The sequence below is a fragment of the Schistocerca cancellata genome, chromosome 2 (assembly GCF_023864275.1).
Source record: "Schistocerca cancellata isolate TAMUIC-IGC-003103 chromosome 2, iqSchCanc2.1, whole genome shotgun sequence".
Taxonomy (NCBI): domain Eukaryota; kingdom Metazoa; phylum Arthropoda; class Insecta; order Orthoptera; family Acrididae; genus Schistocerca; species Schistocerca cancellata.
Genome location: NC_064627.1, coordinates 1,114,298,464 through 1,114,370,552, shown reverse-complemented (window position 1 = coordinate 1,114,370,552; position 72,089 = coordinate 1,114,298,464). Strand labels below are relative to the sequence as shown.

Below are 72,089 nucleotides of genomic sequence, written 5' to 3'. Positions count from 1 at the left end.
TTCTTATCTCAACACTCAGTATGTATTTTTTTAATTAATGGTAAATGAATCTTCAAGGCTTCTATGCACGTAGGTTAGTTTGTATGAACAATTAGCAAATACAGGGGAAGACATTTATGACTGAGATCATAAATTGAGTATAGACTGTATAACAAGATGTATACACTTCTGATTTCACACCGTGATTTTGATCCTCAAGCTACTCAATTATGCCATCATTCAAAGCTGTTTATAACTCTGATTACCTGTATTTATCCTGAGTAGTGCATTATTGTATCTCACTGGAACCTGAGTTTTGCGTAAACTCATACTTAACTCTGTTTTGGTATCCCTGGTCATTGCGACAGCGCGCGCGCGCATGTGTGTGTGTGTATGTGTGTGTCCTGAAAAAGTGTGCAGCTATTGATTGAGGCTAGATGCTTCCTCTAATTATTCTTTGCATACAATTGAACTTATTGATGCATGAATATGAACTGTACTCATTTTGTTGTGTCAAAACATTTCTGCTCATGTATACCTGGTGCGGATTCATGGGTCTGTCCCCACATCGTAAGCATAGGTCCTAATATTTTTTTCATTATTTCCTCTTTTCATGAGTCAATATGTTCTTATATACTCTGGTTTATGTGGCTGACTGATTTCGTGCTATACTCCTACTTGCGACCGAGTATATTCTTCTGGTCTGTACCCGTCGTTGAGAGTTTTTCGAGTCGGCTCACTTGTCATACACTTAGGCTCTGCACGTTTTTTCTTCTCTTTTGATGATTTTGAAGGTGTGACATTAGAGATGTAAACTTGGAATTTGTAATTCTAGTAATTTACATTGCCTCTGCACTTACCTCTATAGTTTAGTTAAAAAAAATGGCTCTGAGCACTATGGGACTTAACATCTCAAGTCATCAGTTGCCTAGCCTAGAACTTAGAACTACTTAAACCTAACTAACCTAAGCACATCACACACATCCATGGATGATAAATAGTTTAGACAAGAAAAGAATAAAAGCATTCGAAATGTGGTGCTACAGAAGAAATGCTGAAGATTAGATGGGTAGATCACATAACTAATGAGGAGGTATTGAATAGTATTGGGGAGAAGAGGAGTTTGTGGCACAACTTGACCAGAAGAAGGGATCGGTTAGTAGGACATGTTCTGAGGCATCAAGGGATCACCAATTTAGTACTGGAGGGCAACGTGGAGGGTAAAAATCGTAGAGGGAGACCAAGAGATGAATACACTAAGCAAATTCAGAAGGATGTAGGTTGCAGTAGGTACTGGGAGATGAAGAAGCTTGCACAGGATAGAGTAGCATGGAGAGCTGCATCAAACCAGTCTCAGGACTGAAGACCACAACATCATTTGTCTTGAGACAGAATGTTCCACAGACCTGAAAATATGGATGCCATGTCCTCATATATGTATAGATTATAACTTGTATAGTAGGTATTTTTCTTATGTATTCTGTCATACGTATCAGATACTTCCATATGTCTGTATTCTATCTTTTGGCATCCTTTTGTACACTGTTTGGCAAACCTTATAGTAGGTCTCAAAATATTGTTAACACATTGTTTCCATATTATGTGAGGGGGATATTGTAATGGGACATCCTCCTATAGCATTACTTTTCTTCAACAGTAATTATCGATACCAGGACTATTTTTTTGAATTTTGGACATTTCAGTATTATCTCAGCTGCTTTTCTGAAAACTTGCATATAATTTTATACACAAGATGTCATATATCAAGCTAAAATTCATGAAAAGGAATTACTTTATTTTTCATGTTACAATTAATATGTACTAGCTCTGAATGTACAGTTAAAATTATGTTTTTTGGAATCATTTGAACTTACAAATTATTTGGCACACTTAAAATTTCTATTAGTAACTATGCAATCTAGAACTGTTTAATATGTTTATTTCTGGATTAATTTATGAAATAATAATTGAAATTAATAGAAATTCATTTCTCAAGAAAAATTGTGAACCCTTTGGAATACTGTTATGACTGCAGAATGAAGGAGTAGTAAGCATGTCTCGGATGTGATTGGACAAATTTTTTATTTTGGGTGAACAACGTAATTTTGGCTTTGGTAATGTGAAAATTCAAAAGACTCTTTCATATACTAAAATGTGACAAAATATATTAACATAACAACAAAAGTTCTGCAACAACAATCTTCAAATTTATTTAGATCAATTCAACAATGAGGTCCTAAAATGTGAGAATTTCAGCTTCAAGAATCAGACTCCTAGACAAGAAGAACTGGAGCCAACTCTACACGAAAAGCTAATTAAACTAGAAAGTTTATTGTAATCTTTGCTCCTCTTAATTTTTTCATAAAAGGCTTTGCTTATTGTGGACAATAACTAGAATTAGGAATGAGGGGGAGATTACAAGGGTAATATGAGCTCAGGAAAAAAAAGTCCTAAAAACACTTGCAAAGTTCATCAAGTTCCTGGTAAGGCAATTTGTCAGAAAAGAGATCAATCGAATTGGTCAATGTGAAACCAAATGCCACGAAAGCACGCAAATGAAACACTTTATCCATGAAGGAACCATCCATCACAAGAAAAGGTAATGGGCTGATCACTGCCTTATACTCTCGTCCACTGTAAATTGTTCAAGAATGGGTTGAGGTCATGCTTGTGCCTGCCATTGTCAAAATTGACAATGGCCACATGTGCCCAGGAATCTAACTGGCGACCTGTTGCATGAGAAACCTCAAACAATTAACCAATAGGGAGAACAGCTTCCAGGGAGGGATCTTCAAACTGAAACACCCACTGGCAGACTTCATCAGGAGCCATCCTAATGATAGCATCCTGAATCACAGTATCAGCACAAGACTCCTTATGTTGAGAGGAAACGAAGCACCACATCTGACTGAGACCCTACAAAAACACAGCTAAAGCACAGTTTAATTGATGAAGTTATTTCCAGCACTGATAAAACTCCACTCTTGATGAAAGAAAATGAACATGCCAGTGATAATAAGATGACAGCAAGCAACACATCTTGCCAAACGAGAGGGAAGGGAGTTCCTGAAGCAGGACAAACTTCCCTAATAGGTGATGCAAAGAGGGCAAAGTCTATGAGAGGAAAAGAGGGTTAATGGTATTGGAGCCCATTACCTTGAAGTGGGTGAAATGGTGCCTTAAGTGCTTCTCTTATGCCTCTCAGTCCTCTGCAGACTCATGAAAGGTGGGGAAGGGCAATGGATGGGTTGGCAGTAGCTGTGGTTTTGCTACTCAGCACTCTGTCCAACAACACTGTGTGTTCCTCCTGTTGCAATTCCAAATGCCGTTGGCTTTCCAGCTGCTGCTGCAGCAAGCTCTGAAGCACCAACTCTATGGATATGCTGGTTATCATTGACAAACTGACAAGAAACATATGTGAAATGTGCAACTCTATCCCCATTACCACTTTTGTTGTAACTACCCACACAAATATATTCCATAGAAATTCACAGTACAAAGCCAGATTAAATCCACAATACAAAACATAATACATCCTATGAGCAAAGTCAAGGTAGTATGACGAAATACAATAATGAAATGAGAGACTGCTCCACTGTGAGGTTGTATTAAATTAGTTTGTTGATTGGTGTGTTGATGTGGCACTGGCCATCAGCTGCACAAAGTTGTCCCAAGACCCTGCTATTTTCTGATGTTTGGTCGTACTGTGACATCGCAAGTTATTACTGGATAACATTTATTGCAGTAAGATACTTAGATGTGGAGCCCAGTGAACATACAGGGGTCTGCAAACTTGTGTCTTAGCCATGACTCATAGCACATCTGTTATTACTAGCTAGTGTGAGAACGGGCTTCTGTGTCACTTAGAACTACCGTATATTCACAGCCCCTACGAATCTAAATAAAATGTACTAAACATTAACCGATTATGTTCAATCTTGGTATACTACTTTTTGTTATTCAGAAGAAGATCTCCTCCAAATTTCAAAGCTGTACATATAACAGTTTTGGAGATTCAGAAAATTACCTAAAACTCACTAAACTGCCACTCAGGGTGAAAAATTCAGTTAGGAATTATTAAAGTTTGTCTTTTTTTACCATTTGAAATCATTCATAGAGTTCTCAATATATCAAATCAATTAGTTTGGATTTTTATTTTCAAAACTTTAATTACTCTTCAATTTCGTAGTATAAAAATTAGTATCTGTTTATGATGTTGTCGTGTGAATAAATGAGAATGACAGAGTGTGTATGTGGGGCACACGAGAAAATTTATTATTATATTATGTACAACATTATGTAATTGGAATGTGGGAAAGATGTATTTTAGCCACATTGCTGATGACATATGTCTAGGTGTGATTGCCTTTGTAAGAAGGCAGCCAGAATATCAGTTTAAAGTGCAATTGTTTTCTGAATTATTTTGAAGATTAATTTTATTTTTGTTTTGCTATATTAAACAGTGTGTTAGTATTTGCATTTTGGAAGATGCAAATATGTTTCTGAATAGTGATTGGCTTAGGCAAGTTTTGCAGTGAGAATGATCTTGAAGTATCAATCTGATTGGTCTGTCAGAAAGCCAATCAGAATTAAGAAGTTCCCATGCACAACTACTTAGATATGCTGTGAGTGACAGAGTTTCGAGAGATTCGCTCACCAGATTTGGATGCACAAAGGTAATGTTAAATGTCTCAGTGTTCATTATGTGTAAGATGAAGAATTATTGAGTGCTGCGCATTTAAAATGAGTCATAATGAAAGACGTTGCAATTACAGACAGTTTGTTGAAATTTTGGAGTTTTTGGATTATTTTGTTTGAAAGTTATGAGCATGTGAACTTTCAGCCTTTGTGAACATTCTGCGTGGCGTATTCTGTAATCATTTCTGGAATATTTGGCAAGCAGTTTCTTTTGAAGAAACCCATTGAAAAGGACCGAATGTGAACCTCATTTATAGTAGTGGATATGTGAATGTGAGATCACGTCTTCAATCAGGTTGGACTTGTGTAAATTTCTGGCTGCTTTGCGTGTAAAGTTTGTTGTTTGACTGAGCATTAAGAATTATGGAACAGTTCTTCACTAAATGCAGACTTGGTAGAGCATAAAGTCTTGTTATTCAGCAATAAACTTCACTAGTCTGAAAATTGTAGGATGTTCATTTCAGTCAAATGCATCATATTACTGCACGAAATCCTGATAAATGAGAGATTGCAGGACCTTAAAACTGCTAGAGTTTACGCGGACTTTGCAGGATAGATATTAGGTGACGTCTTTTTTCAACACTGCATTTTTGTCGTCTAGTAAGTATCTATGCTTGCAGAGAAAAGGGACAGCGAGTGGACGCTGTGCTGAGGTAGGTGGACATTCAATGTTGAGCAGTACGACAAACGAAAAGAAATCAAAACCCCCACCACAGTACCTCCACCTTATGGCTGGCTCTGCACCCCGTAATAACAACATGGACAAGTTGAACAGTGATGGCTTGCGAAATACTGATACAACCATGGTGGAAGCACCTGTACAAAATGAGTCATAAGATGGCGGGTTACCACAAGATTGTTGTTGTTGTTGTGGTCTTCAGGCCTGAGACTTGTTTGATGCAGCTCTCCATGCTACTCTATCCTGTGCAAGCTTCTTCATCTCCCAGTACCTACCGCAACCTACATCCTTCTGAATCTGCTTGGTGTGTTCATCTCTTGGTCTCCCTCTACGATTTTTACCCTCCATGCTGCCTTCCAATACTAAATTGGTGATCCCTTGATGCCTCAGAACATGTCCTACCAACCGATCCCTTCTTCTGGTCAAGTTGTGCCACAAACTTCTCTTCTCCCCAATCCTATTCAATACTTCATTAGTTATGTGATCTACCCATCTAATCTTCAGCATTCTTCAGTAGCACCACATTTCGAAAGCTTCTATTCTCTTCTTGTCCGAATTATTTATCGTCCATGTTTCACTTCCATACATGGCTGCTACACTCCATACAAATACTTTCAGAAATGACTTCCTGACACTTAAATCTATACTCGATGTTAACAAATTTCTCTTCTTCTGAAACACTTTCCTTGCCATTGCCAGTCTACATTTTATATCCTCTCTACTTCAACCATCATCAGTTATTTTGCTCCCAAATAGCAAAACTCCTTTACTACTTTAAGTGTCTCATTTCCTAATCTAATTCCCACAGCATCACCCGACTTAAATCGACTACATTCCATTATCCTCGTTTTGCTTTTGTTGATGTTCATCTTATATCCTCCTTTCAAGACACTGTCCATTCCCTTCAAATGCTCATCCAAGTCCTTTGCTGTCTCTGACAGAATTACAATGTCATCGGCAAAACCTTAAAGTTTTTATTTCTTCTCCATGGATTTTAATACATACTCCGAATTTTTCTTTTGTTTCCTTTACTGCTTGCTCAATATACAGATTGAATAACATCGGGGAGAGGCTACAACCCTGTCTTACCCCCTTCCCAACCACTGCTTCCCTTTCATGTCCCTCGACTCTTATAACTGCCATCTGGTTTCTGTACAAATTGTAAATAGTCTTTTGCTCCCTGTATTTTACCCCTGCTACCGTTAGAATTTGAAAGAGAATATTCCAATCAACATTGTCAAAAGCTTTCTCTAAGTCTACAAATGCTAGAAACGTAGGTTTGCCTTTCCTTAATCTACCTTCTAAGATAAGTCGTAGGGTCAGTATTGCCTCACGTGTTCCAATATTTCTACAGAATCCAAACTGATCTTCCCCGAGGTCGGCTTCTACTAGTTTTTTCATTCGCGTTAATATTTTGCAGCTGTGACTTATTAAACTGACAGTTTGGTAATTTTCATATCTGTCAACACCTGCTTTCTTTGGGATTGGAATTATTATATTCTTCTTGAAGTCTGAGGGTATTTCACCTGTCTCATACATCTTGCTCACCAGATGGTAGAGTTTCATCAGGACTGGCAATCCCAAGGCCGTCAGTAGTTCTAATGGAATGTTGTCTACTCCCGCGGCCTTGTTTTGACTCAGATCTTTCAGTGCTCTGTCAAACTCTTCACGCAGTATCATATCTCCCATTTCATCTTCATCTACATCCTCTTCCATTTCCATAACATTGTCCTCAACGACATCGCCCTTGTATAGACCCTCTATATACTCCTTCCACCTATCTGTTTTCCATTCTTTGCTTAGAACTGGGTTTCCATCTGAGCTCTTGATATTCGTACAAGTGGTTCTCTTTTCTCCAAAGGTCTCTTTAATTTTCCTGAAGGCTGTATCTATCTTACCCCTAGTGAGATAAGCCTCTACATCCTTGCATTTGTCCTCTAGCCATTCCTGCTTAGCCATTTTGCACTTCCTGTCGATCTCATTTTTGAGACGTTTGTATTCCTTTTTACCCGCTTCATTTACTGCATTTTTATATTTTCTCCTTTCATCAATTAGATTCAATATTTCTTCTGTTACCCAAGGATTTGTACTAGCCCTCGTCTTTTTACCTACTTGATCCTCTGCTGCCTTCACTATTTCACTCCTCAAAGCTACCCATTCTTCTTCTACTGTATGTCTTTCCCCCATTTCTGTCAATTGTTCCCTTATGCTCTCCCTGAAACTCTGTACAACCTCTGGTTCTTTCAGTTTATCCAGGTCCCATCTCCTTAAATTCCCACCTTTTTGCAGTTTCTTCAGTTTTAATCTACAGGTCAGAACCAATAGATTGTGGTCAGAGTCCACATCTGCTCCTGGAAATGTCTTACAATTTAAAACCTGGTCCCTAAATCTCTGTCTTACCATTATATAATCTATCTGATACCTTTTAGTATCTCCAGGGTTCTTCCATGTATACAAACTTCTTTCATGATTCTTAAACCAAGTGTTAGCTATGATTAAGTTGTGCTCTGTGCAAAATTCTACCAGGCGGCTTCCTCTTTCATTTCTTAGCCCCAATCCATATTCACCTACTAGGTTTCTTTCTCTCCCTTTTCCTACTACCGAATTCCAGTCACCCATGACTTTTAAATTTTTGTCACCCTTCACTATCTGAATAATTTCTTTTATTTCATCATGGATTTCTTCAATTTCTTCGTTATCTGCAGAGCTAGTTGGCATATAAACTTGTACTACTGTAGTAGGTGTGGGCTTCGTATCTATCTTGGCCATAATAATGCGTTCACTATGCTGTTTGTTGTAGCTTACCCGCATTCCTATTTTCCTATTCGTTATTAAACCTACTCCTGCATTACCCCTATTTTATTTTGTGTTTATAACCCTGTAGTCACCTGACCAGAAGTCTTGTTCCTCCTGCCACCAAACTCCACTAATTCCCACTATATCTAACTTTAACCTATCCATTTCCCTTTTTAAATTTTCTAACCTACCTGCCTGATTAAGGGATCTGACATCGCACGCTCTGATCCGTAGAACGCCAGTTTTCTTTCTCCTGGTAACGACATCCTCTTGAGTAGTCCCCACCCGGAGATCCAAATGGGGGACTATTTTACCTCCAGAATATTTTACCCAAGAGGACGCCATCATCATTTAATCATACAGTAAAACTGCATGCCCTCGGGAAAAATTACAGCTGCAGTTTCCCCTTGCTTTCAGCCGTTCGAAGTACCAGCACAGCAAGGCCATTTTGGTTATTGTTACAAGGCCAGATCAGTCAATCATCCAGACTGTTGCCCTTGCAACTACTGAAAAGGCTGCTGCCCCTCTTCAGGAACCACACGTTTGCCTGGCCTCTCAACAGATACCTCTCCATTGTGGTTACACCTATGGTACGGCTATATGTATCGTTGAGGCACGCAAGCCTCCCCATCAATGGCAAGGTCCATGGTTCATGGGGGGGGGGGGGGGGGCAGTGGAGGGGGGGGACCACAAGATTAGCAAAGGATATTGAACACATACCATATACAAAGAAAGGCAGCATAAACTATCACAGGTTTGCTTGAGTCAAAGCAGAGTATTCCAAAACTGCTGAAAAACTGAAATTGGTGGACTCTTGTTGAAGATGGAAACAGATTATCCTACAAAAGCCTACTCACAAAATTTCAAGAATCTGTATTAAGTGAAAAATCTGGAGGTATTCTTCAGTCCCCAAACTCTAATTACAGCATGCACTGGAGGCATTTAAGGAGTCATTCTTCCTGCCCTTCATATAGAACGGGTAGAAATCCTAGCATGTGGTAGCATGCTAAGTACCCTCTGCCTGATAGTTCACAGAGGTCTGCAGAGTATCTGATAGATATGGTAAGAAATTCTTCCTTGGAGATGATGGAACCAAAGCTTTCCCTGAGACGAATGGGATATTTAGCAAGATGATTATCACTTGGCTGGAATAGCACAATAAAGGCTTCAAAGTATTTTCCTGGCCTCCAAATGTCCTTTATGCTAACTTAATTGAACATGTATGGAACAGCTTTGACTTTAATGTTTGCTATATGAATACTCCACTGTGTATGCAACAGTAGCTGTGGGAAGTACTGTAGACAGCATGGCTACTATTCCTTGGGCTGATCTATTAAGTGTGTGAATGAGTCACTACCTGCACACTTTAATGCTGTAGGCCTATGCTATAAACCCAGGAGGTAGCCATAATAAAATGACTCAATGAAATATATAAACGTCGACAGCAAGGGCAACTCTGAAGGGTTTCGAGTTCGATAACAACTATAGTTAATCTCAAAATGTTTTGTGAAACTAGTAATTTTTACTACAGATTTTTGTCTTACATTAATAGAAATCTCATTTTGTATATTTGCTTCAGTTCTTATTGGGAATTAGCAACTTTTTAGCTCTACAGATTAAAATATAATCAGTGAGATTAATTTATAGTTACTTGTTACTGCCCTACAATATGTCACACCAGCCAAAATGCAGCCTCACTATGAATGCTGTTCTTGAACATAGGATGAACAGGTTGATGTTCATAAGCAGATGGAAGTTGTCGTGGCTACTGGCTAATTATTGGCAGCTGCTGCAGATTGATGTGCTGGAGGAGTCTTTTACCTGTGATACTGGTACCAGAGGTACCCTCAAGTACTATCGTCTCCTGTGAATCCTGTCTCCTATGCAGAAAGTACAGTAGATGACATTACTCATTCATTTGACTGTGATAGGCATGTCAACAGTAGACCTAGGTGTCCTGTACAGGGTGGACGGGACCAGGGAAGGCTCCAGGCGTTGCACTGATCCCCCTAACCAACAAGTCTGAGCTGCTCCCTTTCACTGAAACTGAGCCAATGGGACTTATATCACCTGTCCTGAGGAAACCTGTTTTGTCCAGTGTCAGAAGGAGGCAGTTCAAATACATGGAAAATAATTGTACCACTTAGGGAAATGGCAGCAAGGGACAGGAAGGACACCATGTGCACTGTGGGCCTCATTCAGCATGTTGTAGATGCTATTGCAACAGCCACTGGTGGAACAGGGTGCAACCAGCTGCAGACTGTGACATGTGTTCTAACAAATGATGCCTGCTGTTTGGGCTCTGAGACCATACCAGTGACTGGTGCAGAGGATTGTGAGGACCAGACTTGTACATGGAGTTTCAGTGAAGCTCACAATTTGCAGCATTGTCCCCAGAACTGATCATTGCACTTTGGTTGTGGGTTAAGTGAAAGGAGTGAACCATAGACTTCTACAGATCTGTGACAAGCTAGGCTATGACTTCCTGGACTTGTGCCATAGTGTTGAGAACTGCAGGGTCCCCCTAAATATATCAGGTGTGCACTATACATCAGAGGCTGCTACTCAGATAGCTGACTATTTGCAACAAAGAGCTAGAGCTTGAAGTGCTCCTGAAAAGCAGCGATGCTCACATAATACTAGGTACAGAAGCTGGTTGAAACATGAAATTAACAACAATCAAAATTTTTGGTGAAAATTTAAGTGTATATCGAAAGGATAAGCAAATGGGAAATGGAGATGGTGTATTTTTCACAGCAGACAAGAAAGTCAACTCCACCAAGATAGAAATTGAACCTGTATGTGAGATTGCTTGGACAAGACGCAGTATTAAGGACGGGCATAATTGATAAGTGGATCCTTCTATCATCCTCCAGACTCATCTCCTGATGTAACCAAAAACTTTAGAGAAAACTTCAGTTAATTTGTACGTAAGTTCCCCGTCACACTGTAATCAATGGTGGAGACTTTAATCATCCAACAATTAATTGGGAAAATTATGGTTTTGCTATTTGTCAGTGCGATAAGACATTCTGGGAAACATTACTAAATGCCTTCTCTGAAAACTACTAGAACAAACAGTAAAGAACCCCAGTCATGATGAAAATGTATTGGACTTAATAGCAACAAATAGACGTGACCTCTTTGAGGACATCCACATTGCAACTGGTAACAGTGACCATGACGCGGTTGTGGCAGCAGTGGTTACCAAAGTCCAAATGGCAATTAAAACAAACAGAAAGATATATATGTTCATTAAACTAGATAAAAAGTCAGTCATATTGTATGTCAATGAGGAACTTGAAACAGGGCTGGAGCATGTAGAGGAGCTATGGCTCAAATTTGAAAGAATAGTTGTGCATGCACTGGATGGTTATGAGCTCAGTTCATAATGGGAGGGAACTTCCACAGTATACAGTCACTGTAAAGAAACAGATATTACTGCATACTGGGTATAAAACAAAGTGTAGAGCTATAGATAGAAAGATGCTGAAGGAAACATGCTTAGCTCTCAAGAGAGCAATGCCTGATGCCTTCAATTACTACTGTAGCATGATACTGTCAAATGATATTTTACAAAACCCACAGAAATTCTGGTGTATGTAAAAGCTGTTAGTGGTGCCAAAGTTAGAGTCCAGACCCTAGCGAATGAGATGGGAACTAAATTTGAGTGTAGCAAAGGAAAAGTTGAAATGCTTAACTCCATTTTTAAATATTCCTTTACAAAGGAAAACCCAGGAGAATTGCCCCAATTTAATCCTCAAATCTCTGAACAGATGAATGAAATAAGCATTAGCCTCAGTGGTGTTGAGTAACAGCTGAAATTGTCCAAATTGAACAAAGCACCAGGGCCCAATGGAATCCCTGTCAGATTCTATAATGAATTTGCAGCTGAAATTGTCCAAATTGAACAAAGCACCAGGGCCCAATGGAATCCCTGTCAGATTCTGTAATGAATTTGCAGCTGAGTTATCCCCTCTTTTAACAACAGTCTATCATAGATCCCCCGAACAGAAAACTGTGCTCAGTTCTTGGAAAGAAGCACAGGTCATATCTTTCTACAAGAAGGGTGGTAGAAATGATCCACAAAACAATCGTCCAATATCCTTGTCACTGATTTGTTGCAAGATCTTACAACATATTCTAAGCTCAAACATAATGAGGTATCTTGAACAGAATTACTTCCTCAGTTTCAACCAGCATAGATTCCGAAAACATTGATCATGTGAAACCCAAATCTCCCTTTTCTCACATGACATACTGAAAGCTTTTGATCAAGGCTCTCAGGCAGATAGAGTATTTTTGATTTACAAAAAGCATTTGACTCAATACCATGCCTAGCCTGCCTGGCTGGCCGCACGGTCTACTGCACTGCTTCCCAAGCGGGAAGGCATACCGGTCCCTGGCACAAATCCGCCTGGCGGATAAGTGTCGAGGTCTGGTGTGCCGGCCAGCCTGGGGATGGTTTTTAGGGTAGTTTTCCATCCACCTCGGCGAATGCGGGCTGGTTCCCCATATTCCACCTCAGCTACACTTGTGTCAGTGATTGCCGTGCAAACACCATTTACATGTACGTGTACAAAATAATTACTCTACCATGCAAACATTTGGGGTTACATTCATCTGGTATGAGACATTCCCAGGGGTGCCCACTGGCAGCCCAATCGCACCATAACCCAGGGTTCGGTGTGGGGCAGTAGTGAGGTGGGTGGACTGCTGTGGCCTGTTGTTGGGTTGTGAACCACTGAGTGCTACGGCGGGAGAAAGCCTCTCCATCATTTTTAGGTCCCCGGTTTAATACAGTACAATACCACACCTACACTTATTGTCAAAAGTACCACCATATGGGTTATTAAAAGAAATTTGTGACTGGATTGAGGATTTTTGGTAGTGAGGATGCAGCATGTCATTCTAGATAGAGTGACATAGTCACATGTAGAAGTAACTTCAGGTGCGCCCCAGGGAAGTGCATTGGGACTCTTGCTGTTCATGTTGTATATTAACATCTTTGCAGACAAACTTAATAGAAACCTCAGACTTCTTGTAGATGATGCAGTTATCTATAATGAAGCACTGTCTGAAAGAAGCTGCATAAATATTTAGTCAGATCTTGATAAGATTTCAAAGTGATGCAAAGATTGGCAACTTGCTTAAAATATTCAGAGAGCTTGGTAGCTACACAACAGTAACTCTCATGATCAGTCCAAAGCCCAATGCTTCACCGAGTTACTATAATAATGTTGGTGAAAAATCTGCAGGTGCTCCACCTTGTGGGAAGATCATTCCACCTCATATTTCAAAAAAAAAAAAAAATATTCACCAACTATTTCTATCAAAGATTCTATAGATACTGGCTACAAAAACAAGAAACATAAATTGAGTACAACAACACAACACAGCACAACAGAAAATATACACCACGTTAGTGTACTCTACATGTGTAAATACTGATGGCCTTTAATAACTCAGTACAAACAAGACAGATGCTAAATTACATCAGTCCATTTCACATCTCTTCACAAGGGATGTGTCAATCAAGTGCTCAACATGACAATTTGTATGTTTATCTATTCAAAAAAGTCTTTCCAGATGATGGGACACACTACTAAACACACACATATTTACACACACACTTACACATAGTACAAAAACCATATTACTTCAGCAAGTACATGAATTTTTTCTTCATCCATAAAAGAGCTTGCACTTCTTGCAATAGCTGCACTGTCTTGTTTCAAGTCTCTATAATTTCAAACATTATAAAACTTCTGAGACTGAATAGAAACAATAATCCAAGAAGAACGCCAAAAGGATTTACAAAAAAATGAGACTGCAGGGATAAATTTTACCTGATATTGAAGACCATTGCAAATCTGTACTGCAGTCTTTATAGTGGAAGTTTTATTAGCTGTTGTCCTTACTGACTGGACATGAAGCTGTTCCTTTAGCCTTGTATCATGCTCATGGATATTAAAGTTTTTAATTATGTTTGTTAAATTCTTTCTGACATAATTACACACACACACACACACACACACACACACACACACACACGCGTAAAAGGGAGGATTGACGACTTTTGAAAGAGGGAGAGGGATTTGCAAAAATGTTTGTCAAGTATGATGCACTGCTCTTCTTTTCTGAGTTAAGAAAATAGCTGAACTAGGTAGTGTATTACCCCAGAATATAATTCTGCACAGAAGGATGTTGTGGAACTGGACAAAGTAGGCAGTTCGAACAGTGTGAAAACTAGTTTTAACAGAGAGTAAATATAAAGTATAAAATATTGTATTGACTATCTGATGCATAACTTTCTTTCCAATGAAGATTTAATTTTGTTGGAGTTTACTGTTATACAAGTAATGCACACATCACCTTTTTAACAGAAATTTAGGTATGCTGTTTTTTGTGTTTGTCAGTAGCTTATTCCCTCAAACCATACATTTAGTTGTGCTGTAGTTTTATTTACAGCTGCCTGTCATTGACTGTGTGTGTTTCCTCTGGGAATTTTTGTCTAAATATTTCATTAATCTTATGGTTATAATAGAAGGAAACATTCCATGAAGGAAAAATATACCTAAAAACAAAGATGATGTGACTTACCAAATGAAAGTGCTGGCAGGTCGACAGACAGACAAACGAACACAAACATACACACAAAATTCAAGCTTTCGCAACAAACTGTTGCCTCATCAGGAAAGAGGGAAGGAGAGGGAAAGACGAAAGGATGTGGGTTTTAAGGGAGAGGGAAAGGAGTCATTCCAGTCCCGGGAGTGGAAAGACTTACCTTAGGGGGAAAAAGGGACGGGTATACACTCACACACAGACACATATCCATCCACACATATACAGACACAAGCAGACATATGGTCTTTAAATATGTCTGCTTGTGTCTGTATATGTGTGGATGGATATGTGTCTGTGTGTGAGTGTATACCCGTCCCTTTTTCCCCCTAAGGTAAGTCTTTCCACTCCCGGGACTGGAATGACTCCTTTCCCTCTCCCTTAAAACCCACATCCTTTCGTCTTTCCCTCTCCTTCCCTCTTTCCTGATGAGGCAACAGTTTGTTGCGAAAGCTTGAATTTTGTGTGTATGTTTGTGTTCGTTTGTCTGTCTGTCGACCTGCCAGCACTTTCATTTGGTAAGTCACATCATCTTTGTTTTTAGGTATATTTCATTAATCTATTACACATTGCTTTTTCTAGCTTTTGGTAAAGACTGATAATAAGGCAATTGGCCTATAGTTTTCTACATTTGATTTGTCTCCTTTCTTATGAGCAGACCACTTTAGAAATTTTGAGATAGGTTGTAAATGTGCCTGGAAGAAAAGATGAATTGACTATACCTGCAACAGGCAGTGAGACATTTGTAATACCAGTACATTGATTTATGCTGTAATCTGAATACCATCATTCCTGATGACATTTTCTTAAAATTTGATACAAGACAGATGATTTCATCCAGAATTGTTTTGAAAATGTAGACTTAAGAGAACCAAGAGTGCATTTTGTTTTAGTCTTTGTTTCTACTATCTCTTTTGTCACTGACTATTAAATTATTTGTGACATCTACATAATAACAACAGAAGAGATCTGCAGTATGTTGGGGATGAGTGGCACTCTTTTTTGCATGGTTCAGAGTGATATTTTCCATTTTAGCAACAATTTACTTTCCTCCTTCTTTATTATTTTCCAAACTGATTGGCTTTTATTTGCTGATTCTGTTATGAACTTATCAATGGCCTTTCTTTTTCTCCTGGCACATCACTCTTCTATATAGTTGAATGTATTTCGGAATGTAACTGTTTTTTCTGTATTTGAGCAATTCACTCTTCCTTGCAGTTTAGATTCTGATACTTGTCACTATCCATATTTTTGCCTTTTTTTGGAACCTATTGGGAACTGAGGTTTTTTTCTGTATTACATAGTTCACTCACATGAATGTGACCACCTGTTAAAAGCCTGAATAACCACCTTTTGCAGAGTGGACATGCAGTAAGAGAATCAGCGAGGTTCTGGAAGGTATGGACAGGGATGTGGAACCATGCAGACTCCAATGTTGTAGCCAGCTACACTAGGTTTTTTGGTTGGTGCAAACAGTCCAATCAAGGTGGTCCCACAGATTCTCAATTGGGTTTAAATCTGGGGAGTTTGGTGGCCAGGGGAGTGCAGTTAACTCATCCTGGTTCTCTTCGAGCAATACACGTACACTGCAACTGCATGACATGTTGCGTTGTCCTGCTGTTAGAGGTCATCACGCCAAGAAAAAAGAAATGTGCCAGGGGAGTGCAGTTAACTCATCCTGGTTCTCTTCGAGCAATACACGTACACTGCAACTGTATGACATGTTGCGTTGTCCTGCTGTTAGAGGCCATCATGCCAAGAAAAAAGAAATGTGTGTAGGGGTGGACATGGTCTCCAAGGATAAATGCATACTTGTGCTGATCCAATGTGCCTTTTAGAATTATGTGACCACCCAATAAATGCCACAAAAATATTTTCCAGACCATAGCAGTCCCTTCTTTGGCTTGGACCCTTTCAACAATTGTTGCAGGGTCATACATACCAATAGCTATCTGTCTAATGGAGTTTAAAGATGATTCATCTGCAAAGGCCACCTATCACTACTCAGTGGGCATCCAGTTGTGGCATGGCATGCAAATTCCAGCATTTGTCAGTGGTGAACAGCAATCAGCATGAGTGCATGGATCAGGAGCCTGGTGCGGAGACCCATATGCAACCACGTTCACTGAATGGTAGTTAAGGAGACACTGTTGGTAGCCCCTCGATTCATCAGGGCCGTCAGTTGTTCAACAGGTGCACATCTATTCACCTCCACACATCTCCACAGCCGTCATTCACCCCTTTTCATTCACCCCTTTTATCTATTGCCTGGCACAGAATAGTTTAACCACTGCTGCAAGTAAACAGTTTATGAATGAAGTCATTTTGGAAATGCTTCCACCCTTGGCCCAAAAGCCAATGATCATGCTCTTTTGGACATCAAATAAAGTGCTTTGTTTCTGCATTATGACAACAACAGCACTGTTTTCCGTGTCCACCTGCCATGATTTATATACTGTCCACTGCTAGTGATGTCACCTGCCACCTGTGAGTGGTTGTAGCATGTTGACATTTAACATAGATAATGGTCGTATTAATGTGACTGGACTGTATATTTCCACTTTGTAATGATTCTTACTGTGATCCTTTATCATGTACCTACTTTGTTTCTCAAAAACTCTGTATTTAAACATAGAAAAATGACTTTGGTCATGAAGAAGATGGGATAAAAAGCTGATGCATCATAAGTCAGTATTCCTGTAATTCCCTACTAAAATTTTATGATTTACACATTTAAAGACTGAGTAACAGGAATCCCATACTAATAAATTTCTAATTTTCTAAGTAAATATTTGATTCTGTGCTTTGCCTTTATAATCTTACTGGTTCTAATCTGCCAACAATCAACAGTGTCTTAAAGAGTCAGTATCAGAACCACTTATAGTGATTTTCATGGTATTATGTTGGACTCATATGCTATAAGGTATAAAATTGTCATAAGAGTTTGAGGCATTAACATTGTTTTGCCACAGGAGTGACTCCAAGTTTTATTTGTCAGTATTGACAGCAACTGGAAAAACAAATATTTATCTGTTCCATGTATAACTGCAAATTTTCTCTTATATTACTGATTTACATGCTAAATTAATATTATATATGAAATTCAAAATATCATTTTTCCTTTAGATAAAGTGTGAGGTTTTGGTTCTTCTGACACAGCTGTCATTTATAAGATACATATAAACAGTGTTAGCATGCAAGGAATCCTCCATCAATAGGTACACATATTCCATTTATCATATCAGATTTACTGCTGAGCAGGAAGATTACAGCATTAACTACATCTTCAGGTTCTGAAACAAAAACAACACCACTAAGCAGCATTGTATTTAAATAGAGTACATGAGTTGCAGCATGTTCTGTAATTTATTATTACATTCTGGAAAACTGTGCATTTCTGTGGCTCTGCAAGTCATTTTAAAATTCTATTTTTATATCATGGAATATGCTATTCAAGTACTAAAAGTCTTACCAGCAAACCTTCCCATAGGAATTTTGGATAGCATTGTTGCTGCCTTCTCGGGCTTTGACCAACCTATCTTCCCCATTTCAGTCATTACAACAGTTGGATTTACACAATTGACTCTAATATTATGAGGTCCAAGCTCAAGAGCCATCACTTTAGAAAGCTGGTCTACAGCAGCCTTTGAAGCGCAATATATTGCATGGTCTGCTAGCGCAGCCTAAAATTAAAGATTCAGTACTAAATTAAAAAGACAGTTACTTTTTCGTTTTAGTTCTTGATCTACATTAAAAGAAAGGTAAACAATGTAATAGATTCACAACCTGTGAAGCTTGAGACGATAAATTTACAATAGTTCCTCCTTTTCCTCTTTGAATCATACTTTCTGCAACAACCTGACTGACATTAAGCACTGCTTTAACATTAATAGCAAAGCTCCTGAAAATAAAATAAAAATTAAAAAAATACAAGAATTAATATGTAGTGTGATACAACTATGTTCCAAAGGAAATAAAGTAAAAAACAAGACAGATCAAGCACCTGAGAATAAGCAGCCCACAATGGCCCATATCATATATAAGGGCAGTAGGATTGAACAAAAGAAAACAGAAAAAAATTCACTGATTTGTTTGTAGCATAAGATGAAAAACAGAAAGTAACTTCAAGTAAAATAAAGAAAATTTCTAAATAATTAGTCAAAGCTGAAGCTGTAAATGAAAGTATAGACAATAAATTCAAAATACTAGGTTTCGTTAGTTTCCTACTAACAATTTTTTTTGCAAGTTATGTTAATACATAAACTGTCATGGTTGCAGAAATTGTCTTATTACTTAAATTACTTAAAGAGCTTCAACACCCTGCTTTCAGCTGCAAAATGAGTATTAAATCAGAAATAAAAAAAGAAATAAAGTCAGTCTAATAGAAGAGTGTATGTAATGGGGGAGCTGGAGAGAGAAAGAGAGAGAGCACATTACAAATTTCTACAGTCTGCTGTTTTCCTCACTTTTGCAACAAACGAATTTAATATGTATGTGCCAGAGCTTAAGTGTTTCTGGATTATTTGTGTACTAAAATTGCTCACTAACTTAATACAAATATCCAATTTGAAATGATGCAGCATCACTTCACAGCCAATCTTTTTGATTTTTGCTCTTAACTATGACAGGGACACAGTTTGCATGTTAAACAGTGACCAGCACTTCAACAGTTTGAATCTCCAGTGATGGCTGAAGATTACAGTGGAACACATTCTATGGTTATTCATCAAATAACAAATACTTTCCCATTTACAAAATTGTTAAGGCTTTCGTGGCCATTTGTTGACAAACTGCCTATTGGCTTCTGTCTCGGGTTCTTCGGCCGACGTTCATCTAATGATTTTTCTGACGTTTCGCCAGCACGAGTGGCTGGCATTGTCAAAGCTTCACCCTCCATTGCCAGTGGTGAACTGGATGGGTTGAGAGGATATACGATGTTATTTCAGTCAAATCTACAAAGAACTTGACAGTATGAGACCACTTATCATTATGACGTTGCACTCCCTCTAGCCTGGTACCCAATGGTTCAGTTGGGAAGGATGTCATAAAGCCATTGTATCCTTTCCTGAGGCAAGGTGGCCCACAACTGTTGCAACTGGTCTTTGATATCCCAGGTACTGGCACTGGAACACATGAGATGCCGATCTGGACACACAAACATTCCGCTGGGGTATATGTGGGGATTTTTTCTTCTCACAGGAATGCCTCAATATCGTGAAACAGTTCCTACAGACATGTGGCATATGTGGGCAGATATTATCATGTTCAAAGATGATATCATGATACTGTCACATGAGAGGTAACACCTGAGGGTGCAGGATGTGTCTGACATACTGATGTGCTGACAGAATTTCCTCAATCACCAACAGCCATGCATGACCTGAACTCGTTCCCTATGGATCCCCACACTAAGACGCCAGGAGAAACACCGTGTGCCTCTCCAAAACATTGAAAGAACGGGACGTCTCCCCAGGTTGCCACCATAATTGCCAACAAAGATCATCTGGGGTAGTGTCAATGCACAATTCATTACTGGACACAATGCAACATCAGTCATCAGCAATCCATGCTTGCCAGTCATGGTACCACTCCAAACGCTGCATTTCTGTTGTGGTATTAATGGCTGCCTGTGCATGGGACAGTAATTCCCTAGTCTGGCTACTTCTAGGCTCCAATCAGTGGTGTGGGATAACGTAGAATGTTGCATAGACTCCATTACTTGTTCTTGGATGCAGTTGCAGAAGTAAAGTGGTTATGATGTACTTGAAATCCTCCCTTGTGATGGTCAGACACAGTCAACCAGAACCTTGACAAGTATGCCTCCCCTTATTTTATCATACCCCAACATCAGGCCATTGTCACACCCGAATGTCACACATATCAAGATATAGCATGATTCAACCAGCTGGCCAAATGGAAACCCACAATGAGGTCTCTTTCAAACTCTTGTAGGGTGCTGATAATGCTATCTTATTCAAGCACAGGGCCTCATTCATGTCCTTCAGAGTGATTACTCAGCAACTGAACTCCTTGTATACCCCACCAGACCTGGTAACATGGTAACAACACTAAACATGAACAACACTAATGCACACTCATGTCCGTTCTACCTGTCACACAGAATTGCAACTCCAGTAATTTACATACTGGCAACTGTCTGTACATGAATGAAGTTCTAATAACATCTGACGATGTATTCTGGGTGCATAACTTTTTTTTTTTTTTTTTTTTTTTTAAAAAAATCAGGCAGTGTAGCATGTCAACAGCTACATTGAACTTAGTGATGATACTAAGCACTCTTCGTAGCAAGTTTTAAGAACAGGGTGCTGTGTACAATATTTGATGCACTAAATTGTGTTCGAGTTGTAACAGTTGACATTAATATATGTACAAAGTGTCAGGAAAATTTCTCATTTAAGGGTTTGGAAAAACAAATCAGATGCATAAAGTTTCTCACAATGGAGAGATCAAGTTTACAGGAAAACTTTAACTGTTTAAACAAGAATGCAGTGCACAGCATGTGACACACTCAGTGCTATGAGAGTTTCAGCCATTTAAGTGAGAGTAATGCTGGGTGAAGTGACCCACAATCTGCATTACCTTCCGCATCAAGCAATGATCACTATGTAGCGTATTGATCCAGTGTTTTGCAAAAATTGTTGATAAGGGCCCAATAGATTGCTGATGAAGTGGGCATCAGTCTGAAATCATGCCATGCAATTTTACTGACAAACATCACATGGAACAGGACAATGAACAATCCATCCCTTCAAATGTTGTATTCGGTGATGCCTGAAAATGCAAATTCCAAGAAATATTCCCAAAAAGCAGAATGATGTGGAAGCACAGTGGGTTAGGAAGAGGTCTCACAACCAGAAGAAATTTGCAAACACCGATCCATTATCAAGGTTTTAATGATTCTATTCTTCGATTGAAAAGGCATTTTACAACAGAAGTTTGCACATTATAATGAGATCTAGAGGCCTTGTCACCTGAGTGATGTATGGTAAATGTCTATAAAGAAACATATTTAATGAGATTTTTTATTATGGCCTGGTAAATAACCAGAAAATGTTAATTCTTTATGTTTCATGTTGAATAAGCACATATCAGAGTAATATGGTTTCATATATTTTGTTGGGAGCAGACCATCACTGCACCAAACACTGAAACACATTTAGCTGATGATCAGCGATCTAAAGTCCAAATTTAACATTTGTAACAGGCAGTTTCAACTTGTATCTGATGCCAAAAAATTGTCTGTCCTATAACTTCATGAAAAATTATGAAACACTGATAATGACAGCAACCCATTTGTTAATTATGATGTTATATATGGTATTGGAATATGTGAACATAAATATTTTATTGGCCAAGTGTGCACATCAACTATTCAGTCTGAAGAATCTATTTTGTTTATTTTGGCTGATTTTCCACATTTTACCATAAGTTTTTAACAATGAATGAATAGAGAAAAGTATTTTACACAAACTGTCAAAAATAACCTATTCCTCAACCTTTTGAAATAAATTTCCACCATTTGAATGTAAATTACTATTAATTTATTTCACACAATCGTGATTTCAGCTTTATGCCCATTTTCAGGTACAACTGGAAGGAAAAGGCACTATTGCTGAACTATTAATGTGGAAAGTTCTTCTTAAAAGACTTAAAAGGTTGCAAAACATTAAACGTTTATTTGAAAGAAAGCAAGAAAAGATCTGCAAGCAATGAATATCTTGAAGATAACAAAAACCAATTTAACAGTTGTATAAGTTATCTTAAGCACCGAGTAACAAAGTTCATGTCATGTTACTGCTATAGCAATGGACAAAATAAATAAATAAATAAAATGGTGTCAAATGAGAACTGATAACCTAATTCACTGAGCAAAACTGGATGCTAATAATGAAAATTCCTGGACAGAATCTGCAACTACTGAGGAAATACACACAGTACGTAAGACGTGGTCACATAACAACACAGCCTATCACTGCAACCTGTAGCCATGTAGTAAATGAAAAACAGTACAAAGGGTTTTGAAGAACTGGCAAGAAGCTGCGAATGAGAAGAGTCCTAAAATGTGTAAAAACTAAGAACTGATGTTGCATTGTGATATTTCTGATGCACAGTTATCTGGCAGAACATTGCACTTGTATACATCTCATCCATGCTGCTTCTCAACTTGAGCCCAGCATACTTCATTGGTTCCCCATATTCGAAACTACATTGAAAGGACATTGTTTCCACAGAGCAGAAGAGATTCAAGGAGATTTAACACTAGAATTTTAATGCTACTGCTGCTACTACTACTACTAATACTACTACTACTGATAATAATAATAATAATAATAATAATAATAATAATAATAATACTGCTAAACAGTAACGACACTGCTAGCCAACTGGAAAAGGATTTAAATCCGAATAGAGGTGTTTTGCAGGATATGCTTCCTGCAACCACCCTAGAAGGAAAACAAAGACAGAGGATGAGATGGTCAGATGAAGTTAATCGACACCTCATGTTCTGTTATTACCAAGCAACAAACCTAGGAGCCAACACAACTGGATACAGATCACAAGTATACACAACATTTATTACCAGATACCCGGAATTAAAATTTTTAACAGAACAACGACTAGCTGATCAGATCCGTGTAATAATCAAAAATAACAGGATACCCCAGTCAGAATTAGAAAACATCAAACAACAAGTACAACAAATACTGGAACAAAATAATGTGCAATCAGAAGAGGAAGAAAACACAGTAATGGACTCAAACATCCCAGAGCAAACAAACAAAGACCAACACGCATCAATTAAACAATCAGAGGAAAACGAAATCTTAAGACAGCAACCAGAACAAGCACAAATAGAACACGAAGAGAGACACGTGTTAGATATAGAACAGAAATTTCAGCTGACATATATAGAATACAAAGACACAAATACAGACATTAGACCATTCTTGCATAGACCGCCAAATAACCCACAAGTCGAAACAACAATAAAAACTATCAACACAATCATACACAACAAAATAAATGAAAACACAACTATGGAAGAGTTACAACTACTGGTTTATATAGGAGCACTCACTACACTAAATATACACACTAGGCAGAGATCAGAACAAACCAACACACAGAAGAAACCCACAAAACCAGCATGGCAACACAGGTTACAGATCAGAATAGAAAAACTGAGAAGAGACATCGGACAGTTAACACAATTTATAAGAAATGAAATATCAGACAAAAAACGAAAAAGGTTAGGTAAAATCTCACAACAAGAAGCAATAGAGCAATTAGATGAAAAAAAGCAGAAATTGCAAGCATTGGCCAAACGACTTAGAAGATACAAAAAAAGTGAAAATAGAAGGAAACAAAACCAAACATTCAACACAAACCAAAAGAGATTTTACCAAACAATGGATAACACACACATTAAAATAGACAATCCACCAAACATAACAGACATGGAACACTTCTGGAGCAGCATATGGTCAAACCCGGTACAACATAACAGGCATGTACGGTGGATACAAGCAGAAACAGACACATACAAGATGATACCACAAATGCCTGAAGTGATAATTTTGCAACATGAAGTCACCCGAGCAATTAATTCTACACACAATTGGAAAGCCCCTGGAAATGATAAAATAGCAAATTACTGGCTGAAGAAGTTCACCTCAACGCATTCACATCTAACTAAATTATTTAACAGTTACATTGCAGACCCATACACATTCCCTGATACACTTGCACATGGAATAACCTATCTGAAACCTAAAGATCAAGCAGACACAGCAAACCCAGCTAAATATCGCCCCATAACATGCCTACCAACAATATACAAAATATTAACTTCAGTCATCACACAGAAATTAATGACACATACAACACAGAACAAAATTATAAATGAAGAACAAAAAGGCTGCTGCAAAGGAGCACGAGGATGTAAAGAGCAACTGATAATAGATAGAGAGGTGACATATCAAGCTAAAACTAAACAAAGGTCCCTACACTACGCATACATTGATTACCAAAAAGCCTTTGATAGTGTACCCCACTCATGGTTACTACAGATTTTGGAAATATACAAAGTAGATCCTAAATTGATACAGTTTCTAAACACAGTAATGAAAAACTGGAAAACCACACTTAATATCCAAACAAATTCAGATAACATCACATCACAGCCAATACAGATTAAGCGTGGAATATACCAAGGAGACTCATTAAGTCCTTTCTGGTTCTGTCTTGCTCTGAACCCACTATCCAACATACTAAATAATACAAATTATGGATACAATATTACTGGAACATACCCACACAAAATCACACATTTGCTATACATGGATGATCTAAAACTACTGGCAGCAACAAATCAACAACTCAACCAATTACTAAAGATAACAGAAGTATTCAGCAATGATATAAATATGGCTTTTGGAACAGACAAATGTAAGAAAAATAGCATAGTCAAGGGCAAACACACTAAACAAGAAGATTACATATTGGATAACCACAGCGACTGCATAGAAGCGATGGAAAAAACAGATGCCTATAAATACCTAGGATACAGACAAAAAATAGGAATAGGTAATACAAATATTAAAGAAGAACTAAAAGAAAAATATAGACAAAGACTAACAAAAATACTGAAAACAGAATTGACAGCAAGAAACAAGACAAAAGCTATAAATACTTATGCTATACCAGTATTGACCTACTCATTTGGAGTAGTGAAATGGAATGACACAGACCTAGAAGCACTCAATACACTTACACGATCACAATGCCACAAATATAGAATACATCACATACATTCAGCAACAGAAAGATTCACATTAAACAGAAAGGAAGGTGGAAGGGGATTTGTAGATATAAAAAACCTACATTATGGACAGGTAGACAATTTAAGAAAATTCTTTCTAGAACGAGCAGAAACTAGCAAAATACACAAAGCAATCACTCATATAAATACATCAGCTACACCATTGCAATTTCATAACCACTTCTACAACCCTTTAGATCACATAACATCAACAGATACAAAGAAAGTAAATTGGAAAAAGAAAACACTACACGGCAAGCACCCGTATCATCTAACACAGCCACACATAGATCAAGACGCATCCAACACATGGCTAAGAAACGGCAATATATACAGTGAGACGGAAGGATTCATGATCGCAATACAGGATCAAACAATAAACACCAGATATTACAGCAAGCATATTATTAAAGATCCCAATACCACAACAGATAAATGCAGACTTTGCAAACAACAAATAGAAACAGTAGATCACATAACAAGCGGATGTACAATACTTGCAAATACAGAATACCCCAGAAGACATGACAATGTAGCAAAAATAATACATCAACAACTTGCCATAAAACATAAACTAATAAAACAACACGTTCCCACATACAAGTATGCACCACAAAATGTACTGGAGAATGATGAATACAAATTATACTGGAACAGAACGATTATAACAGATAAAACAACAACACATAACAAACCTGACATCATACTCACCAATAAAAAGAAGAAATTAACACAACTAATTGAAATATCCATACCCAACACAACAAATATACAGAAGAAAACAGGAGAAAAAATTGAAAAATACATCCAACTGGCTGAGGAAGTCAAGGACATGTGGCATCAGGATAAAGTCGACATTATCCCAATTATACTATCAACTACAGGAGTCATACCTCACAATATTCACCAGTACATCAATGCAATACAGCTACATCCAAACATATATATACAACTACAAAAATCTGTAATTATTGATACATGTTCAATTACCCGAAAGTTCCTAAATGCAATATAACATATACCATACAGTTACAAGGAAGTCACGCTTGACCGAGGTCCGCGTCACGTTCCATTTTTAACCAGACTTAAGTCTGAGAAAAAAAAGTCAAAAAGCTAATAATAATAATAATAATAATAAAATGAAATTGGGTGGGGGTTGGGAGTCATACAGGTCTCATTCCCCAATAGAAGAAACAATGAGTGATGTGTGTATTGTCACAAGATATTCGAGCTTCCACATTGCTACACTTCCTGTCTAAGAGAATACAGGCAAGAAGATGTATGTTAAAGAGTTTATGGGAATCTAAATGATTTTGTTTGTATAATGCAGTATTATATAAAAATATATTTCATAAAAGTCTTGGTTTCTTCTGTTTCATTTAAAGAACACAAGCAATGCAACTTGAAAATAACAGAATCTTCATTGTGCCCAATACTGATATTTCCTATAAGTAATGAAATATTTTAAAAATAATACACCGTGTGCTAAATAGGGAATCAGGCTGGTTATTTTACCTGGAAATTTTTCAAGTAACATGCCACATGTGGTTACAATTTCATCTGCTAGATCGTGTTGAAGGCATAGATGTTTTGATCTTGTCAATGACTCAGCCTGTGAATGCTTAGTAGCTGTGAAAGTAATGTGCAAGAAGTAGCAGACAAACATAGCATCATGGATCAAAGAGCTGTGATAAAATTTTGCTGTAAATCATGAAAAACGGCATGAAAAGTTTACCAAGATATGACACGTGTTTACAGATATGATTGCCTTAGTTGTGCATAAGAGTTCCTCTGATTTTCAGCATTTAAGAATGGAAAATAAATCTTAGAAGATGAACCAAGTGTTGGATGTCTTGCTCTGTTTGGACACATGAAAATGTGGGAAAAGCCAAGGAAATTGTTGTCAGTGATAGGGAAATTTCCACCAGAATGCTTGAAGTGAAATGTGCCATCAGTAAGGAAATGATCAGGTCCATTTAGTGAAAGCTTTGCACAAGATAAAGATTTGGTGCTACATTCACTGACAGAAGAGCAGAGAGAGCATTGAGCTGCATGCTGTGCCACTTTCATCTCTGTAATTTCTGAGGGTCCTAATCTGTTGAAACAAACTGTAACTGAGGATGAAAGTTGATTTTTCAGTTTGGCCAGAGACAAAACACCAAACTATGGAATGGCACAGATCATCATCATAGAGACAGGAGAAGCTTGATTTGGAAAAATTATGCAAAACAATGTTAATAATGTCTTTTTCTTTTTCAATGTTTCTGGGATGACCCATTGTGAATTTCTCCCAGAGTGCACAACAGTGACTGGATTGAAAATATAAAGTTCTTAGTTTGGGTGTGATGCTAGTTGTCTCATTAGTCATTTACTATTTGATACAATGTGTATCAGAATTAAATTTAAGTATGTCTAGCTAATATTGACTATTACAGAAAAGAAATAAATAAAAGGAAACATTTAATGTCTAAAATCTTCAATATCTACTTGCACCACATAAAGTGAAGACAAAAAGGCACAATAAACATATAAAAATAAACATTTTAAGTGGGTAATATGTCCTAACTTCAGCAATATTACAATTTGTGTAATGGACTGTCTTTGTACACCACCTAGTTACAGTTGAAAAGGGCTATGGGTTGCTTTCTATTCTCTAGTTATATTGCAGATATCATACTTCACAGTATTCGAAAGCAATCTGTTTTGCTTGAATTAAAAGCAAATATTAAGTACAGTGATGCTACATAGTAGCATCTATAGGAACTGGTAGATACCTAGAAAATTGAATATTGTGCAACACGGTAAAATTAATAATTTGTACTAAATTTTCAATCACATTAAAAATATTCCTTTTCTGTAACTTAAATTTTTGTGGCATTTTCATGTTCTATTCAGTCAGTTTACTTATTAACTGTGTTTTGCCTTCCCAAAACATGGCCTTTCCAGCAACAATGAGCTGATGGACTTCATTATTGCTCACAGATACACTCATAATATAATCGCCGAGCACAATTTGCAATATCAGGACATAACAATCACAGGTTGTAGGTACCTAACGCATGTAGTGATATATCTACATGATTATGCAGACAAAGAGCTTTTTGCAGGACACTGTGTCAGTGGTAAGCAGACTGATGACAGGGTATGAGAACATAAAAAACCACATGAAGCAGTATACCCTATATGCTAACAAGGAACCATCTAGGCGGATGGTGGAGATATCCTCATGTCTGAGATCTTTATACAGTATAAAATGGGGCCTGTCATATGTCTGCTACTGCCTCTCATCAGTGAACAACTCAGGTGTCAACTTTCCTATTAAGAGCATTGGTGTCTTGATCTACAGCAGTCTTAAGCAAGACAATGCATCAACACTTCACTCTTGAATTGTGTCAGAATGGTTTGAGTGGTACACCACACACATGGAGTGTTCGTGTGGGCTTCCTGGGCACCTGACCTTAATCCTACTAATGGTAACTGGAATGACGCTGGCTGAGATAGGCAAAATTTGTACTCAGCTTCTCGAGTTGTGGGCGGCAGTTGAGCAGTCGTGGATCAGGCTGGCTCCACAACAGTTTCATTGCCTCATGGAGTCCATACAACACCACCTGACCATGGTAACCAGGGAAATTTGGATTGCCACCCTCTACTAGGTACATGTGTCTAATTTCATTGCTAATGAGTCAAAATTATAATCCAAGTAACAAAATTAATATGTGGTAGGCACTTTTTGAGAGTTCTGAAGTACAGTCACTTAAACTTCAAACCACACAGAAAATTTAAAGACAATTAAATCTGAAACTCGGAGCATAATAACACCACTCACATTTACACTAGTACATACAAATCAAATAATGACTTTTCTGGAAACTAGAAATCTACTCTGTAGGAATCAGCATGGTATTTGAAAAAGACGATCATGTGAAACCCAGCTCGCGCTATTCGTCCACGAGACTCAGAGGGCCATAGACACGGGTTCCCAGGTAGATGTAATGTTTCTTGACTTCTGCAAGGCGTTCGATACAGTTCCCCACAGTCGTTTAATGCACAAAGTAAGAGCATATGGACTATCAGGCCAATTGTGTGACTGGATTGAAGAGTTCCTGGATGACAGAATGCAGCATGTCATTCTCAATGGAGAGAAGTCTTCTGAAGTAAGAGTGATTTCAGGTGTGCCGCAGGGGAGTGTCATAGTACTGTTGCTATTCACAATATATATAAATGACCTTGTAGATGACATCGGAAGTTCACTGAGGCTTTTTGCGCATGATGCTGTGGTATATCGAGAGGTTGTAACAATGGAAAATTGTTCTGAAATACAGGAGGATCTGCAGCGAATTGGCGCATGGTGCAGGGAATGGCAACTGAATCTCAATGTAGACAAGTGTAATGTGCTGCAAATACATAAAAAGAAAGATCCCATATCAGTTAGCTACAATATAGCAGGTCAGCAACTGGAAGCAGTTAATTCCATAAATTATCTGGGAGTACGCATTAGGAGTGATTTAAAATGGAATGATCATATAAAGTTGATCGTCGGTAAAGCAGATGCCAGACTGAGATTCATTGGAAAAATCCTAAGGAAATGCAATCCGAAAACAAAGGAAGTCGGTTGCAGTATGCTTGTTCGCCCACTGCTTAAATACTGCTCAGCAGTGTGGGATCTGTACCAGAAAGGGTTGATGGAAGAGAGAGAGAAGATCCAATGGAGAGCAGCACACTTGGTTACAGGATCATTTAGTAATCACGAAAGCGTTACGGAGATGATAGATAAACTCCAGTGGAAGACTCTGCAGGAGAGGCACTCAGCAGCTCGGTACGGGCTTTTTTTGAAGTTTCGAGAACATACCTTCACTGAGGAGTCAAGCAGTATATTGCTCCCTCCTACGTATATCTCGCGAAGAGACCATAAGGATAAAATCAGAGAGATTAGAGCCCACACAGAAGCATACCGACAATCCTTCTTTCCACGAACAATACGAGACTGGAATAGAAGGGAGAACCAATAGAGGTACTCAAGGTACCCTCCGCCACACACCGTCAGGTGGCTTGCGGAGTATGGATGTGGATGTAGATGTAGATGTAGATACACTAGTATGTACAAATCAAATAATTGAAAATCCAGGATGGAATGTAACAATATTGTACCAGTATGTACAGCGAAAAAAGAAAGGAAAGTTCATAGAACAGTTCTTAGTAAGCATAGGAAACAATATCATCTTATTATGAACTACTAAATTTCTTACATTTTTGTAACTGAACAACTAAAGTTAGAAAGAACTACATACTCTGATCAGTGTTCTGTGCTAGTGAGTGTTACTTGATATACAATTTTCTTTAAATGGAACTCTGACTAAATCAACACATTTTTGATGGAAAGCATAAGGGATTAACATTAACAGTTGCAATTAATACATGAAAAATGTCAAATCATGAAATTACTTATCAAAATCTTCTGGTTTTGCCTTCAAGAATGGGTCCAGTAATGCAACAGCAGCATTATTTACTAAACAGTCAACTGGGCCAATCTTCTTCACCGCTTCCCGAGCCGTATCCCAGTCTGATAGATCAACACACACTGGAGTCACATTTACTTCTTGACACAAACTATCAAGATGCTTCTTTGTGCGAGACAAAGCAATAACGTCTGCACCATAACGGACTAAAGCTTTTACAAGTTCTCTTCCTATACCTGTAAGAATAAAAAATGACATGCTTCAAGTAATTGTTTACAAATGAGCTTGGTTTTGTAATTAAATGTCTACCTGAGTAGTGGAGTCTGTACTGATATGAAACTATGTGATTAGTACTCAAACATGGCCTCTTATCAAAGTGTGAAATGTATATCAATTGATTATTAGAGTCACTTGCCACTATAGGTACCTAAGGATTTCCTGAAAACATTTTGCCAGGAATGTATATGCTTGTTCAATTCAAGTCAAACTGATACAATTTAATGCACAAATGGATTTCACATTTCAAAACAAAAATTGAGAAAACATACACATGCATATACACTGAGGAGACAAAAGTCATGGGGCAGCGATAGGCACAGATGGTGGTAGAATCAAGTACACAAGGTATAAAATGGCAGTGCACTGTCAGCAGTGTTATTTGTACTCAGGTGAGTCATGTGAAATGGTTTCTGACATGATTAAGGCCACACAACGGGAATTAACAGTCTTTGAACACAGAATGATAGTTGGAGCTAGACACATGGGACATTCCAGTTCAGAAATCAGGGAATTCAATATTCCAGGATCCAAGTGTCAAGTGCATGCCAAGAATACCAAACTTTAGGCATTACCTCTCACAATGGACAATGCAGTGGCCAACCGTCTTCACTTAACGATCTGTGTTTGCGTAGAGCTGTCAGTGTTAACAGACAAACAACACCAAAATAACCAGAGGAATCAATGTGGGATATGTGATGAATGTAGTAACCGTTAGGACAGTTCAGCAAAATTTGACATTTATGGGCTATGACAACAGATGACTGATGCGAGTGCTTTTGTTAACAGCAAAACATCGCCTGCAGTGCCTCTCCTGGTCTCATGACCATGTCAGTTGGACCCAACAAGATGGAAAACCATGATCTACTCAGATGAGTCCTCACTTCAGTTGGTAAGAGCTGTTAGTAGGATTCAAGTGTGGCATAGACACCACAAAGCCTGGACCCACATTGTCAACAAGGTGCTGAACAAGGTGATGATGGCCCCATAATGGTGTGGGCTGTTTTTACACAGAATTGCCTGGGTCCTCTGGTCCAACTGAATTGATCTTTGACTGGAAATGGTTATGTTCAACTACTTGGAGAACATTTGCAGTTATTCATGGATTTCATGTTCCAAGACCGTGATAGAATTTTTATCGATGACAATGCGCCATGTCACCAGTGCACAACTGTTCGTGACTGGTTTGAAGAACAATCTGAACAGTTTGAGCAAATGATTTGGCTACCAATACTGCCAAACATGAATCCAGTCAAACATTTATGAGACATAATCGAGAGGTCAACCCGCGCATGAAATCCTGCACCGGCAATACTTTCGTTACTATGGATGGCTATAGGGGCAACATGACTTAATATTTTGGTACAGGACTTCCAGTGACTTGTTGAATCCATGCCATGTCAAGCTGCTGCACTATGCTAGGCAAAACGAGCTCCAACACAATATTAGGAAGTATCCCATGACTTTTGTCACCTCATTATATGTACATATTCTACAAAATGACTGAGAACACTGTTTGAAAATTAACTGAAAGGCAAATAATGAACAACAGACACAAAGAGAAAATGAACATGGCAGATGATAATATTGTAAGAATGTGCCTTCTGTGAAAGAGACCTAGTAGTCTCTGTCTTTTACTATGGTATTACATTCCACATGATGTTAAATGGTTGCTTACATGTGTATGAATGTGATTAATTCATCTCATAACATACAATTTTCAAATCATTTGATTTGATGTATAGGGGACAAGTCAACATTTACAAAAAGAAACTTCGTTTTAAAACAGATACAAAAGTTTACATTACTTTACATACAGTTCTGAGATACTGCTACACAAATACATACAGCAGTTTGCAGCACACGAAAAAAGAAACTGTATAATTGGCTTGTACAGATTGTGAAACTCTGCTCAATGACTTCTTCAATAGAATAGCACTTTTGCACAAGAAGAGTAAAGAGTAAGCTTTTCAGTGAACCAAGCTCCATATTAGATGTATTACTGCCCTTTATAGTACTGGAAGCTTTTAACCCTATATACTCTGGCGTTTGGGCATAGAGGATCAAATGTTGCAAGAGGAATTCAAAATTCTCTCTGTGGTGAGTGTTGTAGCTGTGGTTAAAATGGAAACAATTTATTGTATGCTAATTTTCACATAAAAATAACACCTCATATATGTAAAGGGAGGGAATAGACAGTATTTTTAGATTTTTACTAGTCCCCACCTTTTGTACTATAGTCAATTTTAGTGCTAATAGTTGTGATGTTATGAGAACTGTGTAATGTCTTTATTTATGAAGTAATGACTATTATTTGCCATTAGTGTGAAAAATTTTTACCTTATACTTGGTTAGAAGTAAAAGTGAGTGGTCTAAAGTAGGGTCTTTTGTCTAATTCTTTCATGTACTGTGGCAGAGGAGAACCACCACCAAGGGAACTGATAGCAGTGCATTTCCTTACTAACTGCCACATGGACCTGTTGAAGTCATGGACGACTTGGTGAGAAAATGTGTTAAAACTCATTAAAAGTGTGAATATGCTTGTGAAAAACACTTAACATTGAAAGAGAGAAATTTTCTGTCTGAAAATGAACTGCAAGGAGCAGTGCAATTTAACTCTTTGCAACCCATGATCATTTATTTTTTGAAGCCAGACAGGACTTGTATAAAGTGATATGTATCTTACAACGTAATCTTTGTTTATCCAAAATGGGTATCCCTTATGATGAAGATGCCCATTTTTATTAAAAATATAATTTGTGGATATTTTGTGCAAATGTACAGTACACTATATGTAAATATTTTCTACAGGGATTTTCATATGGTCAGTTTGAAAAACCTATGTACTGCAGTTTTTGATATCGAGATTTCTTATGTAATATTCTTTTGTGTGTAGAATGTTAAACCCATTTTCTGGGATCACTTGTGGTCATTGAATTGCCCAGTTAGCTATTTTCAATATCTGTCCAGTCAGTACAATGAGGGGGTAGTGTGAAGAAGCATCTGGGATCATCTACGTCTACATCTATTTGATTACTCTGCTATTCACAATAAAGAACCCGGCAGAGGTTTCAATGAATCACCTTCAAGCTGTCTCTACCGTCCCACTCTCAAATGGTGCATGGGAAAAACAAGCACATACATTTTTCTGTGCAAGCCCTGATTTCTCTAATTTTATAGTGATGATAATTTCTCCCTATGTAGGTGGATGCCAAAAGAATGTTCTCACAATCGGAGGAGGAGAAAACTGGTGACTGAAATTTCATGAGAAGATCCCGTCACAATGAAAAACGCCTTTGTTTTAATGACTGGCACTCCAATTCACATATAATATCTGAGGCACTATCTCCCTTATTTCGCGATGATACAAAATGAACTGCCCTTCTTTGAACTTTTTCGATGTCATCCGTCAGTCCCTCTTGATGCATATCTTACACAACACAACAATACTCCAGAATAGGAAGGACAAGTGCGGTGTACGGAGTCTCTTTAGTATACCTGTTGCACCTTCTAAGTGTTCTGCCAATGAATCATCATCTTTGATTTGCTCTACCCACAACATTATCTATGTGATCTTTCCAATTCAGGTTATTTGTAATCGTAATCCCTAAGTATTTAGTTGAATTTACAGCCTTCAGATTTATGTGACTTACCACATAATCAAAATTTAACAGATTTCTTTTAGTGCTCATGTGAATAACTTCACACTTTTCTTTATTCAGGGTCAATAGCCACTTTCCACACCATACAGATACCTTATCTAAATCATTTTGCAATTCATTTTGGTCATCTGAAACTTTACAAGACGGTAAATGACAGTGTCATCTGCAAACAATCTAAGAGAGCTACTCTGATTGGCTCTTATGTCATTAATTTAAATCAGGAACAATAGAGGGCGTACAACACTTTCTTTGGGAATGCAGGATGTTGCTTCTGTTTTACTCGCAGACTTTCCGCCTATTAATACAACTGCGACCATTCTGCAGGAAATCACAAATCCAGTTGCACAACTGAGGTGATATTCAATAGGCATGCAGTTTGATTAGAAGATGCTTTTCATGAACGGTGTCAAAAGCCTTTTGGAAATCTAAAAATATGGAATCAATTTGACAGCCCCTGTCGACAGCTCTCATTACTTAATGAGTATAAAGAGCTAGTTGTGATTCACAAGGACAATATTTTCTGAATCTATGCTGACTAAATGTTAATAAATCATATTCATCGAGGTAAATTATAATGTTCATACACAGTATATGATATAAAACCCTACTGCTAATTTACGTTACTGATATGGGCCTGTAACTCGGCGGATTACTCGTATTTCCCTTTGTGGGTATTGGTGTGACTTGAGCAATTTTCCAGTCTTTATGTATGGATCTTTCTATGAGTGAGCGGCTGTATATAATTGGTACATATGGAGCTATTGTATCAGCATACTCTTGAAAGGAACCTGACTGGTATACAATCTGGACTGGCGGCCTTGCCTTTCTTAAGTGATTTAAGCTGTTTTGCTACACCAAAGATATCTACTTCCTCGTTTCTCATATTGGCAGTTGTTCTTTATTGCAATATTTATTTCGTCTTCTTTGGTGAAGGAGTTTTGGAAAACAGTATTTAATAACTCTGCTTTAGTAGCACTGCCATCAGTGACTTCACTGTTGTTATCGCACAGTGAAGGTATTGACTGCGTCTTGCCACTGGTGTGCTTTATGTATGATCAGAATCTCTTTGGGTTTTCTGCCAGATTCTGAAACAGAGTTTCACTGATTATTAAATGCATCCTGCATTTAAGTACATGCTGTATTTTGAACTTCTGCAAAACTTTGCCAATCTTGGGGATTTTTCATTCTTTTAAATTTGGATTGCTTTTTTCATTGCTTCTGCAACAGCGATCTGACCCATTTTGTGTACCATGGGGGATCAGTACCATTACTTATTAGTTGATATGGTCTATATCTCTCAATTGCTGTCGATACTATCTCTTTGAAATCACTCCACATCTTTTCTACACTTACATGATCAGATGAGAAGGAGTGGAGACTGTCTCTTAAAAAGGCATTACGAGTATTTTCATCAGCTTTGCATTTTATTTTGATGGTTGTGAGTGTTATGGTATTCAGCCTAGTAGCAACTGCCTTGTGGTCGCTAATCCCTGTATCTGTCATGATACCCCCTATTTGTCCAGGACAATTTCTTGCTAAGAGGTCAAGTATGCTTTCACAACCATTTACTCTTTAAGTGGGCTCATGAACTAATTATTTAAAATAATTTTCTGAGAAAGCATTAAGTACAATTTTGGATGACATTTTGTGCCTGCCCCTGGCTTTAAACATATAATTTTTCCAGCATATTGATGGTAGTTTGATGTCTCCACTGATTATAATTGGTTGAATGGGCACCTATCTGAAATGAGACTCAAGTTTTGTTTAAATTGTTCAGTTACTATATCTTCTGAGTCAGGGGGGCAAGGGGGGGAGGGGTATCGGTAAAATGATGCAATTAATAGTTTAATCCAATTCTCAATTATAACCTGTACCTATACTATTTTGCAGGAATCATCTACTTCAATTTCACTACAAGGCAAACTACGTCTGACAGCAATAAATATTCCACTACCAATTGTATTTAATCTACCCTTTCTGAACACTGTTAGGTCATTTGAAAAAATTCAGCTGAACTTATTTCCAGCTTTAGCCAGCTTTCTGTACCTATAACTATTTGAGCTCCAGTGGTTTCTATTAGGGCTTGCAGCTCTTGTTCTTTCTGAACACAGCTACGACAATTTCCAACTACATTGCTACAACTACCTTACTGTGTTTTACCTGCCCCCAATTAATTGGAGCCCTTCCTGCAGTTTCCTGAGACCCTCTAACCTAAAAAACCACCCAATCCTATCCACACAGTCCCCACTACCCATGTAGCCATTTCCTGTGTGCAGTGGACTACTGTCCTATTAAGCGGAACCCGGAAACCCACCACCCGGCGGTGCAAGTCAAGGAATCTGCACCCTACATGGTCACAGAACTACCTCAACCTCTGATTCAGACCCTCCACTTGGCTCTGCACCAAAGGACCACAGTCGGTTCTATTGACGATGCTGCAGATGGTGAGCTCCACCTTAATCTCGCAAGCAAGACTGCCAGTATTTACCATTTCTGCTAGTAGCCTGAAACCAGAGAGAATCTCCTCCGATTCAAAGTAACACACATCATTGGTACTGACATGAGCCACCACCCGCAGTTGGCTGCACCCTGTACTCTTCATGGCATCTGGAAGCACCCTTTCCACATCCGGAATGACTCCTCCCAGTATGCACATGGAGTGCACACTAGCTTCCTTCCTCTCCTTGGCAGCTATGTTCTTAAAGGGCCCCATTATGTGCCTAACGTTGGAGTTCCCAACTACCAGCAAAGCCACCCTCTGTGAATGCCCAAGCCTTGCAGGCCAAGAAGCTTCCGCTGGAACAGGGTGGATGACTGCACCCGTCTTAGATACTTTGTCAGCAAAGACAATGCCTGAAACCTGTTCATCAAGTGGACCAGGAAGGCCCTACAATTGGCCCCTTGGAGAGTCTTTCGCTCCCTGCCAGACTTTGGAATGTTCTCCCACTCGACCACGGGCAGCACAGGCAGCAGCTGGTGAGGCCACAGCAGTGGACCGATAGGGGGACATGTGGGACGTGCTGACAACCCTAGCATCCACACGTCCAATCCCCCCACAGTGATGTCCCTTGGCAGCAGACTCAAGTTGTGTGATGGAAGCCAACACCACCTGGAGCTGTGAGCAGAGGGTCATCAACTCAGCTCGCATCTGTACACAGCAATCACAGTTCCCATCCATTACTGAAGTCGCTTGTCCAACCCCGGTAGCTGAATGGTCTGCGTCCCGGATTGTCAATCCTCTGCGCCCGGGTTCGATTCCCGGCTGGGTTGGGGAATTTTCTCCGCCCAGGGACTGGGTGTTGTGCTGTCCTCATCATCATCCTGTCATCCTCATCGACTGCAGGTTGCCGAAGTGGTGTCAAATTGAAAGACCGGCACCTGCTCAACAGCTTTCCCGACGGGGTGCCCTACCCATATGATTATATTAAAAATACTGAAGTCGCTCCTGTTTGAAGCTCATAAAAATATTTAACAAACAAATGGTGCGCTCAACTTATTAGCAGCAGGAACTCAAGGTGCTCTCTCACTGATGGTCTATCTGACACTGAGTCACACTAATAAAACAAACAAAAGCCTGTACGATATGAGAGCCGATACAAGAGTCAATAAAAATGGTGGTACTGTACACTACACTGTTATTAAAATAAAAGCTTGTGCCTAGTAAACACTCAAACAAGCAAGACATTACAAAAATAATCTAGTAACTACACAGGTGACTGAAAATACGTCACTCCTGTTTGAAGCACGTAAAAACATATAACAAACGAATGGTGTATTTGACTTGTTAGCAGCAGGAACTCAAGATGCTCTCTCACTGACAGACTAATTCTTTACTTAACTCTCTTGTTTTGCCATATGCCTCCTTAAATTCATTTTATTTTCATTTTTGCCTAATTAATGTTAACATGCATGAGTGTAATCTGCATTTCCATAAAAGAGAAAGGTTGGCCCTCAGTCTTTAAGGAATATAGCACCAGATCTAATTTTGTGCTTAGTTTTGTGTATGTAATTAATTTACTAATTAGTTAATAGCTCTTGCTAAAGATCATTATAGGGTGAAATCAGTAACTGTTTTGTGACTTAGATTCTATTGTTGACTTGCAAACAAATATAAATTCTGTACTAATTATAAACATTTGGAAGAAGAACTACTAGGATTCTTAAAGTACTTATTTGGCTCTATTAAAAAACATATTGGCAAAGCCAGCCCTTAATTAATTCCAGAATAATTACCAAGTTTGTCAAAAGTATTGTTTGTATAACTATATATGTTAATTTCATTACTTAAACAAACAGTACGTCCTAACCTTTGTGGTAGAAGGAACTTTTAAAAAGAAGGAATTTTTTGGTGTATTCAGTTAATTGGTCCACCGCTTGTGGTCTCGCAGTAGCGTTCTCACTTCCCAAGCACAGGGTCCTGTGTTTGATTCCCGGCAGGGTCAGGGATTTTCACCTTCCTCAAGATGACTGGGTGTTGTTGTGTCTCTTTGTGATCATCATTAATCCCCATTATGGTCAGAGGAAGGCAATGGAAAACCACCTCCACTAGGACCTTGCCTAGTACGGTGGTGCGGGTCTCCCGCATTGTTCCCCTACGCTCTGTGAAGGAGTATGGGACTTCATCATCAGTAGTTAATTGAATGAGTTATGTTTTAATTGTAATTTCTGTAACTTAAACATCAAACAATGTATAGTCTCAGTGCTTATTTCTGTGAGAATATACAAAGGACCAATTTTTGGTCCCAAGACACACATACCATACTATTCTGCAAGAACGGTGTGGTTAGGTTTTTACTGCTCATAGATGTTCAACAGCAAACAATTGTAGCAGTATGCTGATGTTGCCTGCAACCTATTAATGAGGCTTATCAACATTTACCAATATTGAACTGGCCATGTAATTGTGTAATATTGGGAGGTTGTGAACAGTGAAAGTAAAGAACTGTGAAATGCAATTGTGCAACTGTTGGCTACATCATTTACAGTAGTCGATGTTTAACTTCCAAACCCCATTTTTTAGCTAGTATAACAACGCAGTATGTTGACACTGAGGACAGTCAATGAAGAAACAAAGCATGAGAACATTCACAATCTGAAAAAGGTTTACTATAACGCCATTTTCAAACATGCTTTTCAAAGTCTCTTGACTCTGACTTTGGCTCCTAATTCTGATTTAACAACTGACCGCACTGCTTTTGTCTTATTTCTGTGTTTGAGGATGAACGTATTATTTGCCATTTTTTTAGCAGCTGCAGCTTCCTTGAATACAGCTTTATAGCATTTAACATAAATAACAAGATCAGGATTTTTGTTTGATGTTAAGCCATTGCGGAGTTCTCTTTTTGGCATTAGAAATTTTTATTCCAGGTGTAATTCATTTAAGTTTACAATTTACTTCCTTTTGCTATGATTTAGGATGAAAAGATTCATTAAGTAATATAAAAACAGTTTTAGAATTAGTCATAGTTTATGGTCCTTGAACTGTAGTGGTCTAGATGCTAACTTACATTACACAGTTTACTGTGGAATAATTCCATATTACTTTTGATGAAATCCCTTGCTATGTATATTTCTGGAGGCTTTAATTTATCTCGTTTTGGTATCTGAATAAACAGATCTGAATTATGCTAAAGACCTAGTTCTATGCAGTACTTATTTGCACAGTTAAAGTGGTATAATAATATAAACTGGTGTAGTAACAGGTATTATCACTGCAGGTCACTGATCTCCTGTTTTCTCTAATGCCTTCAGCAAGTAGCAAACTTATTAACACATTCTAAGACAAAAAAAAAGAAAAAGAAAGTGCATAATGAAGGAATTATCTGAATGGGAATGAAATCAGTAGACGTGACATTTGTTATAGACAAACAAATGATCACAGTTGAATTGTGTATAGCGAGCATAATTCGTTCCAGAATCTTACTCATAGTGCGAAACACTCATTAAGAGATACAATTTATCCTATATAAATTAATGTGAAATAAGATAATGTGTTCCATGCAGAAAAAGGACTAAAATTTTAATCTTATTCAAGGCATTTATTCAAAGAAAATTATACACACAGTAGTATGTACTTTATTATTCACGATACAGAACTAATTCTTTTTTACTAGGAAGCTATCTATAGTTATTTGTTTCCTCAATGCTTCAACACTTGGTGACAATATGACACAGCATTATCATCAAATAAACTTGTAGCACACATAGCACTGCTTTATTGAGGTTTCAATGTACATTGCAACTGATTGCCACACTTTCAGCATTTCTCTTATTGTGCCAGAAGACTGCTGCTTTGCTGTTACCACCTCCTCCTCCTCCTCCTCTTCCTCCTCCGAACTACTCTCCACAGCTTCCTTCTGTGAAACACACTGAAATTCCACAAGCTCTTCAGTGGTCATTTCTTGGCTGTGATCTTCCACAAGCTCATCGATATCATTGTTATTCATTTCTAGGCCCACGCTCTTGGCCAAAGACACAATCTCATTGACTACAGGCTCCACAGGTATTGACTCAAATGCCTCAGAGTTACATTCGATAACACACTCTGCCCAAAGCTTCTTCCAAGCAGAAGTGAGACTTCTTCTCTTGATAACCCCTTCCCTTGCCTTTTCGATCATCTTGATGCAGGCAACGATGTTGAAGTGATATTTCCAAAACTCCCCGAGAGTGAGATTGTTAGCTTCAGTCAACTCAAAGCAATGCTCAAAGAATGCTTTAGTGTAGAGCTTCTTAAAGTTAGAAATAATCTGCTGGTCCATAGGCTGGAGTAACACAGTGGTATTGGGAGACAGAAATTGGATCTTGATGAAGTGAAATTTTTCAAGGAGGTGGTCTTGTAGGCCTAGAGAATGGGTAGAAACGTTGTCTATAAGCAAGACAAGAAGTGTCAGATTCATCTCAAGCAAATATTTTTTCACCGATGTACAAAACACTTCACTGACCCACTAAAAAAAAAAAAAAACATGTTTAACCTAAGCCTTGTTGTTGGACCTGCACATTATACTTAACCTGCTCTTTTGGACTTTACCCTTCTTGAAGGTTCGTGGAGTTTCTGAATGGTAAACAAGCAATGGTTCAATATTTTAAAAACACCGTTTGCATCAGCATAGAATAGCAGTGTGAGACAATCTTTCATTGGCTAGTGACTGGGCAATGCATTCTCCTCTGTTATTATACAGAGATGCCTTGACATCTTTGTCCAGAATATACCTATATCATCACAATTAAAAACCTGTTGTGGCAGATAACCCTCAGAATCTATGAGCATCTTGAAGATGCTGCCTTTGTGTTGGAGCTGTTGGAGCTGTCAGCTTCAAGCAGCCTCACAATGCTGTGGATACCAGTTCTTCTCTTAAACTCCTCGAACCACCCATGGCTTCCCTTAAAAACTTCTTCAGCCACTGATTATCCACTGGAACAGTCGCGGGATTGAAGTGACGGAAGACGCGGCGCAACCCGCATAGTGGACCGCAAACAAAAACACAATGAAGAGGACGGACACGACCAACGAAGGACCTTATGACAACAAGAAGAACGAGACAACAGAGTCAAGAAAACCTAACTAGACAACCACGTCCACTCGTGAACAAAACACGAAAGTAAATATGCTGTCTAAGGCGAGGCGATATGTCCAGAGACGTATGCAATGTTAGACTGGCTGGCTGAGTGAGAGGCAGGCGCTTAAGTACCCTAACGAGGATGCCGCTATTGGCCACTGTAACCACGTGTTCCACTGTGGTGCCCTCATGCTAAATGCGGGCCAGGAGGCGCGCGCCACCACAGCTTATGGTGCAAAGACCTCTAGGGGTCCTCAACGTCTGACGGGGATTCAAATTCCGCAGTGCGCGGTACCAGATCCCTCCCCCCTGAAACTTGTACGTAGGGGCGGAAACACCCCGGACGGTGCCGAGGTGGGTGGCAGTGGGAAGAGGAGCCGGGCTCATCAACTGATATTGGTGGGGAGGAAGGGACGCCCAGGTATCCATGACAGCCGATCCAGAGTCCTGGGTGGGGGAGGGAGCCGCCAATCCACCCAACCCAGAGGCGGAGAGGGCTGGCAGCAGGCCCTAGGGGAGACGGCAACTGGGGGCAGGGACGGTGACTTGAGGACCACCTCCGTACCTGAAGGAGGTAGGGAAAGAGGCAGTGGCAGGAGTCCCGTGGTGGCACGTGAGCGGAGCTGATTATGATGACTGCACTCCAACCCTTTCGACGTCTACACCAACGTCACACGCTGCCCATCGGCCGCCTTGCACCCATACTCGTGGGCCCACATGGCCATTCCAAGAGCATACTGCTGTGAAGGCTATGAGTGGGGGCGGGAGGCGGGAGGAGGAGAGCATCAGCAAATGGAGCAGGGTTCACAGCTGTCGCCCATGAATGAGCTCTGCCAAACTGCGTCCGTCAATTGGCGTAGTGTGATAGATGCTCAAAAACAGGGTGAGGGCAGACGTGGTCAGAGATGTGTCGACCGCCTTAGTCAACTGTTGTTTAAAAGTGCAGACAAGCCTCTCTGCTGCGCTATTGGACGAAGGGGGGCTACGGATATGTTTAATACCGTTGGCCTGGCGGAAGTCGTGGAAGGAGGACGCCGTGAATTGGGGACCATTATCGGAGACCAATGTGTGTGGCAGACCCTCGATGGCGAGAAACTGGGCCAGGGCCGTGAGTGTAGCCTCCGTGGTGTTGGATGCCATTCGGAAAGCATATGGGTATTTGGAGTAGACATCAACAATGGGTTACCCCAAAAGCGGGCCCACAAAATCAATATGGATGCGATCCCAGGGCCGGTGAGGCACAGGCCAGGGTGCAAACGACTGAGGAGGACTCACCTGGTGACGCACACAGACAGTGCACCCACAGACCAGGCGCTCAATATCGCCATCAATTCCGGGCCAATACAAATGCTAGTGAGCCAAGGCTTTCATACAAGACATACCCCAGTGCCCGCGGTGTAACAAACTGAGCACCCGAAGCCGCAATTCCGGAGGGATGACCACCCGATGGTCATCTGACTGTGACCAACAGAAGGACATCATAGACCACGGAGAGCCTGTGGGACAGGTGGCACCAGGTGCTGAAATCAGACTGCATCCGACGAGTAACATAAGACGGCCACCTGTGGACCACGTAGTTGAGAACCTGCCGGAAGACAGGGTCGTGGCGGATAGCCGCATCAATGTGAGCTGCCCTAAGAGGCAGACCGTCCAGCGCATCCCAGTGGGCGGAATCAATGTGAAAGCAGAGGACCTCCTGTTGGTCAAAGGCAGGATCGGGGCTCGCTGGGAGACGTGACAAAGTGTCCACATTAGCATGGTGGGCGGTGGGCTTATACCAGATGGTGTAAGCGTAATTATGTAAAAACAATGCCCAGTGCTGGAGACGATGAGCCGTCCGCTCCGGAAGGTGAGAGTGGGGTCCAAAAAGTGTAACGAAGGGTTTATGGTCCGTCAGGAGGGTGAACTTTGCCCCAAAGAGATAGGTGTAAAATTTTTGGACAGCGAACACGATTGACAGAGCCTCCTTTTCAATCTAGGAGTAGTTCCGTTGTGCTGGGGTCAACGTCTCAGAGGCATAAGCAATGGACTGTTCGGAGCCATCGGCATCCCAGTGCGCAAGGACGGCCCCAATGCCGTATGGCGACGCATCAGCTGCCACAACCAAGGGGCGGTCCGGAGTTAAGGGAGTAAGACAAGGGGGTGGACTTTAGCATCACCTTTAAATGGAGAAAAGCCTGGTAACAGGCAGGAGTCCAGTCAAAAGGTACCCCTTTGCGGTGCAAGTGATTGAGGGGTTGAGCAATGGATGCAGCCTGGGGCAAGAACTTTAAGTAATAAGTAACCTTGCCCAAAAACACCTGGAGTTCAGATAAGTCTCTGGGACGAGGAAGGGCCTCAATGGCTGCGACATTATGACCCAAAGGGCGAATACCATCTTCGCTAAGCCAGTGGCCTAAGTATTCCACCTCTGGTTGAAAAAACAACACTTGTCCAGCTGACAGTGTAAACAAGCAGACTGCAGAGCATGAAATAAGGCACTGAGGTTTTACAAATGTTCCTGGTGGGAACGCCCGGTGACCAAGATGTCATCCAGATAATTCACACAGGTAGGGATAGGCAGTGTAAGCTGCTCTAGGAATCGCTGGAAAATGGCAGACACCGAAGGGAAGGCGGTTGTACTTATGCAATCCGAAAGGCGTGTTGATAACCATGACGTTCTGAGATTTGGCATCCAAGGTCAACTGGTGGTATGCCTCAGCCAGGTCAATCTCGGAAAAATACTCTCCCCTGGCAAGCTCGGCAAGGTGGTCTTCCTGTCGGGGAATACGGTAAGTGTCAATGAGACACTGAGCACTGACTGTAGTGCCAAAGTCCCCACACACCTGAATGGACCCATTGGGTTTCCGTATGACCACCAGTGGTGTCACCCATGCACTGTAAGTTACAGGCTCCAGCACACCAGTGGCCTGGAGCCGATCAAGTTCCTGCTTGACCGCTGGTCATAAGGCCACCGCAAGGGGCCGGGGCCGGAAAAATTGAGGCTGTGCATCCGGCTGTAGGGTGATGTGTGACTGAAAGCCAGAAGCACATCCAAGATCCAGCGCAAAAGATGACGCAAAAGCGGAGCACAGATCGTCCAAGTCCTGAATGGGAACAGCCGTGGAAACAACCTTAACTTCGTCGGAAACTGAAAAGCCAAACAGTTGAAACGCATCCAGGCCAAAAATATTCGAAGCCGACGGATGGTCGACAACAAAGAGGGTAAGAAGTCGGGGAACACGCTGGTACGTTGTCTGGACAACGAATTGCCCACGTAGGGGAATGGAACCGTCTCCGTAGGCGACCAAATGGCGAGAGGGAGGCAACAACGCAGGACAGCCCAGCTGGGTATATGTTGGCTCATTAATTAGGGAGACTGTGGCCCCAGTGTCGATCTGAAAACTGACATCCTCCGATAAAATGTGGAGTGTGAGGAAAAGCTTCTGTGCTGACGGGTTATCCTGTGGGATGACCGATTGCAGAGCATGGACTGTATCTTGAGGCCCCGGAGGGGCAGGACTGGAGAGAGTTGAGCGACTACGACAAACCGATCGGATGTGGCCCTCCTTGTTACACAGCGTGCACATTTTCCAGTGGTGGTGAGAGTAAAGCACTGTGAGCAAGATGGAAGTGGGCTGTGCGATTGGTGATGAGGGGTGACCTAAGGCACCGATGCCTTGGAGACGTCGGACAACGAGGAGTCCTGCTGGCGCTGGCCTCTGTCGGCCAGGCCATGTCGATGTCACTAGGGCGGAACCCGCAGTGACGCCGTGATCGCCGCCACCTGTGGTCGCGCCATAAGACGCTCGTTAGCCACTTGAGTAATTTCAAACGAGTGGGCAATGCGGAGAATCTCTTTCGAGGAAGGGTTGTCAAGTTTCAACGCCGCAGTACTGACCTCAGGGTCGAGTGTCAGCTGAACCACCACATCCAGGATCAGGGAGTCTGAATACGAAGCCTTACACTGCTGATTGGTGCATGTAAAATCGCATTGACGGCTGAGACCCTGCAAGTCCATGACCCAGGAATGATATGATTGACCAGGCTGTTTATGGTACTGGTGGAACTCCAGCTGAGAGGCAACCACATGGTAGTGTTGAGAATAATAGTTTGTCAGAAAAAGGCAGATCTCATGGAAAGAGAGAGCCACAGGATCGGACAACAGTGTCAATTTGTGGAGAAGAAAGAACGTGTCCGGGGAGGCCCAAGACAAAAACAACGACCACTGCAAGGAGCCGTCTGTGACTTGAAAAGCCGTAAAATGTTGTTTCAGTCGATGTAAGTAAGTTTCCCAGTCCTCATTAGCGTCATTAAAGGGTGGAAATGATGGAGGACGTGGGAAAGCATCAGACACCCGAGGACTCTGAAGCAGTTGTAATGCGTCCCGGGCATCAACATTGTCCGTTAGCAATTGCAGCGACTTTTGTAAGATGTCTAACTGGAGCTGCTGCTGCTGCTGCTGCTGCTGCATGGGCTGCTGATGTTGCTCCAGCAGACAGACCAACTTCGCCTCCATACCAAAAACGACCACCGTTTACCTCGTCGCCAAAATGTTATATCGGCGACTGGAACAGTCGCGGGGTTGAAGTGATGGAAAATGCGGCGGGACCTGTGGAGCGGCCCGTGAACAACAACACAATGGAGAGGACGGACACGACCAATGAAGGATCTTACAACAACAACAAGAACGAGACAAAAGAGTCAAGAAAACCTAACTAGACAACCATGTCCACTCGTAAACAAAACATGAAAGTAAATATGCTGTATAAGGCGAGGCGATATGTCCAGAGGCGTACGCAATGTTAGGCTGGCTGGCTGAGCGAGAGGCAGGCACTTATGTACTCTATCGAGGACGCCGCTATTGGCCGTTGCAACCACGTGTTCCACTGTGGCGCCCTCATGCTAAATGTGGGCCAGGAGGCGCACACCACCACAGCTTACGGTGCGATGGTGCAGAAGTATTCGATGTCCGTGACGTCTGGCGGGGATTCAAATTCCATGGTGCATGGTACCAGACTAGTATCATCTTAACGAGGTTCGTGACAATCATTCTCATCTTCTCACAAATGATGTTCTCTTTAATACTATCACCTTGCAATTGCTTTTCATTTTTCCACATTAGAAGCAAACTTTTGACATTGTCCAGAATACAAAACCATTATTTAGATATTCTTGTCACTAACTTTGAAACATCTATCTCATTAATCTTGTCCTTGTTCTTGAGGATAGTACAAATAGTTGATGTAGACCAATTGTATGTGCATGATAAATCAGCAATGCTCACACCACGTTCACGTTTTCAGTGATTTTATATTTTCAGAATGAGATTTTCACTCTGCAGCGGAGTGTGGGCTGATATGAAACTTCCTGGTAGATTAAAACTGTGTGCCGGACCGAGACTCAAACTGGGGACCTTTGCCTTTCGTGGACAAGTGCTCTACCAACTGAGCTCCCCAAGCACGACTCACCACCCGCTCTCAAAACTCTGATTCCGCCAGCATCTTGTCTCCTACCTTCCAAACTTCACAGAAGCTCTCCTGCATATATTGAAGAACTAGCTAGCACTCCTGGAAGAAAGGATATGGGGAGACATGGCTTAGCCACAGCCTGGGGGATGTTTCCAGAATGAGATTTTCACTCTGCAGTAGAATGTGCACTGATAAGAAACTTCCTGGTAGATTAAAACTGTGTGCCGGACAGAGATTTGAACTTGGGACCTTCGCCCTTTTGCGGGTATGTGCTCACCAACTGAGCTATCCATGCATGACTCACGACCCATCCTCACAGCTCTAATTCTGCCAGTACCTCGTCTCCTACCTTCCAAACTCCACAGAAGCCCTCCTGCATACCTTGCAGAACTATCACTCCTGGAAGGAAGGATATGGGGAGACATGGCTTGGCTACAGCCTGGGGGATGTTTCCAGAATGAGATTTTCACTCTGCAGCAGAGTGTGCGCAGATATGAAACTTCCTGGCAGATTAAAACTGTGTGCCGGACCGAGACTCGGACTCAGGACCTTTGCCTTTCGCGGGCAACTGCTCTACCAACACAGCTCTAATTCCGCCAGTGAGGACGGGTCATGAGTCGTGCTTGGGTAGTTCAAATGGTAGAGCACTTGCCCATGAAAGGCAAAGGTCCCTAGTTCAAGTCTTGGTCTGGCACACAGTTTTAATCTGCCAGGAAGTTTCATTTTACATTTTGTTTGTAAGCTCATTTTTTTTCTCTTATGGTCATCTTCTTGCAGCTTTATCTTCGAGGACATTTCCACAAAGATTATTAAAATTTGCACACAAATAAACACTTTGTGAACAAAAGTTTAAAAAATGTATGATCACCAGCTGCACTAAGATGGTAGCAGAAAGAGTGGTAAGCCCAGACCACAGTGCCACTAAAGACATTGTTCATGTGCTGCTGCTGACAATGAGAGATGTTCATACTGTTAAACGTTTCCCATGAGGCGCATGAACAGCTGGTGTTGTCATCACACTAAATTGTGGTCATTCATTATGCAAACCATTGCTCGTTGAGTGAGTCAATTTTTTTCAATTTGTTTTGCTCATTATGTGAATTGTGCATTATGGGAGGTGCTCATTAAGTGACATTCCACTGTATAATGTCAGAAAAACTGGGTGATTTATTTTAGAGAAAAAGCTTCACAAATTGAACAAGTCACTGACATGTTAAGCCACCTTTGGCCCTTATGCAAGCAGTTATTCGGCTTGGCATTGATTGATACAGTTGTTGGATTCCTCCTGAGGGATATCGTGATGGATTCTGTCCAATTCATGTGTCAGATCATCAAAATCGCAAACTTGTTGGAGGCCCTACCCATAATGCTCCAAATGTTCTCAACTGGCAAGAGGTCTTGATGACCTTGTTGGTCCAGATAGGGTTTAGCGATCATGAAGACAAGCAATAGGAACTCTCACTGCATGCAGGCAGACATTATCTTGCTGAAATGTAATACCAAGATGGCTTGACATAAAGGGCAACAAAAGAGGGCGTAGAATGTCATCAGTGTACCACTGTGCTGTAACTGTACCGCAGATGACAACCAAAGGAGTAATGCTATGAAATGAAATGGAACCCCAGACCATCACACCTGGTTGTCGGCTCATATGGTGGACAACAGTCATGTTGGTATCAACCGCAGTTTGGAACATCTACAGGCATGCCTTCAGTCTGGAATCTCATTGACTGGAGACTGGAGTAGAATAGTCTTCAATGATGAGGCCTGCTTTGAACGGAGCTCCAGTGTCCAGAAAAGACATGTGTGGAGACACTCTGGACGGAGGTGGGATACCAACTTGACCGTCACCAGCTATATGGCCTGACAGCAAGATATGATGATCTGATCTGCCATTTCTTTTCATAGCAGCACAGGTACGCAGTTCGGCAGCATAACTTTTACCATGCAAGTCACTGGACATTCATCATCTATAAACTGCTATCATACTTGATGGTGATTAGTTTGTCCACACCAGGACTTCAGTATAAGATAAAACATGTAATCAGCAATGACTGGTTTTAAAGTGTCCTCAAAACACATTTTGAAAATTGAATTTATCAATTTCCTGGTTTCTGCCTGAAACCACCTTTATATTAATTTTGTTTTGAAGTACCAGTGTCTTTAGCATGAAAATACTAATGCTGTTGGAAGACCAAGAATTTAGAGGTATAATGAGGCACTTCTATGAGTAGACTGCACTGTAGCAGTCACAACACTCAAAGCACACAACATTGACAATGAAAGTAAGTGTAACTGAAGTTTTAATGTAATTTTGAGTGTTTACTACTGTACTGATTTTGTGAGTGGTTTTGAAATGAGACCACTGGGTCAGTATGTAGTTTTCATGCGAAATTTACTAAATTTCAAGCCCTTTTTGCTAGCTACAATTTTTTTGGACTACAATTTGCTTTGGGCATTACAAGTTCAATGATGTGGGATTATATCTAGGAAAAATGTACACTCTCTTTCAAATATATCACATGAAATGATGGGTGGTTGTAAACTGTATATCCTAGTGGTTCCAAAATGAAACCACCTCCTTAAAACACCTGACTGTTTACTTTTTGCCAAAGTCTTCTTGTAGTTGTTGCTTACCATGACAATAAAGATCATTTTGTGAAAAATTTTAAAATTATATTCCAAAGTGAAACCACCCACTTAAAAAAGTTAAGTGTAACTTCTTCTTGTATCCATTGCTAACTATGATGAAAATGGTTGCTTTTGAGAAAAATTTTAAAATTATTTTTTTCATATTGTTGGGACTTTAAAGGGCCACATGATTGACTTCTTCTACATCCAGAGCATCAAATTAATTTTCAGTTTCTTAAAAGCACAATAAAATTTTTGGCAAAATTTTCGACATGTTGTCATGTAATATTGCACCTTGTAAGAGTAGATTATTTCATTCATTCTAACAGTTGTGACAAGAGTTTGTTTTTCTACCATATGCACTAACGTGCACCAAATGCTCATCTTCGCAGCAGTCTTACTTTCGTACAACAAGGCCTAAATTTTTAATTCTTTACTAATCCAAGTAGTTTGAGAAGTTTATTTGCCTACCTTGTGATTATTCCTTATTGATTAACTTACCTTATTAATCCTATTCCTACCAATTTTTATGCAGGGAAAAAAAAAAAACTGCAGAATGCATCTGGGAATCAGAGACAGGTCCTTCGCTCCACAGCCAAATGACTTTGTCGCTAAGCCAGTGGCACTTTCATTGAATACTGTTTACCTTATGGATACACAAAGGCAGCCATAAAAGTTTCTTTCCTTTATTTCTAGGAAAATGTGCATTTGCAGAAATCACATATGGTGATGAAAAATTATGTTTTCAGTTATCTGTCAATCCCAGCAATTTTGAGTCAACTGCACATCATGAACTTTAGGGTTGATTTCCTCAAAATCAGGGGTGTTGAGGGTGTTGGGCCAAAATTTTAGGTTCTTTTATTTTAGGTGGTACACAGGTGACCTATTAAATACGAGCTGAATTGTTGCCCATGTCTGAGCCCTTCCCCTTGTTAGTAATTCGACCAATATAGTCAGGAGAGAGAATTCTATTGGGGAGGGGAGGGGAGGGGAGGGGGGAGGTGGAATCATGTATGCGGTTCCCCAAAGCTCAACTTTAGGTCCACTATTGTTCCTCATATCTACAGGGTGTCTGGGCTAGAGCTATTCAAAAAACTTTTTTATATTGCAGTGTCTAGTAAGACTTATAGCTTTATTTGTTCAACATTGTACAAAGGACCTCAAACATTTTTACATGTGTTGGTACAGTTCCATGTGGGCACCATTTGCAGCTCAACAGAATATCAAAAGGAACTCCACTTTCCGCCACATGTACGTAAGCATGAAAGGTGTAGTGGCCCTACTGCAGCGTAGATCTCAAATCTACCAGATCTTGAACCTTTGTTCTGTAAACAATGTCCTTGACAAACTCCCATGCACTGAAATCCAACGGAATCAGATCAGGAAACCAAGAGGGCCAGGCAAGAGGACCCCGTCCCCCTCCCATCCAACACTCAGGAAATATCTCACGGAGAAATGTGATGACAATCGATAGAGACTCTCTCCAAGATGTGATTCTCATCATTTCATGAACAGCACAAATGTTTACTGTGCAGCAGGCAGACATACTCCTGACAGTTAACATGAGGACGCCACAACAAAAGGTGCAGTGTGTGCTATGGTTAGTAGAATTAAAATCTGTAACATGTGTTCAGCAGCATGCAAAAAGGGAATGGAACATGGATCCTCTCACACACAAATCAATTTATCAGTGGGGCAGTACTCTCCAAGAAATGGGAAGTCAGATTCCAAATTCTGGAGAAGAGACACTCCTAAAGTGAATGTGTAGTTGGAATTACAGAAACATGGTGTGATTGGTCCATTTTTAATGGACTCTACAGTGACAAGGCACTCCTATCTTGACATGTTGGCTAACTATGCAGTTCCACAGATGCCTCCTGACATCATTTTCCAACTGAATGGTGCCCCACATCTTGGAGAGAGTCTCTATCAATTGTGTATTTACCCAAGCATTTGTTTGTGTATACCTCTAGCCTGGACAGCCTGTATAACCAATTTTCCCATTTAATATACAACAAGTAGAATTAGTCCTTTCTGTATGTGACACTAGTATTGCAACATAATCCAAGCAGACATACAGCAGCGGAAGACATGGTAAACAAGGTTCTTAAAAGCATCACTGGCTAGTTCTCTTTGAATGGTCTCACTCTCAATTTTAAAAAGACTCTACATATTCAGTTATGCATATCTTGAAGCACAATACCAATGTAGTGTAGCATACGAGTATGGTGAGGAAATAATAAATAGGGTGGAAATCTAAATACTTAGGCGTCCATACTGATGATACTTAAACTGGGAAAGGGACATTTTGGAACTCCTAAAACAATTAAGCTGAGCCATATTTGTACTTAGAATCATTTAAATCTAGGGGAGAGACAATCAGTAAGTTCATGCATTTTGCATGTATTCATTCAGTCAATAATATCATATGGAATAAATTTCAGGGGTAACTCTTGTTTAAGAAAGAAAGTCTTCACTGCTCAAGAATGTGCTCTAAGAATAACATGGGGTGCTCACCCACAATGATCTTATAGACATCTGTTTAAGGTGTAGGGCATTCTGATGACTACTTCAAGTATATTCATTCATTCATGATGTTTCATGTAAATAATCCACTGCTGTTCAAAATGAACAGTGATGTACATAATTACAATCTTAGAAGAAAAAAGGACATTCATTATGACACACTAAGGTTGTTTTTAGCACAAAAAGGCATGCCCAATGCTGCAACAAAAATTTTTGATCACTTAAGCACTGATATGTCAACAGGCAGTAAAGTTAAAACTTGAAAAATTAAAAAAGTTTATCCTTGACAACTCCTTCTATTCCATAAAAGAATTTATGTTATTGTAATGTGTAAAAATTGGTGGGTAGGAATTACTGACACATCTTCATTTCCTTGTTTAAAAAATAAAAGACATGTAAAAGATCAGCATGTAGTCATATTTACACAATATGTTAATATGATGACTCACTGCACATTACAATTTAGCGAGCAAATGATCCATGGGACACAAAACTACCCAATCTCTTTGAGGTCTACGATAGTAGCAAGAAATATTACTATCTTTCTACTTGAAAAGTTGTTGATGATACAAAAACCAGTATAATTTATACAGTTAGCAATAAAGGACTATGTACTGTACAGTGAGGACATCCCTACAAATCATTGTAGTGAAAACAATATTTTGGTGTCTTAAGTAGTTCCAGTACTATTTTAAATGGACAGCTCAGCTGAATAACCCTGTACATATAGAAATACTAGAGGATGTTTTCAGGTTCTAAACTGGATAAAAGAAGAAGGAATTAATGTTAACGCAGTTTTACCACCCTCATACTGCTTATGGCATCATGCTGTTTATCACTAGTGCAAATAAATTTCAATAATAAATGGAAGGGTTTAATAAAGCATCTTTTAAAGTAGTCTTGATAGTTAATTACAATAAAACTAAGACAATGAAACAATATAAACAGTTGATATTCTTTAGTATTTACAGCAGCTGAAGTTATTAATCAAATAAATGGCAAAACAAATAACAAGAAGACTAAAAGTGGTGGAGAGTGCTTTTGGTAAACTAAATAAATTTTACAAAATATATAGTGTCTATGACTGAAATGAAAATATTACATTCACTTTATTAACAAGCATGACTTACAACAGTTACCTGGGCTTTTAATCAAAAACAACTCAAAATCTGGAATTACTAATACAGAAAAGGAAACAAATGAATTCAGGAACAAACTGCAGTGGAAGATGTAATTATGAGTATGTTGTTGTTGTTGTTGTTGTTGTTGTTGTGGTCTTTAGTCCTGAGACGGGTTTGATGCAGCTCTCCATGCTACTCTATCCTGTGCAAGCTTCTTCATCTCCCAGTACCTACTGCAACCTACATCCTTCTGAATCTGCTTAGTGTATTCATCTCTTGGTCTCCCTCTACGATTTTTACCCTCCACACTGCCCTCCAATACTAAATAGGTGATCCCTTGATGCCTCAGAATATGCCCTACCAACCGATCCCTTCTTCTAGTCAAGTTGTGCCACAAATTTCTCTTCTCCCCAATTCTAGTCAATACCTCCTCGTTAGTTATGTGATCTACCCATCTAATGTTCACATTTCGAAAGCTGCTATTCTCTTCTTGTCCAGACTATTTATCAACCATGTTTCACTTCCATACATGACTACATTCCATACAAATACTTTCAGAAATGACTTCCTGACACTTAAATCTATACTCGATGTTAACAAATTTCTCTTCTTCTGAAACACTTTCCTTGCCATTGCCAGTCTACATTTTATATCCTCTCTACTTCAACCATCATCAGTTATTTTGCTCCCAAATAGCAAAACTCCTTTACTACTTTAAGTGTCTCATTTTCTAATCTAATTCTCGCAGCATCACCCGATTTAATTCGACTGCATTCCATTATCCTTGTTTTGCTTTTGTTGATGTTCATCTTATATTCTCCTTTCAAGACACTGTACATTCCATTCATCTGCTCTTCCAGGTTCTTTGCTGTCTCTGACAGAATTACAATGTCATCGGCGAACCTCAAAGTTTTTATTTCTTCTCCATGGATTTTAAATGCTACTCTGAATTTTTCTCTTGTTTCCTTTACTGCTTGCTCAATATACAGATTGAATAACATCGGGGATAGGCTACAACTCTGTCTCACTCCCTTCCCAACCACTGCTTCCCTTTCATGTCCCTCGACTCTTATAACTGCCATCTGGTTTCTGTACTAATTGTAAATAGCCTTTCGCTCCCTGTATTTTACACCTGCCACCTTTAGAATTTGAAAGAGAGTATTCCAGTCATCATTGTCAAAAGCTTTCTCTACGTCTACAAATGCTAGAAACGTAGGTTTGCCTTTCCTTAATCTGTTTTCCAAGATAAGTTGTAGGGTCAGTACTGCCTCACGTGTTCCAACATTTCTACAGAATTCAATCTGATCTTCCCTGAGGTCAGCTTCTACCAGTTTTTCCATTCATCTGTAAAGAATCTGTGTTAGTAATTTGCAGTTGTGGCTTATTAAACTAATAGTTCGGTAATTTTCACATCTGTCAACACCTGCTTTCTTTGGGATTGGAATTATTATATTCTTCTTGAAGTCTGAGGGTATTTTGCCTGTCTCATACATCTTGCTCACTAGATGGTAGAGTCTTGTTAGGCCTAGCTCTCCCAACGCTGTCAGTTCTAATGGAATGTTGTCTATTCCCGGGGCCTTGATTCAACTTAGGTCTTTCAGTGCTCTGTCAAACTCTTCATGCAGTTATCATATCTCCCATTTCATCTTCGTCTACATCATCTTCCATTTCCATAATATTGTCCTCAAGAACATCTTCCTTGTATAGACCCTCTATATATTCCTTCAACCTTTCTGCTTTCCCTTCTTTACTTACAACTGGGTTTCCATCTGAGCTCTTGATATTCATGCAAGCAGTTCTCTTTCTCCAAAGGTCTCTCTAATTTTTCTGTAGGCAGTATCTATCTTACCCCTAGTGATATGCGCCTCTACATCCTTACATTTGTCCTCTAGCCATCCCTGCTTAGCCATTTTGCACTTCCTGTCAATCTCATTTTTGAGACGTTTGTATTCCTTTTTGCCTGCTTCATTTACTACATTTTTATATTTTCTCCTTTCATCCATTAAATTCAATATCTCTTATGTTACCCATGGATTTCTATTAGCCCTCATCTTTTTACCTACTTGATCCTCTGCTACCTTCACTATTTCATCTCTCAAAGCTACCCATTCTTCTTCTACTGTATTTCTTTCCCCCATTCTTGTCAATCGTTCCCTAATGCTCTCCCTGAAGCTCTCTACAACCTGTGGTTCTTTCAGTTTATCCAGATCCCATCTCCTCAAATTCCCACCTTTTTGCAGTTTCTTCAGTTTTAATCCACAGTCCACATCTGCCCCTGGAAATGTCTTACAATTTAAAACCTGGTTCCTAAATCTCTCTCTCACCATTATATAATCTATCTACATCTACATCCATACTCCGCAAGCCACCTGACGGTGTGTGGCGGAGGGTACCTTGAGTACCTCTATCGGTGTTCCCTTCTATTCCAGTCTCGTATTGTTCGTGGAAAGAAGGATTGTCGGTATGCCTCTAATCTCTCTGATTTTATCCTCATGGTCTCTTCGCGAGATATACGTAGGAGGGAGCAATGTACTGCTTGACTCTTCGGTGAAGGTATGTTCTCGAAACTTTGACAAAAGCCCGTACCGAGCTACTGAGCGTCTCTCCTGCAGAGTCTTCCACTGGAGTTTATCTATCATCTCCGTAACGCTTTCGCGATTACTAAATGATCCTGTAACGAAGCGCGCTGACAACATTCGGGTCAGGTATGTTAACTGTTGCTATACTCCTTTTTAGCATGCTCATATAATTTTTCAATGCGTCATCCAAGATGTATGAAGTCTCCATTTTAAAAATAACATATGTTATTTTCCCCCACAATTTCTTGTTCAGTATTATTCATTTCATGTGTCTTACCCTCACTGGCTTCTTCAAATAATGGCAGTGGTCCTTAAAGTATAAAATATTCCACTCTATTTCTAGCTTTCGAAGATCCCCATTTTCTGATAAATATTATGATACTGCTGAGAAGTTTAATATTTCAACCTGTTTCTGAATACTCTCCTCCACTGTACAAAAAAAGGTGATCTGCAGACAAGTATGAACAATATGCATTTGAAAATATTGGGTGTAGTGGTTTACAGTCAGTTGGGGTACCTCTGTATCACTTTTCTTCAATTTTTTTTTTTAATACTGGACACAACGTAATTTACACATCACAACAAACATCGTAACATTTTACATTTGTAGTTACTGAGTGCTTGGAAAAATAAAAAGTACATTAACTATACCTTATTGGAGAAAAATTTCTATTTTCATACTTGTACACGGTTACGCTGTCATTTAGGGTAACTTTAGACCAGTCTTTTTTCTAAAAAAAAACATAGCATTTTCAAATGTCAAATTTTCTGGGTCAGTTTAGATCATGCTGGAAGAAAATCAGGTGTTAATAAGATGTAAAACCAAGCAGTCTTGATAATGTTGCACGTTTACTGTGAAATATCAAGATATTTATATAGACCTCAACTTGCAAAAGCTGTTTTCACAGCCAATGTAATAAAAGCATAAGCACAATCCTAAGAGCTTGTAAGACAGCAGCCATTTGAAACAAAAGTAGTAAGTTAAGATCCCTTGACTGGTATTAAGTTACCCTGACTGACTGTACTCCTGAATATGGAGATTTTTTAGAAGCTACCAGAGTAGAGAATGAACTACTTGGGCATTTTCTTCTATCCTAGACTGCCATTGGAAAATGATCTTATACTTTCACAGTGTATTCTTCATATCTACACTTACTTATAATCCCTTTCGAGTCTGGAGCTACCTCACTTCCTCCACTATTTCAGTATTATCCACCTCAATTTTCTTTTCACCATGTTCTTCTGCTGAAAAGTAGTCCCCAACATGTACAATTTCTTCCATGTCGATCATATTTCACATGAACTGCAAGCTCAAGTGAAAACACAATGGTACACAACAAAACTGTTGTACATGACAGTGCATTGGCAGCATCAATAAGCAGTATACAATGGAAACATTGTTGTGAACTTTTGAAATGCTTCCTCCCTTGGTATCACAGATATAATTTGACTTTAGGTACTGGTAACACTCCAACTGGGCAAAGTGGACCTACTGAAATTTGAACCAAATTTGCAGCTGGTCATACTGTGCTTTCAACCAAAAACAACTTCGCGCTTGGTTTAGGTGGTTAAAAATTGTGTTTTGAATGAAAACAGCACCATAGCTCAATGCAGCCAACCTTGTAGAGTAGAAATCCACTTCAAACTAATTTATGATAAAGAGTGGACTTAACACATTTTGAAATGTCACTCCTCATTTATATTTGTAACTGTGTACTACTGACCCCTTGGTACATTTGTCCAATTGTGGAAAATAAATCTCCTCTCAATGAAGTGTTCACTTGTGGAAAAAAGCAAGGCTCATGGGGTACAGGTAAGGGCTACAGCATAGATGCTCATGAATTTTGCGGCTTTCATAGCTGAAGAAACAGTCTATATTTCGACTAATTTTCTGGCACATTATCATCATGAAACTATTGGTCCTGCATTACTGACAAACGTCTTTGAGTGCGTTCGTCTTGAGGTAAGCATTGCTATTCACACCATCTGACAGAGCAGTGACACTTCTCCAACATTCTCTTTTTAATAGGCCAGGATATCTGACTGTTACAACTGTGTCCCTTCTCCCAACACCCACAACACATTTTTCTGTTCAGCTGAAGAGTGCAGAAACATAAATAGAGTTCATTGCCTGAACAATACTATTTACTGTGGAAGAAGCATCAATTTTGGAACTTTTGAGTTTTTTTGTACCTCAAGAAACAATGTGCCATTTATTCATATGTCAAGGGGAATAGTGAAGCTTCCTACTTTTTTTAGTCAAATTTCATACAATGGTGTGAACAGCAGGTCTATTAGGCCAAGGACTATTTTTGTATTTAGTCATATGATACAAAAACATTTTCCTTGTTATTTCTCATATTGCAATAACATTCTCTTCAGTGGTCAATAAATAAAGGTGATGTGTGAGGAAAGTTGGGCAGTTTCTGCAAAATCACTTGAGCAAAGGACACAGTAACAAATAACAGAAAACAATCATGTTACTCTGAGTGTAGGCAGTGAACATAAAGGAGCTTCAGTTGAACTCTGCGTAGGAGGTTCAATGTACATACTGATGAACAGCTAAGCCAGAACTGAGAGAAGCAGCTTGATCTTTTTGATGTAGTGCATATACAATTAGATCTAAACATGTAAAAAAAGGAAGATATCATTTGTGCACTTGCCGAGTCTCTACTGATTTAAAAGAAAATTGAAAACCTATCTTATTAGCAACTCCATCTACAAATCGCTCAACCTTCTAGACCAAATTACTGGGGGGATCCAGTGAAAAGAAATGAAAAATTGGATTTGCCAATTTATGACCCAGATGCAAAAAAATCGGTCCCCCTCCTAAGAATGTCACATTTGTTTTCCCTGGTATTTCAGCAGATATCTGTAATTTTGTTTTTTCAGTGTGTCGCTGGAGTCAGTCCAAACAAATACTGCTCTTCATGTCTTTCATGTGACATCCAGCACCAATCTCTCTCTCATTATAAACAAATAATTTTTAAAATGGAATTTTATGTAGCCATTCGATAGTCAACTGCAATACTTGTTTTATCAGTATTATTAAGAGGAATAGTAATATGCAGAGAATAACCAGTAGAAACTCATGTGCTAGCCCGGCTGCTACTGCCATGCAGTGTTGCTTCTCAGTCGCTGCTGCGGCAGTGACTCACATGTTGCCCTGGCCCACGTGGAATCGCTACTCAGTGGCCACTCAAGTGCTGGTTGTTCTTTGTGCTTTATTGTCCTTGTTAATACGTATCAACAAAACAAAGATCGCATCAGACTTAATTTGGGGCTGCCCTAGTGAATGGGCTTGTAAAATTCTGCTTTAAGCAATATTTTGCTTGTAACAAGAAATAAAAAACGTTTTCTGCCTCTGCTGGGAGTCACATAAAAGGCATGACAAGTAGTGTTTGTTTGGGCTGATTCCAGCTATACACTGCAAAAACAAAATTGCAAATATCTGCCAAAACACCAGAGAAAATGCGTCTGACAGCTCTGTCTTCTCCTACAGCACAGCAATGTTCTATCCTATAGACAGTTCTTCAGATTTGAAAGCAGCTATATCCTCTACTAGGTTCATTGCAGTCAATTAATGTATGTTTTGTTCTGTGGATGTGATAGCTGACCAAATGTCTACCCACCTGAATGGTCACTATCACATTGTGCCTGACCACACTTGATCACCAGTTAACTTAACATTCTCCTACGACTTCATCAGTTGTTTCAATACTCTAGACATCTGAATCCTCCAAACTAGCAGCAATGCTTCTGGACTGAATTGATGGAAGCTATTCCTTCAGCACACTGTTCATTCCCACATTGTGAGGAATAAAGCTCTGCTTTGTCCTCAGCCTTAGTGATCCCCTTCCCAGACTTCCCTCACTGGTCATTTATCACATTAATCCTCTCTCTTCTAAGTACTGTACACTCTTTGTTTCCCCCTCTCCCTTTCTCACTTAATCCTCTTAGTTCTGTGATTGTTGCTAGTGTTAATCCACATATGTGAGCAATTTGGTGTTTTCCTTCTCTGCTATTTGTCTGTTACACTTAGCTTCACATGCAACATACATACACGCATGGACATGTGCACGTGCGCGTGTGCCCCCCCCCCCCCCCCCCACACACACACACAGAGAGAGAGAGAGAGAGAGAGACCTTTATATGAAAAATCACTAAAATTATTACTCTGTGTGTGTGTGTTTTACGCAAACAGTGATAGACAAATAGTAGAAAAGGAGTACTTTTCCAGTGACAGCAACTTTTACATAAGCTGTAACACATATTTACTCATAGCCTTCTTCGGCACAAACAGTGAATTATCATTAATGACAGTGGACTGATAATATGTTGTTGTGATCTTCAATCTGAAGAGTGGTAACGAGTAACTCTCTACACCAATCTATCCTATGCAAATTTCTGTATCTGCTTACTGGACTCAAATCTTGGTCTTCCAATCACACCAAATTTCAGTCCAGTTACCAAAAGTGATGATTCCTCCATGCCTCAGGATGTGCCATGTCAATTGATTTTAGACATGTTGTGTCATAAATTTCTTTTTTCCACAATTTAAGTTAGTACTCTTCCCCATCCAATACTCAGTCTATCCATCTGATCTTCAACTATCTTCTGTAACATCACATTTCAAAAGGTTATAACTTATCCTTGAATAGTTTACTGTCCACATTTCACCTCTGTACAAGTCTACACTCTTGAAAAAAAATTTCAGAAAATACTTCCTCATACTTAAAATTTATATTCAGTGTTAACAGATATCTAGTTTTCAGGAATGCTTTTCTTGCTACTGCCAGTCTGCATTTTATATTCTGTCTGCTTTGTCTATCAGCAGTTATTTTACTGTCAAAATTGCAATACTCCTCTTCTACTATTAGTGTCTCATTTCCTAATTTAAATTTCTCAGCGTTACCTGTCTTAATTCAATTTTTATTTACATATTTAGCCTTCCTTGAAAATTGTACAATGTAAGGATGTTGGATTATGTTCCACTGTCCTAGTTATACCTTTGTTGATGTTCATCATATAACCTCTATTCCAAAACTACCTGGCATATTAAAAATGTTTGCTGGATTGAGACTCAAAACTCAGGACCTCTGCCTTTCGCAGACAAGTACTGAGCTACTCAAGCACAACTCACGACTCCTATACAGGTTGGCCCCGGGAGGCCCAGACTGAAGCATAAAAGCATGAGTTGTGCTTCAGTAGTTCAGTTGGTAGAGCACTTGCCCGTGAAATACGTAGATCCCAAGTTCGAGATTCGATCTGCCACACAGTTTTAATATGGCAGGAAGTTTGGTATCAGTGCACACTTTGCTGCAGTGAAAAATTCATTCCAGGACTATCTATTCCACTCAACTACTCTTCCAAGTCCCTTCCCACCTCTGACAGAATTCCAATGTCATAAGCAAGCCTCAATATTTTTATTTCTTTTCTCTGAACTTTAATTCCCTTTCAAAATTTTTCCTTTGTTTCCTTCACATCTTTCTCAAGGTACAGATTGAATAACCTTGGGAACACACCACAAGCCCATCTCACACTCTTCTCAACTACTGCTACCTTTTCACATCCTTCCAATTCTTACAATTGCAGTCTGGATTCTGTACAGGCTGTGAATAACCTTTTGGGCCCTATATTTTAGATCTACCACCTTTATAATTTCACAGAGTGTAGTCCGGCAAACATTATCAGGGGCTTAATCTAAATCTACAGATTCTACAAACATAGATTTGCCTTCTTTTAAACCACTTTTTGTGATAATACACAGGGTTTTCTTCCCTTACAGTTTCCTACATTTCTGCATACCACAAGATGGTTTGCCAGTTTTTCCATTCTTCCGTAAATAATTTGTGTCAGTATTCTGCAGCCATGACTTCACTGCTCGGTTTGTCAATATATACACTTGTCAGCAGCTGTTTTTTTATATTGTTGTTATTATATGCTTCTTCAAGTCTGAGGTTATTTTGCCTGTATTATATGTTTTGCACCTGCTGGAATATCAATAATTCTGAGGGAGCATTGCCTCGTTTTGAGTAAGGTCTTTTAGTATTCTGTAAAACTGTTTTTGCAGTATCGTATTTATTCATCCATAGGTTATTTAGTACAACAGTATCAGACATGTCATACACATACAGAAACAATATATACAAAGAAAACATTAACAAAATAGGATAGTATAAGATGAGGCAACAACAGGATTTCCCAAATCATTTTCATTTGCTTCCTCTTTCCTTTCTATAATATTGCATTCAAGTTCATATACCTGGTATTGCCCTTCTATACATGGTGTCCCAGGGGGAATGATAAATATTTGGGGATATGAGAGGGAAGATCATTTGAAGCAAAAAAGTCCAGTAAACATTGGGTCTGAAATGCATACCTCAGAAGCTATAAGGATTTGTGCAATTTAAAAAAAAAAAAAAAAAAAAAAAACACGTTTCACAGTAGCAAAAACGAACAATTGTTCATAACTCTTAAGTTGTGCATTTTGGAGCCCGTCTTCATTAGACTTTTTTGCATTGAATGATCGTTCCTGTCACACCCCTGAATACAGACTATTCTGCGTGTGACATCCTGTATACCACTTCAACATTTCAGCTTTCCCTTCTCTACACAGCACTAGTTTACCATGCGACTTCTTGATATTCATAGATGTGCTCTTCTTTTCTCAAGAGGCCTCTTCAGTTTTCCCGTAGGCAAATTCTACCTTTTCCCCAGTCATACATACTTCTGCAGCCTTGCACTAGTCCTTTAGCCACAGCTGCTTACACAGTTTCTACTTTCTGTCAATCTCATTTTTACATGTACTTCAGAAAGTTCCCTCTCATAGTCACTTCTCTATGTCAATGCGTAGTTTGACTTAGTAAGGCTTGAGAACGTTTCTTATGGAGGAAAACAGTGGTCTGGCTAAAATGCTTTAAAAATGGTTAAGAAACAGTCTTGACTGCAATAAAATATTTATTTGCAATGGTTACTGGCTTTGTTCACAATGTGATCACCTTCAGACCATTTATACCATGATAGTAGGCAACGATGGTGATCGGAGCAGGTGTTGTGACTCAGCTGTTGATATTCATGGAATCACATCCGCTCCACTGACTGCCACCACCTACCATCATGGTATAATTGGTCTGAAAATGGTCACATTCTGGTGAAAACCAGTAACCACTGCAAATAAATATTTTATTGTGGTCAAGATTGTTTTTAATCCATTTTTAAAGTACCTTGACTCGTTCCATTTATGCAGACATTCTCCTGTTAATATGAAACCCATGAAACATTATGTACGTATCAATGAATGAATCAATTTGCCCACAATCTCCACTCAACTGCTGTGTCACTATCTCATCAGAATCTAAACAATAAACCCATTAAACAGAACTGTACAGTATAACTGATGTTTAAATATCTTACTGTTAAGTGTTTTTCAGTTCTTGTCTCCATCTGTAGTCGTGTCCATGAGATATGGAAACCTTGTACATGAACAAAGCTAATGAATCATGTCTACGTTTAGAACTGTGATGACTGTGCAAAAGTATATGTTACAGTAAGGCTATTGTACCTGTTTTCATGTTATCAGTACTGTCAAATGCTTAATAACTGAATTTCAATGTGTGCCTTCTGTTATTCTACTTTTATATATCACATCTTGGATAATGGCACCAATTTAAATTCACATAAAAACAGAAGGATAAATGGTTTGCATTGCAAGTATACATAGCGATGGCAGCAACCCAGAAAAATCTGTACTGAATCTTGAGTTTCGTTATACCTATCTGATTTAGATTTCCTTCCAGAATAGAAAATAAATATGAAACAAAAGACTATAAAATATATAAAGGTGCGATATGGCAGGTGGATTGGTCTCCTTTGAACTTCCTTTTCTCTCTGCATGGGATGCAGTGGCTTGTTCTCCAATATGTATCTCTACCACCGTGTTAATTTTTCCTCTCTCTCTTTCAACAATGGTATTCAAAACACCTTCAACTGCCTGGTACAGATACCTGATACATTTTGTATCTGGCAGCCTATCACATAGTTTTTTTTCATAGTAATTGTTGCATAATTTGTTACTTTATGAATGACAATCATTTTCTTGTTTTAGTGGTTTACAAGTGTGAAATGATATAGTAAATAGTACCTGAAAATTTGATTGGTGTGCAAGCTTTCTTAAACATTATTTATTCTGTATCTTGAAAACTAATAAGGTACGTAAATTAATGAATCCAAATCTATCAATAAATGATGATAGAGTGATGAAGTTTACATGGCATGGTATAATTAAAAGAAATTACGCCAAGGACAAATAATATTTTTTGTACTGAAGCGACCATGTTTGTAACGCAGAGTAAGTTTTGAATGATCATAAAAAATTCATACTTTTTGGGACACAACATTGTCAGTGGCAAGTATTCATATAGCCTCTACACATATAACGCACAATTTATCTTTTAACCAACCGACGCAACTGTCACTAAAACGCTTTATCTGGAACAGTTGAAAATGAATACTGTACGCAAACAACGCGAGTTAATCATTCATGAACAGCAGCGTCAATTACTGAAATAACGTAGTTTCTACGTTTACAAACCTTGTCCAGCCCCAGTTACAAGCACGCGCTTATTTTGAAAGCTGATATCCATTATGGGCTATTGCTAGAAAATACGTTTAACAAGCTGGACTTCTTCCTAACTACTGAGTAGCAGTGGTTATAGCGCTAATGAAGTGAAGGTCAGTTTCGTCTTCAACATTGTTTTAACACATCTAAGGCTGTATCTGTGTGTCGAATAATAATTATGTAAGAGGTCTCGACCTCGCATGATATATCGCATGCCGACCTCAAAGCTTCAGACATATACACTGCGTGACTGCGAGTCGAAAAACTAAGTCGCGCGAAGTACAATTTGGCGCGCTTACGTAAAGTTGATATCTTATCATCTGTTTTTCCCCCGCTCGGCATCCATTGATTTTCTGGAAATAGTAGCTACTGACGCAAACATACAAGTTTCAATGAATTTTTCATGATTCTAACATTTAGAAACACATATTCATTATTCCATAACGTATATAGCCTACGTACAACAGTGCAACCTAGTATGGTTTGTCACGTGTGCACGATGTGGTTTTGTATGTATAGTCCTGCAAAGAAATTATTTCATAATGTTAAAAATTAGTGCTGCGCTGTTCATTCATCCACCAATACAATTGAACATGTGTATTTTAGACAATTGTAGCATTAGTATTCTCGTTCAAAAAATACTTCACCCCGAATTTCAGTGTCTTTTAATGTGAATAAACGAGCATTTTTTTTCTATTTTCGAAGGTTACAAATACTGTGCACAACAAATTTCTCAGTAAATCTGCGTTTGTGATTTAGTTACCTGTAGGCCTATATACGTTACATGTAGCATGACACATAGTTTTTCCTTACAATAGGGTTGCATATTGTCTACATTTATAATAAATTACTAACGCGTTTTCGAGCTTATTAGTAGAAATACTCTAAAAAAAAAAAAATCAGGTAACTACTATCTTTTTTCCTACGTTTTTCTGTTGGCATAACATAAATCTCGGTTTGTGTACAAATTGACTAACTTTGTAAGGGGAATCGGGCTAAAGCTTTTAGCTTAACAGATCCAAAAATTAAAACAATATCAACAGTCTTATTTTAAAGTAATTTGTTCACTTCTTCTGTAAAAAATTTACACCAGCCACAATGCAGCCCCATGTGAACACTGTTTCTGAACAAAGGATGAGGGAGTTGACATTCGTAAGCAGATGGAAATTGTCCAGACTACTGTCAGACAGTTGGTAGCTGCTGTGAGTGAGTGTGTTGGGAAGCCTTCTGAGAGTCATGTATCAAAGCTGAGGGTGATGTATCAAAGGTACTGGAACCTTAAGTGCTGTCCTCTTCTATGGATATTGTCTTCTGTATGGGAAGTATGGTATGTATCGCTACTCATTCACTTGGTTGTGAATGATGCATCAGTGATAGGACTATGTGCCCTGTTCAGGAGTGACAGAGACCAGGGAAACTGGAGGTGTTACACCCATCCTCCAAACCAACAAGTTCAAGGTGCTAATTCCCACTGAAACTGAACCTGAGCAAATGAGTTCACTGCAACTTACTATGTTCTGTGTTAAGAGGAGGCAAATGCAAAAGAATATTAATCATTGGCAGCTGAAAGACATAGTGAATAAAGGTACCCTCCTATGGGAATGGCAGCAAGTGTCGGGAAGAAACACGAGGTGCATTCATTGTGTACACTTGGGGGCCTCACTCAACATATAGATGAGGCTATTCCATCAGCCATTTAAGGAAGAGGGTACATCCAACTGCAGATTTTAGTACACTTTGGAACAAACTATGCCTGTCATGTGAGCTCTGAGGTCATATTTGGATCATTCCACAGAAGTTGAGAAGTCCAGCCTTCCTCACAGAGTATCAACGAAGCTCATAATCTGCAGCATTATCCACAGAACTGATCTTGGTTCCTTGTTCTGACTTGAGTGGAAGGATTGAAGCAGAGACCCCGCCCCCCCGCCACCAGTGCTTGAAAAGCTGTAGAGGCTACAGCTAGCATGAATGGTACATTGTGCCTCAGCTTTCGTCTCCTCTCCCCGAGGACTTCGGGAGAGGTTACCAGTACATGTCCATGGCAGGCCCTTGGAGTGGGGATGTGGCTGGGCCATTTCAGAACATGTTGAGGATGGAAGATGGGAGCAATCAACAGAGAATGCAGAAATATTGGTAGGAATTTCAGTCAGCTGGGTGCCATTGTCCTGCCACCACCTGTCTGCACTATAGCCTGGTGCAGCGAGGACAATTGGGTACTTGGGATTGATCTGTCTGCATTGATCTTTAAAGGATAAATATTACTAGGGGGTAGGAGAGTATGACTGATGCAGTGCAATTGTTGCCATATGTATAGTGGAGGGGGGGATGGCTGCAGTACTTTGCTACTGTGCTGTACACTGCCTTTGCAGATAATGAAAGTGTTTGTTCCTTTTGGTATTATTTCCTATGGACTGAAATATGGAGAAGCAAGAGCCACAGGTACAGCAACTTCATGCAGCCAAACATGTGATGAGGTTTTCAAATCTTTGAAAATGAAAGGATGTCACTGTCTGTGGCATTGTGGGTTATGTGACTGGTGTCCTTGTATGACCAACTCACATTTTTTAAGAAAACCTGCGTGGTCACAGGATGGCAGAGCTGTAGGGAGCGTTGATGTAATAAAGTCACCAGGAACATGCACTGTTCCCTGAATACCAGTTGAGCAAGACAAATCATCCTTTACAGCTATGCAGGATGAGTGTAGTCCATGGCAATGAATTAATACAAGCACCTTTGTTGCACATGAGAACAGATTTCAGGGAGCACTCCATGTGCTCCACCATGCTGTTACTGGCAGGGTGATACCTTGGGGTATAAATATAATGACCACCATAAAGGTTGTTGAACAGAGAACCCTCAAACTAATGACCAAAGTCCTTGATGATTGTAAGAGGAATTGTATGTTGGGAAAACCAGGCACCCACAAGTGCCTTGGAAATCGATTCAGTGGCGATATCTGCAATTGGTGATGGTCTCTGGCCATCTCGTATAATGGTCAATGATAGCTACTAAGCAACTGTGACCATCAATACAAGGTGATGTGATCAGATGGATGTGTGCAAAATGTACCACTGGGAGAAGAAAATACTGAATAGTTGGATTCACATGTCGTGAAACTGTGTTTTTCTGGCACAAGACACTGGAGTACTCCCACACACACACACACACACACACACACACCTGCCTTTTTTAACACAAAGCCAGACCACCTATCTTGACACATGTTTCAATGTGGCTTTGATGCTAGCGTGTAACAATTTGTGAATGGCATTAAACACCTTAAGGTGAAGTTTTTGCTGGATTAAAGACCTTGGATGGCTGCTGCAGCGTGTAACAGGACATCCTCCTCTGACATTACTTTTCCTCAACACTAGTTGTCGATACCAGTATAATTTTCAAAATTTGGACAGGTCTATGCTATCTCAGTTGCTTTTCTGAAAACTTTATGTAATTTCATACACAGTATATTATATTTCAAGCTAAAATTTATGAAAAGAATTACTTTATAAAATACCTTACTTTTGATGATATAATCCATAAGTACTAGTTCTGAAGCTACAGTTAAAATTATTTTTTTTAGAAACATTTGAAATTATGAATTATTTGCACACTTAAAATATCTATTATTAATTACAGGTAGGCACAACAAAAAGACTTTTACAATTAAAGTTTTCAGCCATTGGCCTTGGTCAACTACAAACATACATGCATGCATGCGACACACACACATACACACACGCACACACACACACAATCAACTCACACACCCAACTGTAGTCTCAGGTATCTGAAACCACACTGTGAGCAGCAACACCAGTGTATGATGGGAGTGCCGACTGGGTGGGGGTAAGGAGATGGCCGGAGTGGGAAGGGGGAGGGATAGTATGGTGGGGGTGGGGGTGGTGGACAGTGAAGTGCTGCAGGTTAGACGGAGGGCAGGGGAGAGTTTGGGGGGGGGGGGGGAGGGAAGTAGCATAAAAGGAGAGAAATAAAAAGACTGGGTGAGACAGATGTGTAGTGCTGGAGTGGGAACAGGGAAGGGGCTGGATGGGTGAGGACAAATTCTGCCTATCTTCAGCCCTCACCAACATAGTCTTCCAAAACTATATCAATCAAGCCAAACATCCTTGCAGTACCTCCTCTCCATCTGCAAAATTCTCCTGCTATGCAATCCCAAATTCCTGGAACCCATAACACACATTGAAACTTTTGCCATGTAGGAACTTGAGCAACATGGACAATGCCATCTCAAAAAGCTTTCCATCCTGCTCACCTCCTACTCCTGTCTTGGAGTACCACTGTCCACCACCTCTACAACAACCTCCAAACCTCCCCCACGTCCCCTCACAGCTTACAAACCCTGTCTCGTAGACCTCCTACACTTACCTCGCCCTCCAAAACTCCCTTCCACTACCTCACAGAATCCAGAACCTAAACAGACCCACAACACAGTCATGAACCTTCCTCCAGAAGCCTTAGCCCCACAGAAATATCAGTCCTTTCCAAAGGCCTCACCTTTTGCCCCACTCCCAAATTCAATCATGCAAGACTTGTTAAAGACCTTCTCTCCTTCTCCTGGTCCCTACAGTGGAAACACTTCTTCACCAGCAACCCTACCAATCAGACTCAACCAAAGACCAATATTGAATCTTGCCTCGCTCAGTTCACTCCCCCATCCATCTGTGATCCACTCCACTGCCCCCAAACCATCCCCTGTTAACTTTCCAGAATTTCTTAACCTCAAAACTTGCCTCACCATCATTCCACAAATCCCTCAACATACAGACTAACCTTACATCCGCAGAAAGAACCGCAGTCCACCATCTAAAAACTGATCCCTTCCTTATAATCCTAACTGTGGACTAGAGCTCCACCACTGTTGTTTTGAACTGGAAGGGTTACCTGGAGGAAGGACTCCACTAGCTGTCAGATTCTTCCACCTACAGACCTTGTCACAGTGACACCATTCCAGTACTCCAGCAGGATCTCCAGTCATTATTCAAATCATTAGACCCAAGGCAGAACCTCTCCCCAGAGTCCATCTCTTTACTCATCCCTGCCACTCCTCACACTCCTACCTTCGACATGCTTCCTGAAGTCCATAAACCAAACCACCCAGGATGCCCTGTTGTGGCCAGCTGCTGTGCCCCACTAAGAGCATCTATGCACTTGTAGACCAACACCTTCAACCTATTACCCTGAACAAAAGATACCAACTATTTCTTCCATTGACCCTCTACAGTTCCTGTACCTTTACCACATGGTGCCCTGCTCATCACTGTTGATGCCACCTCCCTGTACACTAACATTTCTAATGCCCATGGCCTTACCGATATTGAACTCTACCTTTCACAATGCCCAAAGTATTCCAAACCAATGAACTCCTTCCTAGTCGCCTCACCAACAATTACTTCTCCTTTGAAGGCATTACCTACAAACAAATCTGGGGTATGGCTATGGGCACCTGCATCCTATTCATGGGCCATCTAGAGGAATCTTTCCTAAAAACCCAGAATCCTAAACAGCTCATCTGGTTCAGATTCATTGATGTCATCGTTGCTATCTGGATCGAAGGTGAGAATACCCCATCCACATTCCTCCTGAATCTCAACAACTTCTCGCTCATTTGCTTCACCTGGTCCTATTCAACCCAACAAACCACATTCGTAGATGTTGACCTCCCCCTCGAAGATGGCTACATGAGTACCTCCATTCATATCCAACCTACTAACCACCAGCAACACTTACACATTGACAGCTGCCACCCATTTCATACTAAGAAGTCCCTTCAATACAGCCTAGCCACCCATGGCCGTCGCATCTGCAGTGATGAGCAGTCCCTCTCAAAATATACCGAGGGTCTCACTGAAGCCTTCACTGACCATAATTATCCACCCGGCCTTGTACAAAAACAAATGTCCTGTGCCTTATCTTTCCAGTCTCCCACCACCTTGCAAAGTCCTACTGTCCGGCCACAGAGGAGCATTCCCCTCATAACTCAGTACCACCCAGGACTGGAACAACTGAATAACATTCTCCGCCAGGGTTTCGATTACCTCTCGTCGTGCCCTGGAATGAGAAATGTCCTGCCCACTATCCTTCCCACCCTACCTGCAGTAGTATTTGACTGTCCAGCAAACCTCCACATTATACTCGTCCATCCTTACAGTACCCCTGCTCCCAGTCCCTTACCTCATGGCTCATACCTAGGTGCAAGACCTGTCCCATACCTCGTCCCACTACCACCTACTTCAGTCCGGTCACAAACATCACCTATCCCATCAAAGGCAGGGCTACCTGTGAAACCAGGCAAGTGGTCTACAAGCTAAGCTGCAACCACTGTGCTGTATTCTATGTAGGCATGACAACCAACAAGCTGTCTGTGCACATAACGGTCACTGGCAAACTGTGGCCAAGAAACTAATGGACCACCCTGTTGCTGAATATGCTGCCAAACGTGATACTGTTCATTTCAATGACTGCTTCACAGCCTGTGCCATATGGATTCTTCCCACCAACACCAGCTTTTCTGAACTGTGCAGCGGGGAACTTTCCCGTAACCCTCGTGGCCTCAACCTTTGTTAGTCACTGTC

General features: G+C 39.8%; 1 protein-coding gene across 1 annotated transcript; it reads right to left on the bottom strand.

Moving 5' to 3' along the window:
• Positions 1-17,734: 17,734 nt before the first annotated feature.
• LOC126163138 (L-xylulose reductase-like) lies at positions 17,735-65,652 on the bottom strand. Its single transcript, XM_049920063.1, has 5 exons — positions 65,470-65,652; positions 31,062-31,311; positions 18,563-18,677; positions 18,249-18,459; positions 17,735-18,069 (listed from the first exon to the last, which is right to left on the bottom strand). Exons 1-5 carry the CDS (start codon positions 65,519-65,521, stop codon positions 17,966-17,968), a joined length of 732 nt encoding a protein of 243 aa, XP_049776020.1. The 5' UTR covers positions 65,522-65,652; the 3' UTR covers positions 17,735-17,965.
• Positions 65,653-72,089: the final 6,437 nt, after the last annotated feature.

Coding starts and splice junctions, on each gene's coding strand:
- LOC126163138 (XM_049920063.1), bottom strand. CDS start 65,521: ATGGATATCAGCTTTCAAAATAAGCGCGTGCTTGTAACTGGGGCTGGA. Junction 31,312..65,469: donor TGTAACTGGGGCTGGACAAG/GTTTGTAAACGT, acceptor TTATTCTTACAG/GTATAGGAAGAGAACTTGTA. Junction 18,460..18,562: donor TATCGTCTCAAGCTTCACAG/GTTGTGAATCTA, acceptor CTTTAATTTTAG/GCTGCGCTAGCAGACCATGC.